Here is a 72,089-nt window from a genome sequence, read left to right as displayed (position 1 = left end):
TTACAACTTTTTGGTGCAAAAGTGACGTCATAATTTGACCAAAAATCTTCGATTACCGCCAAAGTAAAACATTGACGGGGTTCAAATTTGCACCGGCACACTCGGGTGGGGTATCCGCAAGAAGTAATCACGCTAATTCGGCTTTTCGGGAGCTCGAAAATTAAAAAGTTTATTCCCCGGGCAGGGAAAAGGGAAGAGCGGCCATCTTGTTTTTCTAATAGTCAACTCTGGAAATCCCGTTTTGACGGTGCAAATCGACCAAGTTGAGCATCCTGAACAACTTTCCTGTGTGGAGTCATGCAAAATTCGCAAAACCTTGGGAATTACAACTTTTGGTGCAAAAGTGACGTCATAATTTGACCAAAAATCGTCGATTACCGCCAAAGTAAAACATTGACGGGGTTCAAATTTGCACCGGCACACTCGAGTGGGGTATCCGCAAGAAGTAATCACTCTAATTCGGCTTTTCGGGAGCTCAAAAATTAAAAATTTTATTCCCCGAGCAGGGAAAAGGGAAGAGCGGCCATCTTGTTTTTCTAATAGTCAACTCTGGAAATCCCGTTTTGACGGTGCAAATCGACCAAGTTGAGCATCCTGAACAACTTTCCTGTGTGGAGTCATGCAAAATTCGCAAAACCTTGGGAATTACAACTTTTTGGTGCAAAAGTGACGTCATAATTTGACCAAAAAACTTCGATTACCGCCAAAGTAAAACATTGACGGGGTTCAAATTTGCACCGGCACACTCGAGTGGGGTATCCACAAGAAGTTATCACGCTAATTCGGCTTTTCGGGAGCTCGAAAATTAAAAAGTTTATTCCCCGGGCAGGGAAAAGAGAAGAGCGGCCATCTTGTTTTTCTAATAGTCAACTCTGGAAATCGCGTTTTGACGGTGCAAATCGACCAAGTTGAGCATCCTGAACAACTTTCCTGTGTGGAGTCATGCAAAATTCGCAAAACCTTGGGAATTACAACTTTTTGGTGCAAAAGTGACGTCATAATTTGACCAAAAATCGTCGATTACCGCCAAAGTAAAACATTGACGGGGTTCAAATTTGCACCGGCACACTCGAGTGGGGTATCCGCAAGAAGTAATCACGCTAATTCGGCTTTTCGGGAGCTCGAAAATTAAAAAGTTTATTCCCCGGGCAGGGAAAAGGGAAGAGCGGCCATCTTGTTTTTCTAATAGTCAATTCTGGAAATCCCGTTTTGACGGTGCAAATCGACCAAGTTGAGCATCCTGAACAACTTTCCTGTGTGGAGTCATGCAAAATTCGCAAAACCTTGGGAATTACAACTTTTTGGTGCAAAAGTGACGTCATAATTTGACCAAAAATCTTCGATTACCGCCAAAGTAAAACATTGACGGGGTTCAAATTTGCACCGGCACACTCGGGTGGGGTATCCGCAAGAAGTAATCACGCTAATTCGGCTTTTCGGGAGCTCGAAAATTAAAAAGTTTATTCCCCGGGCAGGGAAAAGGGAAGAGCGGCCATCTTGTTTTTCTAATAGTCAACTCTGGAAATCCCGTTTTGACGGTGCAAATCGACCAAGTTGAGCATCCTGAACAACTTTCCTGTGTGGAGTCATGCAAAATTCGCAAAACCTTGGGAATTACAACTTTTTGGTGCAAAAGTGACGTCATAATTTGACCAAAAAACTTCGATTACCGCCAAAGTAAAACATTGACGGGGTTCAAATTTGCACCGGCACACTCGAGTGGGGTATCCGCAAGAAGTAATCACGCTAATTCGGCTTTTCGGGGTGCCTCGAAAATTAAAAAGTTTATTCCCCGGGCAGGGAAAAGGGAAGAGCGGCCATCTTGTTTTTCTAATAGTCAACTCTGGAAATCGCGTTTTGACGGTGCAAATCGACCAAGTTGAGCATCCTGAACAACTTTCCTGTGTGGAGTCATGCAAAATTCGCAAAACCTTGGGAATTACAACTTTTTGGTGCAAAAGTGACGTCATAATTTGACCAAAAAACTTCGATTACCGCCAAAGTAAAACATTGACGGGGTTCAAATTTGCACCGGCACACTCGAGTGGGGTATCCACAAGAAGTTATCACGCTAATTCGGCTTTTCGGGAGCTCGAAAATTAAAAAGTTTATTCCCCGGGCAGGGAAAAGAGAAGAGCGGCCATCTTGTTTTTCTAATAGTCAACTCTGGAAATCGCGTTTTGACGGTGCAAATCGACCAAGTTGAGCATCCTGAACAACTTTCCTGTGTGGAGTCATGCAAAATTCGCAAAACCTTGGGAATTACAACTTTTTGGTGCAAAAGTGACGTCATAATTTGACCAAAAATCGTCGATTACCGCCAAAGTAAAACATTGACGGGGTTCAAATTTGCACCGGCACACTCGAGTGGGGTATCCGCAAGAAGTAATCACGCTAATTCGGCTTTTCGGGAGCTCGAAAATTAAAAAGTTTATTCCCCGGGCAGGGAAAAGGGAAGAGCGGCCATCTTGTTTTTCTAATAGTCAATTCTGGAAATCCCGTTTTGACGGTGCAAATCGACCAAGTTGAGCATCCTGAACAACTTTCCTGTGTGGAGTCATGCAAAATTCGCAAAACCTTGGGAATTACAACTTTTTGGTGCAAAAGTGACGTCATAATTTGACCAAAAATCTTCGATTACCGCCAAAGTAAAACATTGACGGGGTTCAAATTTGCACCGGCACACTCGGGTGGGGTATCCGCAAGAAGTAATCACGCTAATTCGGCTTTTCGGGAGCTCGAAAATTAAAAAGTTTATTCCCCGGGCAGGGAAAAGGGAAGAGAGGCCATCTTGTTTTTCTAATAGTCAACTCTGGAAATCCCGTTTTGACGGTGCAAATCGACCAAGTTGAGCATCCTGAACAACTTTCCTGTGTGGAGTCATGCAAAATTCGCAAAACCTTGGGAATTACAACTTTTTGGTGCAAAAGTGACGTCATAATTTGACCAAAAAACTTCGATTACCGCCAAAGTAAAACATTGACGGGGTTCAAATTTGCACCGGCACACTCGAGTGGGGTATCCACAAGAAGTAATCACGCTAATTCGGCTTTTCGGGAGCTCGAAAATTAAAAATTTTATTCCCCGGGCAGGGAAAAGAGAAGAGCGGCCATCTTGTTTTTCTAATAGTCAACTCTGGAAATCGCGTTTTGACGGTGCAAATCGACCAAGTTGAGCATCCTGAACAACTTTCCTGTGTGGAGTCATGCAAAATTCGCAAAACCTTGGGAATTACAACTTTTTGGTGCAAAAGTGACGTCATAATTTGACCAAAAATCGTCGATTACCGCCAAAGTAAAACATTGACGGGGTTCAAATTTGCACCGGCACACTCGAGTGGGGTATCCGCAAGAAGTAATCACTCTAATTCGGCTTTTCGGGAGCTCGAAAATTAAAAATTTTATTCCCCGAGCAGGGAAAAGGGAAGAGCGGCCATCTTGTTTTTCTAATAGTCAACTCTGGAAATCCCGTTTTGACGGTGCAAATCGACCAAGTTGAGCATCCTGAACAACTTTCCTGTGTGGAGTCATGCAAAATTCGCAAAACTTGGGAATTACAACTTTTTGGTGCAAAAGTGACGTCATAATTTGACCCAAAATCTTCGATTACCGCCAAAGTAAAACATTGACGGGGTTCAAATTTGCACCGGCACACTCGAGTGGGGTATCCGCAAGAAGTAATCACGCTAATTCGGCTTTTCGGGGTGCCTCGAAAATTAAAAAGTTTATTCCCCGGGCAGGGAAAAGGGAAGAGCGGCCATCTTGTTTTTCTAATAGTCAACTCTGGAAATCGCGTTTTGACGGTGCAAATCGACCAAGTTGAGCATCCTGAACAACTTTCCTGTGTGGAGTCATGCAAAATTCGCAAAACCTTGGGAATTACAACTTTTTGGTGCAAAAGTGACGTCATAATTTGACCAAAAATCGTCGATTACCGCCAAAGTAAAACATTGGCGTGGTTCAAATTTGCACCGGCACACTCGGGTGGGGTATCCGCAAGAAGTAATCACGCTAGTTCGGCTTTTCGGGGTGCCACGAAAATTAAAAAGGTTATTCCCCGTGCAGGGAACAGGGAAGAGCGGCCATCTTGTTTTACTAATAGTCAACTCTGGAAATCGCGTTTTGACGGTGCAAATCGACCAAGTTGAGCATCCTGAACAACTTTCCTGTGTGGAGTCATGCAAAATTCGCAAAACCTTGGGAATTACAACTTTTTGGTGCAAAAGTGACGTCATAATTTGACCAAAAATCGTCGATTACCGCCAAAGTAAAACATTGACGGGGTTCAAATTTGCACCGGCACACTCGAGTGGGGTATCCGCAAGAAGTAATCACGCTAATTCGGCTTTTCGGGAGCTCGAAAATTAAAAAGTTTATTCCCCGGGCAGGGAACAGGGAAGAGCGGCCATCTTGTTTTACTAATAGTCAACTCTGGAAATCGCGTTTTGACTGTGCAAATCGACCAAGTTGAGCATCCTGAACAACTTTCCTGTGTGGAGTCATGCAAAATTCGCAAAACCTTGGGAATTACAACTTTTTGGTGCAAAAGTGACGTCATAATTTGACCAAAAATCTTCGATTACCGCCAAAGTAAAACATTGACGGGGTTCAAATTTGCACCGGCACACTCGGGTGGGGTATCCGCAAGAAGTAATCAGGCTAATTCGGTTTTTCGGGGTGCCACGAAAATTAAAAAGGTTATTCCCCGGGCAGGAAAAAGGGAAGAGCGGCCATCTTGTTTTTCTAATAGTCAACTCTGGAAATCGCGTTTTGACGGTGCAAATCGACCAAGTTGAGCATCCTGAACAACTTTCCTGTGTGGAGTCATGCAAAATTCGCAAAACCTTGGGAATTACAACTTTTTGGTGCAAAAGTGACGTCATAATTTGACCAAAAATCTTCGATTACCGCCAAAGTAAAACATTGACGGGGTTCAAATTTGCACCGGCACACTCGAGTGGGGTATCCGCAAGAAGTAATCACGCTAATTCGGTTTTTCGGGGTGCCACGAAAATTAAAAAGGTTATTCCCCGGGCAGGAAAAAGGGAAGAGCGGCCATCTTGTTTTCCTAATAGTCAACTCTGGAAATCGCGTTTTGACGGTGCAAATCGACCAAGTTGAGCATCCTGAACAACTTTCCTGTGTGGAGTCATGCAACATTCGCAAAACCTTGGGAATTACAACTTTTTGGTGCAAAAGTGACGTCATAATTTGACCAAAAATCTTCGATTACCGCCAAAGTAAAACATTGACGGGGTTCAAATTTGCACCGGCACACTCGGGTGGGGTATCCGCAAGAAGTAATCACGCTAATTCGGCTTTTCGGGAGCTCGAAAATTAAAAAGTTTATTCCCCGGGCAGGGAAAAGGGAAGAGCGGCCATCTTGTTTTTCTAATAGTCAACTCTGGAAATCCCGTTTTGACGGTGCAAATCGACCAAGTTGAGCATCCTGAACAACTTTCCTGTGTGGAGTCATGCAAAATTCGCAAAACCTTGGGAATTACAACTTTTTGGTGCAAAAGTGACGTCATAATTTGACCAAAAATCGTCGATTACCGCCAAAGTAAAACATTGACGGGGTTCAAATTTGCACCGGCACACTCGAGTGGGGTATCCGCAAGAAGTAATCACTCTAATTCGGCTTTTCGGGAGCTCAAAAATTAAAAATTTTATTCCCCGAGCAGGGAAAAGGGAAGAGCGGCCATCTTGTTTTTCTAATAGTCAACTCTGGAAATCCCGTTTTGACGGTGCAAATCGACCAAGTTGAGCATCCTGAACAACTTTCCTGTGTGGAGTCATGCAAAATTCGCAAAACTTGGGAATTACAACTTTTTGGTGCAAAAGTGACGTCATAATTTGACCCAAAATCTTCGATTACCGCCAAAGTAAAACATTGACGGGGTTCAAATTTGCACCGGCACACTCGAGTGGGGTATCCGCAAGAAGTAATCACGCTAATTCGGCTTTTCGGGGTGCCTCGAAAATTAAAAAGTTTATTCCCCGGGCAGGGAAAAGGGAAGAGCGGCCATCTTGTTTTTCTAATAGTCAACTCTGGAAATCGCGTTTTGACGGTGCAAATCGACCAAGTTGAGCATCCTGAACAACTTTCCTGTGTGGAGTCATGCAAAATTCGCAAAACCTTGGGAATTACAACTTTTTGGTGCAAAAGTGACGTCATAATTTGACCAAAAAACTTCGATTACCGCCAAAGTAAAACATTGACGGGGTTCAAATTTGCACCGGCACACTCGAGTGGGGTATCCACAAGAAGTTATCACGCTAATTCGGCTTTTCGGGAGCTCGAAAATTAAAAAGTTTATTCCCCGGGCAGGGAAAAGAGAAGAGCGGCCATCTTGTTTTTCTAATAGTCAACTCTGGAAATCGCGTTTTGACGGTGCAAATCGACCAAGTTGAGCATCCTGAACAACTTTCCTGTGTGGAGTCATGCAAAATTCGCAAAACCTTGGGAATTACAACTTTTTGGTGCAAAAGTGACGTCATAATTTGACCAAAAATCGTCGATTACCGCCAAAGTAAAACATTGACGGGGTTCAAATTTGCACCGGCACACTCGAGTGGGGTATCCGCAAGAAGTAATCACGCTAATTCGGCTTTTCGGGAGCTCGAAAATTAAAAAGTTTATTCCCCGGGCAGGGAAAAGGGAAGAGCGGCCATCTTGTTTTTCTAATAGTCAATTCTGGAAATCCCGTTTTGACGGTGCAAATCGACCAAGTTGAGCATCCTGAACAACTTTCCTGTGTGGAGTCATGCAAAATTCGCAAAACCTTGGGAATTACAACTTTTTGGTGCAAAAGTGACGTCATAATTTGACCAAAAATCTTCGATTACCGCCAAAGTAAAACATTGACGGGGTTCAAATTTGCACCGGCACACTCGGGTGGGGTATCCGCAAGAAGTAATCACGCTAATTCGGCTTTTCGGGAGCTCGAAAATTAAAAAGTTTATTCCCCGGGCAGGGAAAAGGGAAGAGCGGCCATCTTGTTTTTCTAATAGTCAACTCTGGAAATCCCGTTTTGACGGTGCAAATCGACCAAGTTGAGCATCCTGAACAACTTTCCTGTGTGGAGTCATGCAAAATTCGCAAAACCTTGGGAATTACAACTTTTTGGTGCAAAAGTGACGTCATAATTTGACCAAAAAACTTCGATTACCGCCAAAGTAAAACATTGACGGGGTTCAAATTTGCACCGGCACACTCGAGTGGGGTATCCACAAGAAGTAATCACGCTAATTCGGCTTTTCGGGAGCTCGAAAATTAAAAATTTTATTCCCCGGGCAGGGAAAAGAGAAGAGCGGCCATCTTGTTTTTCTAATAGTCAACTCTGGAAATCGCGTTTTGACGGTGCAAATCGACCAAGTTGAGCATCCTGAACAACTTTCCTGTGTGGAGTCATGCAAAATTCGCAAAACCTTGGGAATTACAACTTTTTGGTGCAAAAGTGACGTCATAATTTGACCAAAAATCGTCGATTACCGCCAAAGTAAAACATTGACGGGGTTCAAATTTGCACCGGCACACTCGAGTGGGGTATCCGCAAGAAGTAATCACTCTAATTCGGCTTTTCGGGAGCTCGAAAATTAAAAATTTTATTCCCCGAGCAGGGAAAAGAGAAGAGCGGCCATCTTGTTTTTCTAATAGTCAACTCTGGAAATCGCGTTTTGACGGTGCAAATCGACCAAGTTGAGCATCCTGAACAACTTTCCTGTGTGGAGTCATGCAAAATTCGCAAAACCTTGGGAATTACAACTTTTTGGTGCAAAAGTGACGTCATAATTTGACCAAAAATCGTCGATTACCGCCAAAGTAAAACATTGACGGGGTTCAAATTTGCACCGGCACACTCGAGTGGGGTATCCGCAAGAAGTAATCACTCTAATTCGGCTTTTCGGGAGCTCGAAAATTAAAAATTTTATTCCCCGAGCAGGGAAAAGGGAAGAGCGGCCATCTTGTTTTTCTAATAGTCAACTCTGGAAATCCCGTTTTGACGGTGCAAATCGACCAAGTTGAGCATCCTGAACAACTTTCCTGTGTGGAGTCATGCAAAATTCGCAAAACTTGGGAATTACAACTTTTTGGTGCAAAAGTGACGTCATAATTTGACCCAAAATCTTCGATTACCGCCAAAGTAAAACATTGACGGGGTTCAAATTTGCACCGGCACACTCGAGTGGGGTATCCGCAAGAAGTAATCACGCTAATTCGGCTTTTCGGGGTGCCTCGAAAATTAAAAAGTTTATTCCCCGGGCAGGGAAAAGGGAAGAGCGGCCATCTTGTTTTTCTAATAGTCAACTCTGGAAATCGCGTTTTGACGGTGCAAATCGACCAAGTTGAGCATCCTGAACAACTTTCCTGTGTGGAGTCATGCAAAATTCGCAAAACCTTGGGAATTACAACTTTTTGGTGCAAAAGTGACGTCATAATTTGACCAAAAATCGTCGATTACCGCCAAAGTAAAACATTGACGGGGTTCAAATTTGCACCGGCACACTCGAGTGGGGTATCCGCAAGAAGTAATCACGCTAATTCGGCTTTTCGGGAGCTCGAAAATTAAAAAGTTTATTCCCCGGGCAGGGAAAAGGGAAGAGCGGCCATCTTGTTTTTCTAATAGACAATTCTGGAAATCGCGTTTTGACGGTGCAAATCGACCAAGTTGAGCATCCTGAACAACTTTCCTGTGTGGAGTCATGCAAAATTCGCAAAACCTTGGGAATTACAACTTTTTGGTGCAAAAGTGACGTCATAATTTGACCAAAAATCTTCGATTACCGCCAAAGTAAAACATTGACGGGGTTCAAATTTGCACCGGCACACTCGGGTGGGGTATCCGCAAGAAGTAATCACGCTAACTCGGCTTTTCGGGAGCTCGAAAATTAAAAAGTTTATTCCCCGGGCAGGGAAAAGGGAAGAGCGGCCATCTTGTTTTTCTAATAGTCAACTCTGCAAATCCCGTTTTGACGGTGCAAATCGACCAAGTTGAGCATCCTGAACAACTTTCCTGTGTGGAGTCATGCAAAATTCGCAAAACCTTGGGAATTACAACTTTTTGGTGCAAAAGTGACGTCATAATTTGACCAAAAATCTTCGATTACCGCCAAAGTAAAACATTGACGGGGTTCAAATTTGCACCGGCACACTCGGGTGGGGTATCCGCAAGAAGTAATCACGCTAATTCGGTTTTTCGGGGTGCCACGAAAATTAAAAAGGTTATTCCCCGTACAGGAAAAAGGGAAGAGCGGCCATCTTGTTTTTCTAATAGTCAACTCTGGAAATCGCGTTTTGACGGTGCAAATCGACCAAGTTGAGCATCCTGAACAACTTTCCTGTGTGGAGTCATGCAAAATTCGCAAAACCTTGGGAATTACAACTTTTTGGTGCAAAAGTGACGTCATAATTTGACCAAAAATCGTCGATTACCGCCAAAGTAAAACATTGACGGGGTTCAAATTTGCACCGGCACACTCGAGTGGGGTATCCGCAAGAAGTAATCACGCTAATTCGGCTTTTCGGGGTGCCTCGAAAATTAAAAAGTTTATTCCCCGGGCAGGGAAAAGGGAAGAGCGGCCATCTTGTTTTTCTAATAGTCAACTCTGGAAATCGCGTTTTGACGGTGCAAATCGACCAAGTTGAGCATCCTGAACAACTTTCCTGTGTGGAGTCATGCAAAATTCGCAAAACCTTGGGAATTACAACTTTTTGGTGCAAAAGTGACGTCATAATTTGACCAAAAAACTTCGATTATCGCCAAAGTAAAACATTGACGGGGTTCAAATTTGCACCGGCACACTCGAGTGGGGTATCCACAAGAAGTAATCACGCTAATTCGGCTTTTCGGGAGCTCGAAAATTAAAAAGTTTATTCCCCGGGCAGGGAAAAGGGAAGAGCGGCCATCTTGTTTTTCTAATAGTCAACTCTGGAAATCGCGTTTTGACGGTGCAAATCGACCAAGTTGAGCATCCTGAACAACTTTCCTGTGTGGAGTCATGCAAAATTCGCAAAACCTTGGGAATTACAACTTTTTGGTGCAAAAGTGACGTCATATATTGACCAAAAATCGTCGATTACCGCCAAAGTAAAACATTGGCGTGCTTCAAATTTGCACCGGCACACTCGGGTGGGGTATCCGCAAGAAGTAATCACGCTAATTCGGCTTTTCGGGGTGCCACGAAAATTAAAAAGGTTATTCCCCGGGCAGGAAAAAGGGAAGAGCGGCCATCTTGTTTTTCTAATAGTCAACTCTGGAAATCGCGTTTTGACGGTGCAAATCGACCAAGTTGAGCATCCTGAACAACTTTCCTGTGTGGAGTTATGCAAAATTCGCAAAACCTTGGGAATTACAACTTTTTGGTGCAAAAGTGACGTCATAATTTGACCAAAAATCGTCGATTACCGCCAAAGTAAAACATTGACGGGGTTCAAATTTGCACCGGCACACTCGAGTGGGGTATCCGCAAGAAGTAATCACGCTAATTCGGCTTTTCGGGAGCTCGAAAATTAAAAAGTTTATTCCCCGGGCAGGGAAAAGGGAAGAGCGGCCATCTTGTTTTTCTAATAGTCAACTCTGGAAATCCCATTTTGACGGTGCAAATCGACCAAGTTGAGCATCCTGAACAACTTTCCTGTGTGGAGTCATGCAAAATTCGCAAAACCTTGGGAATTACAACTTTTTGGTGCAAAAGTGACGTCATAATTTGACCAAAAATCGTCGATTACCGCCAAAGTAAAACATTGACGGGGTTCAAATTTGCACCGGCACACTCGGGTGGGGTATCCGCAAGAAGTGATCACGCTAATTCGGCTTTTCGGGAGCTCGAAAATTAAAAAGTTTATTCCCCGGGCAGGGAAAAGGGAAGAGCGGCCATCTTGTTTTTCTAATAGTCAACTCTGGAAATCCCGTTTTGACGGTGCAAATCGACCAAGTTGAGCATCCTGAACAACTTTCCTGTGTGGAGTCATGCAAAATTCGCAAAACCTTGGGAATTACAACTTTTTGGTGCAAAAGTGACGTCATAATTTGACCAAAAATCGTCGATTACCGCCAAAGTAAAACATTGACGGGGTTCAAATTTGCACCGGCACACTCGAGTGGGGTATCCGCAAGAAGTAATCACGCTAATTCGGCTTTTCGGGAGCTCGAAAATTAAAAATTTTATTCCCCGAGCAGGGAAAAGGGAAGAGCGGCCATCTTGTTTTTCTAATAGTCAACTCTGGAAATCCCGTTTTGACGGTGCAAATCGACCAAGTTGAGCATCCTGAACAACTTTCCTGTGTGGAGTCATGCAAAATTCGCAAAACTTGGGAATTACAACTTTTTGGTGCAAAAGTGACGTCATAATTTGACCAAAAATCTTCGATTACCGCCAAAGTAAAACATGACGGGGTTCAAATTTGCACCGGCACACTCGAGTGGGGTATCCGCATAAAGTAATCACGCTAATTCGGCTTTTCGGGGTGCCTCGAAAATTAAAAAGTTTATTCCCCGGGAAGGGAAAAGGGAAGAGCGGCCATCTTGTTTTTCTAATAGTCAACTCTGGAAATCGCGTTTTGACGGTGCAAATCGACCAAGTTGAGCATCCTGAACAACTTTCCTGTGTGGAGTCATGCAAAATTCGCAAAACCTTGGGAATTACAACTTTTTGGTGCAAAAGTGACGTCATAATTTGACCAAAAATCTTCGATTACCGCCAAAGTAAAACATTGACGGGATTCAAATTTGCACCGGCACACTCGGGTGGGGTATCCGCAAGAAGTAATCACGCTAATTCGGCTTTTCGGGAGCTCGAAAATTAAAAAGTTTATTCCCCTGGCAGGGAAAAGGGAAGAGCGGCCATCTTGTTTTTCTAATAGTCAACTCTGGAAATCCCGTTTTGACGGTGCAAATCGACCAAGTTGAGCATCCTGAACAACTTTCCTGTGTGGAGTCATGCAAAATTCGCAAAACCTTGGGAATTACAACTTTTTGGTGCAAAAGTTACGTCATAATTTGACCAAAAATCGTCGATTACCGCCAAAGTAAAACATTGACGGGGTTCAAATTTGCACCGGCACACTCGAGTGGGGTATCCGCAAGAAGTAATCACGCTAATTCGGCTTTTCGGGAGCTCGAAAATTAAAAATTTTATTCCCCGAGCAGGGAAAAGGGAAGAGCGGCCATCTTGTTTTTCTAATAGTCAACTCTGGAAATCCCGTTTTGACGGTGCAAATCGACCAAGTTGAGCATCCTGAACAACTTTCCTGTGTGGAGTCATGCAAAATTCGCAAAACTTGGGAATTACAACTTTTTGGTGCAAAAGTGACGTCATAATTTGACCAAAAATCTTCGATTACCGCCAAAGTAAAACATTGACGGGGTTCAAATTTGCACCGGCACACTCGAGTGGGGTATCCGCAAGAAGTAATCACCCACCCGAGTGTGGCACCCCGAAAAGCCGAACTAGCGTGATTACTTCTTGCGGATACCCCACCCGAGTGTGCCGGTGCAAATTTGAACCACGCCAATGTTTTACTTTGGCGGTAATCGACGATTTTTGGTCAAATTATGACGTCACTTTTGCACAATAAAGTTGTAATTCGCAAAGTTTTGCGAATTTTGCATGACTCCACACAGGAAAGTTGTTCAGGACGTCAACTTGGTCGATTTGAACCGTCAAAATGCGATTTCCAGAGTTGACAATTAGAAAAATAAGATGGCCGCTCTTCCCTTTTCCCAGCCCGGGGAATAAACTTTTTAATTTTCGTGGCACCCCGAAAAATCGAATTAGCGTGATTACTTCTTGCGGATACCCCACCCGAGTGTGCCGGTGCAAATTTGAACCCCGCCAATGTTTTACTTTGGCGGTAAGCGACGATTTTTGGTCAAATTATGACGTCACTTTTGCACCAAAAAGTTGTAATTCCCAAGGTTTTGCGAATTTTGCATGACTCCACACAGGAAAGTTGTTCAGGATGCTCAACTTGGTCGATTTGCACCGTCAAAACGCGATTTCCAGAGTTGACTATTAGAAAAACAAGATGGCCGCTCTTCCCTTTTCCCTGCCCGGGGAATAACCTTTTTAATTTTCGAGGCACCCCGAAAAGCCGAATTAGCGTGATTACTTCTTGCGGATACCCCACCCGAGTGTGTCGGTGCAAATTTAAAGCACGCTAATGTTTTACTTTGGCGGTAATCGACGATTTTTGGTCAAATTATGACGTCACTTTTGCACCAAAAAGGTGTAACTCCCAAGGTTTTGCGAATTTTGCATGACTCCACACAGGAAAGTTGTTCAGGATGCTCAACTTGGTCGATTTGCACCGTCAAAACGCGATTTCCAGAGTTGACAATTAGAAAAATAAGATGGCCGCTCTTCCCTTTTCCCAGCCCGGGGAATAAACGTTTTAATTTTCGTGGCACCCCGAAAAATCGAATTAGCGTGATTACTTCTTGCGGATACCCCACCGGAGTGTGCCGGTGCAAATTTGAACCCCGTCAATGTTTTACTTTGGCGGTAAGCGACGATTTTTGGTCAAATTATGACGTCACTTTTGCACAAAAAAGTTGTAATTCCCAAGGTTTTGCGAATTTTGCATGACTCCACACAGGAAAGTTGTTCAGGATGCTCAACTTGGTCGATTTGCACCGTCAAAACGCGATTTCCAGAGTTGACTATTGGAAAAACAAGATGGCCGCTCTTCCCTTTTCCCTGCCCGGGGAATAACCTTTTTAATTTTCGAGGCACCCCGAAAAGCCGAATTAGCGTGATTACTTCCTGCGGATACCCCACCCGAGTATGCCGGTGCAAATTTGAACCACGCCAATGTTTTACTTTGGCGGTAATCGACGATTTTTGGTCAATATATGACGTCACTTTTGCACAAAAAAATTTGTAATTCGCAAAGTTTTGCGAATTTTGCATGACTCCACACAGGAAAGTTGTTCAGGATGCTCAACTTGGTCGATTTGCACCGTCAAAACGCGATTTCCAGAGTTGACTTTTAGAAAACAAGATGGCCGCTCTTTCCGTTTCCCTGCCCGGGAAATAACATTTGTAATTTTCGTGGCATCCCGAAAAGACGAATTAGCGTGATTACCTCTTGCGGATACCTCACCCGAGTATGCCGGTGCAAATTTGAACCCCGTCAATGTTTTACTTTGGCGGTAATCGACGATTTTTGGTCAAATTATGACGTCACTTTTGCACCAAAAAGTTGTAATTCCCAAGGTTTTGCGAAATTTGCATGACTCCACACACGAAAGTTGTTCAGGATGCTCAACTTGGTCGATTTGAACCGTCAAAATGCGATTTCCAGAGTTGACTATTAGAAAAATAAGATGGCCGCTCTTCCCTTTTCCCAGCCCGGGTAATAAACTTTTTAATTTTCGTGGCATCCCGAAAAAACGAATTAACATATTACTTCTTGCAGATACCCCACTCGAGTGTGCCGGTGCAAAGTTGAACCCCGTCAATGTTTTACTTTGGCGGTAATCGACGATTTTTGGTCGAATTATGACGTCACTTTTGCACCAAAAAGTTGTAATTCCCAAGGTTTTGCGAATTTTACATGACTCCACACAGGAAAGTTGTTCAGGATGCTCAACTTGGTCGATTTGCACCGTCAAAACGCGATTTCCAGAGTTGACTATTAGAAAAACAAGATGGCCGCTCTTCCCTTTTTCCTGCCCGGGTAATAACCTTTTTAATTTTCGTGGCACCCCGAAAAGCCGAACTAGCGTGATTACTTCTTGCGGATACCCCACCCGAGTGTGCCGGTGCAAATTTGAACCACGCCAATGTTTTACTTTGGCGGTAATCGACGATTTTTGGTCAAATTATGACGTCACTTTTGCACCAAAAAGTTGTAATTCCCAATGTTTTGCGAATTTTGCATGACTCCACACAGGAAAGTTGTTCAGGATGCTCAACTTGGTCGATTTGCACCGTCAAAACGCGATTTCCAGAGTTGACTATTAGAAAAACAAGATGGCCGCTCTTCGCTTTTCCCTGCCCGGGAAATAACCTTTTTAATTTTCGTGGCACCCCGAAAAGCCGAATTAGCGTGATTACCTCTTGCGGATACCCCACCCGAGTGTGCCGGTGTAAATTTGAACCACGCCAATGTTTTACTTTGGCGGTAAACGACGATTTTTTGTCAATATATGACGTCACTTTTGCACCAAAAAGTTGTAATTCCCAAGGTTTTGCGAATTTTGCATGACTCCACACAGGAAAGTTGTTCAGGATGCTCAACTTGGTCGATTTGAACCGTCAAAATGCGATTTCCAGAGTTGACTATTAGAAAAATAAGATGGCCGCTCTTCCCTTTTCCCAGCCCGGGGAATAAACTTTTTAATTTTCGTGGCATCCCGAAAAAACGAATTAGCATATTACTTCTTGCGGATACCCCACTCGAGTGTGCCGGTGCAAATTTGAACCCCGTCAATGTTTTACTTTGGCGGTAATCGACGATTTTTGGTCGAATTATGACGTCACTTTTAACCAAAAAGTTGTAATTCCCAAGGTTTTGCGAATTTTACATGACTCCACACAGGAAAGTTGTTCAGGATGCTCAACTTGGTCGATTTGCACCGTCAAAACGCGATTTCCAGAGTTGACTATTAGAAAAACAAGATGGCCGCTCTTCCCTTTTTCCTGCCCGGGTAATAACCTTTTTAATTTTCGTGGCACCCCGAAAAGCCGAACTAGCGTGATTACTTCTTGCGGATACCCCACCCGAGTGTGCCGGTGCAAATTTGAACCACGCCAATGTTTTACTTTGGCGGTAATCGACGATTTTTGGTCAAATTATGACGTCACTTTTGCACCAAAAAGTTGTAATTCCCAAGGTTTTGCGAATTTTGCATGACTCCACACAGGAAAGTTGTTCAGGATGCTCAACTTGGTCGATTTGCACCGTCAAAACGCGATTTCCACAGTTGACTATTAGAAAAACAAGATGGCCGCTCTTCGCTTTTCCCTGCCCGGGAAATAAACTTTTTAATTTTCGTGGCACCCCGAAAAGCCGAATTAGCGTGATTACCTCTTGCGGATACCCCACCCGAGTGTGCCGGTGCAAATTTGAACCACGCCAATGTTTTACTTTGGCGGTAATCGACGATTTTCTGTCAATATATGACGTCACTTTTGCACCAAAAAGTTGTAATTCCCAAGGTTTTGCGAATTTTGCATGACTCCACACAGGAAAGTTGTTCAGGATGCTCAACTTGGTCGATTTGCACCGTCAAAACGCGATTTCCAGAGTTGACTATTAGAAAAACAAGATGGCCGCTCTTCCCTTTTCCCTGCCCGGGGAATAACCTTTTTAATTTTCGAGGCACCCCGAAAAGCCGAATTAGCGTGATTACTTCTTGCGGATACCCCACCCGAGTGTGTCGGTGCAAATTTAAAGCACGCCAATGTTTTACTTTGGCGGTAATCGACGATTTTTGGTCAAATTATGACGTCACTTTTGCACCAAAAAGGTGTAACTCCCAAGGTTTTGCTAATTTTGCATGACTCCACACAGGAAAGTTGTTCAGGATGCTCAACTTGGTCGATTTGCACCGTCAAAACGCGATTTCCAGAGTTGACTATTAGAAAAACAAGATGGCCGCTCTTCCCTTTTCCCTGCCCGGGGAATAACCTTTTTAATTTTCGAGGCACCCCGAAAAGCCGAATTAGCGTGATTACTTCTTGCGGATACCCCACCCGAGTGTGTCGGTGCAAATTTAAAGCACGCCAATGTTTTACTTTGGCGGTAATCGACGATTTTTGGTCAAATTATGACGTCACTTTTGCACCAAAAAGGTGTAACTCCCAAGGTTTTGCGAATTTTGCATGACTCCACACAGGAAAGTTGTTCAGGATGCTCAACTTGGTCGATTTGAACCGTCAAAACGCGATTTCCAGAGTTGACAATTAGAAAAATAAGATGGCCGCTCTTCCCTTTTCCCAGCCCGGGGAATAAACTTTTTAATTTTCGTGGCACCCCGAAAAATCGAATTAGCGTGATTACTTCTTGCGGATACCCCACCCGAGTGTGCCGGTGCAAATTTGAACCCCGTCAATGTTTTACTTTGGCGGTAAGCGACGATTTTTGGTCAAATTATGACGTCACTTTTGCACCAAAAAGTTGTAATTCCCAAGGTTTTGCGAATTTTGCATGACTCTACACATGAAAGTTGTTCAGGATGCTCAACTTGGTCGATTTGCACCGTCAAAACGCGATTTCCAGAGTTGACTATTAGAAAAACAAGATGGCCGCTCTTCCCTTTTCCCTGCCCGGGGAATAACCTTTTTAATTTTCGAGGCACCCCGAAAAGCCGAATTAGCGTGATTACTTCCTGCGGATACCCCACCCGAGTATGCCGGTGCAAATTTGAACCACGCCAATGTTTTACTTTGGCGGTAATCGACGATTTTTGGTCAATATATGACGTCACTTTTGCACAAAAAAATTTGTAATTCGCAAGGTTTTGCGAATTTTGCATGACTCCACACAGGAAAGTTGTTCAGGATGCTCAACTTGGTCGATTTGCACCGTCAAAACGCGATTTCCAGAGTTGACTTTTAGAAAACAAGATGGCCGCTCTTTCCGTTTCCCTGCCCGGGAAATAACCTTTGTAATTTTCGTGGCACCCCGAAAAGACGAATTAGCGTGATTACCTCTTGCGGATACCTCACCCGAGTTGTGCCGGTGCAAATTTGAACCCTGTCAATGTTTTACTTTGGCGCTAATCGACGATTTTTGGTCAAATTATGACGTCACTTTTGCACCAAAAAGTTGTAATTCCCAAGGTTTTGCGAATTTTGCATGACTCCACACACGAAAGTTGTTCAGGATGCTCAACTTGGTCGATTTGAACCGTCAAAATGCGATTTCCAGAGTTGACTATTAGAAAAATAAGATGGCCGCTCTTCCCTTTTCCCAGCCCGGGGAATAAACTTTTTAATTTTCGTGGCATCCCGAAAAAACGAATTAGCGTGATTACCTCTTGCGGATACCTCACCCGAGTGTGCCGGTGCAAATTTGAACCCCGTCAATGTTTTACTTTGGCGGTAATCGACGATTTTTTGTCAATATATGACGTCACTTTCGCACAAAAAAGTTGTAATTCGCAAAGTTTTGCGAATTTTGCATGACTCCACACAGGAAAGTTGTTCAGGATGCTCAACTTGGTCGATTTGCACCGTCAAAACGCGATTTCCAGAGTTGACTTTTAGAAAACAAGATGGCCGATCTTCCCGTTTTCCTGCCCGGGAAATAAACTTTTTAATTTTCGTGGCACCCCGAAAAGCCGAGTTAGCGTGATTACCTCTTGCGGATACCCAACTCGAGTGTGCCGGTGCAAATTTGAACCCCGTCAATGTTTTACTTTGGCGGTAATCGACGATTTTTGGTCAAATTATGACGTCACTTTTGCACCAAAAAGTTGTAATTCCCAAGGTTTTGCGAATTTTGCATGACTCCACACACGAAAGTTGTTCAGGATGCTCAACTTGGTCGATTTGAACCGTCAAAATGCGATTTCCAGAGTTGACTATTAGAAAAATAAGATGGCCGCTCTTCCCTTTTCCCAGCCCGGGGAATAAACTTTTTAATTTTCGTGGCATCCCGAAAAAACGAATTAGCGTGATTACTTCTTGCGGATACCTCACCCGAGTGTGCCGGTGCAAATTTGAACCCCGTCAATGTTTTACTTTGGCGGTAATCGACGATTTTTTGTCAATATATGACGTCACTTTCGCACAAAAAAGTTGTAATTCGCAAAGTTTTGCGAATTTTGCATGACTCCACACAGGAAAGTTGTTCAGGATGCTCAACTTGGTCGATTTGCACCGTCAAAACGCGATTTCCAGAGTTGACTTTTAGAAAACAAGATGGCCGATCTACCCGTTTCCCTGCCCGGGAAATAAACTTTTTAATTTTCGTGGCACCCCGAAAAGCCGAGTTAGCGTGATTACCTCTTGCGGATACCCAACTCGAGTGTGCCGGTGAAAATTTGAACCCCGTCAATGTTTTACTTTGGCGGTTATCGACGATTTTTGGTCAAATTATGACGTCACTTTTGCACCAAAAAGTTGTAATTCCCAAGGTTTTGCGAATTTTGCATGACTCCACACAGGAAAGTTGTTCAGGATGCTCAACTTGGTCGATTTGAACCGTCAAAATGCGATTTCCAGAGTTGACAATTAGAAAAATAAGATGGCCGCTCTTCCCTTTTCCCAGCCCGGGGAATAAACTTTTTAATTTTCGTGGCACCCCGAAAAATCGAATTAGCGTGATTACTTCTTGCGGATACCCCACCCGAGTGTGCCGGTGCAAATTTGAACCCCGTCAATGTTTTAATTTGGCGGTAATCGACGATTTTTGGTCAAATTATGACGTCACTTTTGCACAAAAAAGTTGTAATTCCCAAGGTTTTGCGAATTTTGCATGACTCCACACAGGAAAGTTGTTCAGGATGCTCAACTTGGTCGATTTGCACCGTCAAAACGCGATTTCCAGAGTTGACTATTAGAAAAACAAGATGGCCGCTCTTCCCTTTTACCTGCCCGGGGAATAACCTTTTTAATTTTCGTGGCACCCCAAAAAACCGAATTAGCGTGATTACTTCTTGCGGATACCCCACCCGAGTGTGCCGGTGCAAATTTGAACCCCGTCAATGTTTTACTTTGGCGGTAATCGAAGATTTTTGGTCAAATTATGACGTCACATTTGCACCAAAAAGTTGTAATTCCCAAGGTTTTGCGAATTTTGCATGACTCCACACAGGAAAGTTGTTCAGGATGCTCAACTTGGTCGATTTGCACCGTCAAAACGGGATTTCCAGAGTTGACTATTAGAAAAACAAGATGGCCGCTCTTCCCTTTTCCCTGCCCGGGGAATAAAATTTTTAATTTTCGAGCTCCCGAAAAGCCGAATTAGCGTGATTACTTCTAGCGGATACCCCACTCGAGTGTGCCGGTGCAAATTGGAACCCCGTCAATGTTTTACTTTGGCGGTAATCGACGATTTTTGGTCAAATTATGACGTCACTTTTGCACCAAAAAGTTGTAATTCCCAAGGTTTTGCGAATTTTGCATGACTCCACACAGGAAAGTTGTTCAGGATGCTCAACTTGGTCGATTTGCACCGTCAAAACGCGATTTCCAGAGTTGACTATTAGAAAAACAAGATGGCCGCTCTTCCCTTTTTCCTGCCCGGGGAATAACCTTTTTAATTTTCGTGGCACCCCGAAAAACCGAATTAGCGTGATTACTTCTTGCGGATACCCCACCCGAGTGTGCCGGTGCAAATTTGAACCCCGTCAATGTTTTACTTTGGCGGTAATCGAAGATTTTTGGTCAAATTATGACGTCACTTTTGCACCAAAAAGTTGTAATTCCCAAGGTTTTGCGAATTTTGCATGACTCCACACAGGAAAGTTGTTCAGGATGCTCAACTTGGTCGATTTGCACCGTCAAAACGCGATTTCCAGAATTGACTTATTAGAAAAACAAGATGGCCGCTCTTCCCTTTTCCCTGCCCGGGGAATAAACTTTTTAATTTTTGAGCTCCTGAAAAGCCGAATTAGCGTGATTACTTCTTGCGGATACCCCACTCGAGTGTGCCGGTGCAAATTTGAACCCCGTTAATGTTTTACTTTGGCGGTAATCGACGATTTTTGGTCAAATTATGACGTTACTTTTGCACCAAAAAGTTGTAATTCCCAAGGTTTTGCGAATTTTGCATGACTCCACACAGGAAAGTTGTTCAGGATGCTCAACTTGGTCGATTTGCACCGTCAAAACGGGATTTCCAGAGTTGACTATTAGAAAAACAAGATGGCCGCTCTTCCCTTTTCCCTGCCCGGGAAATAAAATTTTTAATTTTCGAGCTCCCGAAAAGCCTAATTAGCGTGATTACTTCTAGCGGATACCCCACTCGAATGTGCCGGTGCAAATTGGAACCCCGTCAATGTTTTACTTTGGCGGTAATCGACGATTTTTTGTCAAATTATGACGTCACTTTTGCACCAAAAAGTTGTAATTCCCAAGGTTTTGCGAATTTTGCATGACTCCACACAGGAAAGTTGTTCAGGATGCTCAACTTGGTCGATTTGCACCGTCAAAACGCGACTTCCAGAGTTGACTATTAGAAAAACAAGATGGCCGCTCTTCCCTTTTCCCTGCCCGGGGAATAAACTTCTTAATTTTCGAGCTCCCGAAAAGCCGAATTAGCGTGATTACTTCTTGCGGATACCCCACTCGAGAGTGCCGGTGCAAATTTGAACCCCGTCAATGTTTTACTTTGGCGGTAATCGACGATTTTTGGTCAAATTATGACGTCACTTTTGCACCAAAAAGTTGTAATTCCCAAGGTTTTGCGAATTTTGCATGACTCCACACAGGAAAGTTGTTCAGGATGCTCAACTTGGTCGATTTGCACCGTCAAAACGCGATTTCCAGAGTTGACTATTAGAAAAACAAGATGGCCGCTCTTCCCTTTTTCCTGCCCGGGGAATAACCTTTTTAATTTTCGTGGCACCCCGAAAAACCGAATTAGCGTGATTACTTCTTGCGGATACCCCACCCGAGTGTGCCGGTGCAAATTTGAACCCCGTCAATGTTTTACTTTGGCGGTAATCGAAGATTTTTGGTCAAATTATGACGTCACTTTTGCACCAAAAAGTTGTAATTCCCAAGGTTTTGCGAATTTTGCATGACTCCACACAGGAAAGTTGTTCAGGATGCTCAACTTGGTCGATTTGCACCGTCAAAACGCGATTTCCAGAATTGACTATTAGAAAAACAAGATGGCCGCTCTTCCCTTTTCCCTGCCCGGGGAATAAACTTTTTAATTTTTGAGCTCCTGAAAAGCCGAATTAGCGTGATTACTTCTTGCGGATACCCCACTCGAGTGTGCCTGTGCAAATTTGAACCCCGTTAATGTTTTACTTTGGCGGTAATCGACGATTTTTGGTCAAATTATGACGTTACTTTTGCACCAAAAAGTTGTAATTCCCAAGGTTTTGCGAATTTTGCATGACTCCACACAGGAAAGTTGTTCAGGATGCTCAACTTGGTCGATTTGCACCGTCAAAACGGGATTTCCAGAGTTGACTATTAGAAAAACAAGATGGCCGCTCTTCCCTTTTCCCTGCCCGGGAAATAAAATTTTTAATTTTCGAGCTCCTGAAAAGCCGAATTAGCGTGATTACTTCTAGCGGATACCCCACTCGAATGTGCCGGTGCAAATTGGAACCCCGTCAATGTTTTACTTTGGCGGTAATCGACGATTTTTGGTCAAATTATGACGTCACTTTTGCACCAAAAAGTTGTAATTCCCAAGGTTTTGCGAATTTTGCATGACTCCACACAGGAAAGTTGTTCAGGATGCTCAACTTGGTCGATTTGCACCGTCAAAACGCGACTTCCAGAGTTGACTATTAGAAAAACAAGATGGCCGCTCTTCCCTTTTCCCTGCCCGGGGAATAAACTTCTTAATTTTCGAGCTCCCGAAAAGCCGAATTAGCGTGATTACTTCTTGCGGATACCCCACTCGAGAGTGCCGGTGCAAATTTGAACCCCGTCAATGTTTTACTTTGGCGGTAATCGACGATTTTTGGTCAAATTATGACGTCACTTTTGCACCAAAAAGTTGTAATTCCCAAGGTTTTGCGAATTTTGCATGACTCCACACAGGAAAGTTGTTCAGGATGCTCAACTTGGTCGATTTGCACCGTCAAAACGCGATTTCCAGAGTTGACTATTAGAAAAACAAGATGGCCGCTCTTCCCTTTTCCCTGCCCGGGGAATAAACTTTTTAATTTTCGAGCTCCCGAAAAGCCGAATTAGCGTGATTACTTCTTGCGGATACCCCACTCGAGTGTGCCGGTGCAAATTTGAACCCCGTCAATGTTTTACTTTGGCGGTAATCGACGATTTTTGGTCAAATTATGACGTCACTTTTGCACCAAAAAGTTGTAATTCCCAAGGTTTTGCGAATTTTGCATGACTCCACACAGGAAAGTTGTTCAGGATGCTCAACTTGGTCGATTTGCACCGTCAAAACGCGACTTCCAGAGTTGACTATTAGAAAAACAAGATGGCCGCTCTTCCCTTTTCCCTGCCCGGGGAATAAACTTCTTAAATTTCGAGCTCCCGAAAAGCCGAATTAGCGTGATTACTTCTTGCGGATACCCCACTCGAGAGTGCCGGTGCAAATTTGAACCCCGTCAATGTTTTACTTTGGCGGTAATCGACGATTTTTGGTCAAATTATGACGTCACTTTTGCACCAAAAAGTTGTAATTCCCAAGGTTTTGCGAATTTTGCATGACTCCACACAGGAAAGTTGTTCAGGATGCTCAACTTGGTCGATTTGCACCGTCAAAACGCGATTTCCAGAGTTGACTATTAGAAAAACAAGATGGCCGCTCTTCCTTTTTTCCTGCCCGGGGAATAACCTTTTTAATTTTCGTGGCACCCCGAAAAACCGAATTAGCGTGATTACTTCTTGCGGATACCCCACCCGAGTGTGCCGGTGCAAATTTGAACCCCGTCAATGTTTTACTTTGGCGGTAATCGAAGATTTTTGGTCAAATTATGACGTCACTTTTGCACCAAAAAGTTGTAATTCCCAAGGTTTTGCGAATTTTGCATGACTCCACACAGGAAAGTTGTTCAGGATGCTCAACTTGGTCGATTTGCACCGTCAAAACGCGATTTCCAGAATTGACTATTAGAAAAACAAGATGGCCGCTCTTCCCTTTTCCCTGCCCGGGGAATAAACTTTTTAATTTTTGAGCTCCTGAAAAGCCGAATTAGCGTGATTACTTCTTGCGGATACCCCACTCGAGTGTGCCTGTGCAAATTTGAACCCCGTTAATGTTTTACTTTGGCGGTAATCGACGATTTTTGGTCAAATTATGACGTTACTTTTGCACCAAAAAGTTGTAATTCCCAAGGTTTTGCGAATTTTGCATGACTCCACACAGGAAAGTTGTTCAGGATGCTCAACTTGGTCGATTTGCACCGTCAAAACGGGATTTCCAGAGTTGACTATTAGAAAAACAAGATGGCCGCTCTTCCCTTTTCCCTGCCCGGGAAATAAAATTTTTAATTTTCGAGCTCCCGAAAAGCCGAATTAGCGTGATTACTTCTAGCGGATACCCCACTCGAATGTGCCGGTGCAAATTGGAACCCCGTCAATGTTTTACTTTGGCGGTAATCGACGATTTTTGGTCAAATTATGACGTCACTTTTGCACCAAAAAGTTGTAATTCCCAAGGTTTTGCGAATTTTGCATGACTCCACACAGGAAAGTTGTTCAGGATGCTCAACTTGGTCGATTTGCACCGTCAAAACGCGACTTCCAGAGTTGACTATTAGAAAAACAAGATGGCCGCTCTTCCCTTTTCCCTGCCCGGGGAATAAACTTCTTAATTTTCGAGCTCCCGAAAAGCCGAATTAGCGTGATTACTTCTTGCGGATACCCCACTCGAGAGTGCCGGTGCAAATTTGAACCCCGTCAATGTTTTACTTTGGCGGTAATCGACGATTTTTGGTCAAATTATGACGTCACTTTTGCACCAAAAAGTTGTAATTCCCAAGGTTTTGCGAATTTTGCATGACTCCACACAGGAAAGTTGTTCAGGATGCTCAACTTGGTCGATTTGCACCGTCAAAACGCGATTTCCAGAGTTGACTATTAGAAAAACAAGATGGCCGCTCTTCCCTTTTTCCTGCCCGGGGAATAACCTTTTTAATTTTCGTGGCACCCCGAAAAACCGAATTAGCGTGATTACTTCTTGCGGATACCCCACCCGAGTGTGCCGGTGCAAATTTGAACCCAGTCAATGTTTTACTTTGGCGGTAAGCGACGATTTTTGGTCAAATTATGACGTCACTTTTGCACCAAAAAGTTGTAATTCCCAAGGTTTTGCGAATTTTGCATGACTCCACACAGGAAAGTTGTTCAGGATGCTCAACTTGGTCGATTTGCACCGTCAAAACGCGATTTCCAGAATTGACTATTAGAAAAACAAGATGGCCGCTCTTCCCTTTTCCCTGCCCGGGGAATAAACTTTTTAATTTTTGAGCTCCTGAAAAGCCGAATTAGCGTGATTACTTCTTGCGGATACCCCACTCGAGTGTGCCTGTGCAAATTTGAACCCCGTTAATGTTTTACTTTGGCGGTAATCGACGATTTTTGGTCAAATTATGACGTTACTTTTGCACCAAAAAGTTGTAATTCCCAAGGTTTTGCGAATTTTGCATGACTCCACACAGGAAAGTTGTTCAGGATGCTCAACTTGGTCGATTTGCACCGTCAAAACGCGATTTCCAGAGTTGACTATTAGAAAAACAAGATGGCCGCTCTTCCCTTTTCCCTGCCCGGGGAATAAACTTTTTAATTTTCGAGCTCCCGAAAAGCCGAATTAGCGTGATTACTTCTTGCGGATACCCCACTCGAGTGTGCCGGTGCAAATTTGAACCCCGTCAATGTTTTACTTTGGCGGTAATCGACGATTTTTGGTCAAATTATGACGTCACTTTTGCACCAAAAAGTTGTAATTCCCAAGGTTTTGCGAATTTTGCATGACTCCACACAGGAAAGTTGTTCAGGATGCTCAACTTGGTCGATTTGCACCGTCAAAACGCGATTTCCAGAGTTGACTATTAGAAAAACAAGATGGCCGCTCTTCCCTTTTTCCTGCCCGGGGAATAACCTTTTTAATTTTCGTGGCACCCCGAAAAACCGAATTAGCGTGATTACTTCTTGCGGATACCCCACCCGAGTGTGCCGGTGCAAATTTGAACCCCGTCAATGTTTTACTTTGGCGGTAATCGAAGATTTTTGGTCAAATTATGACGTCACTTTTGCACCAAAAAGTTGTAATTCCCAAGGTTTTGCGAATTTTGCATGACTCCACACAGGAAAGTTGTTCAGGATGCTCAACTTGGTCGATTTGCACCGTCAAAACGCGATTTCCAGAGTTGACTATTAGAAAAACAAGATGGCCGCTCTTCCCTTTTCCCTGCCCGGGGAATAAAATTTTTAATTTTCGAGCTCCTGAAAAGCCGAATTAGCGTGATTACTTCTTGCGGATACCCCACTCGAGTGTGCCTGTGCAAATTTGAACCCCGTTAATGTTTTACTTTGGCGGTAATCGACGATTTTTGGTCAAATTATGACGTTACTTTTGCACCAAAAAGTTGTAATTCCAAGGTTTTGCGAATTTTGCATGACTCCACACAGGAAAGTTGTTCAGGATGCTCAACTTGGTCGATTTGCACCGTCAAAACGGGATTTCCAGAGTTGACTATTAGAAAAACAAGATGGCCGCTCTTCCCTTTTCCCTGCCCGGGAAATAAAATTTTTAATTTTCGAGCTCCCGAAAAGCCGAATTAGCGTGATTACTTCTAGCGGATACCCCACTCGAATGTGCCGGTGCAAATTGGAACCCCGTCAATGTTTTACTTTGGCGGTAATCGACGATTTTTGGTCAAATTATGACGTCACTTTTGCACCAAAAAGTTGTAATTCCCAAGGTTTTGCGAATTTTGCATGACTCCACACAGGAAAGTTGTTCAGGATGCTCAACTTGGTCGATTTGCACCGTCAAAACGCGACTTCCAGAGTTGACTATTAGAAAAACAAGATGGCCGCTCTTCCCTTTTCCCTGCCCGGGGAATAAACTTCTTAATTTTCGAGCTCCCGAAAAGCCGAATTAGCGTGATTACTTCTTGCGGATACCCCACTCGAGAGTGCCGGTGCAAATTTGAACCCCGTCAATGTTTTACTTTGGCGGTAATCGACGATTTTTGGTCAAATTATGACGTCACTTTTGCACCAAAAAGTTGTAATTCCCAAGGTTTTGCGAATTTTGCATGACTCCACACAGGAAAGTTGTTCAGGATGCTCAACTTGGTCGATTTGCACCGTCAAAACGCGATTTCCAGAGTTGACTATTAGAAAAACAAGATGGCCGCTCTTCCCTTTTTCCTGCCCGGGGAATAACCTTTTTAATTTTCGTGGCACCCCGAAAAACCGAATTAGCGTGATTACTTCTTGCGGATACCCCACCCGAGTGTGCCGGTGCAAATTTGAACCCAGTCAATGTTTTACTTTGGCGGTAAGCGACGATTTTTGGTCAAATTATGACGTCACTTTTGCACCAAAAAGTTGTAATTCCCAAGGTTTTGCGAATTTTGCATGACTCCACACAGGAAAGTTGTTCAGGATGCTCAACTTGGTCGATTTGCACCGTCAAAACGCGATTTCCAGAATTGACTATTAGAAAAACAAGATGGCCGCTCTTCCCTTTTCCCTGCCCGGGGAATAAACTTTTTAATTTTTGAGCTCCTGAAAAGCCGAATTAGCGTGATTACTTCTTGCGGATACCCCACTCGAGTGTGCCTGTGCAAATTTGAACCCCGTTAATGTTTTACTTTGGCGGTAATCGACGATTTTTGGTCAAATTATGACGTTACTTTTGCACCAAAAAGTTGTAATTCCCAAGGTTTTGCGAATTTTGCATGACTCCACACAGGAAAGTTGTTCAGGATGCTCAACTTGGTCGATTTGCACCGTCAAAACGCGATTTCCAGAGTTGACTATTAGAAAAACAAGATGGCCGCTCTTCCCTTTTCCCTGCCCGGGGAATAAACTTTTTAATTTTCGAGCTCCCGAAAAGCCGAATTAGCGTGATTACTTCTTGCGGATACCCCACTCGAGTGTGCCGGTGCAAATTTGAACCCCGTCAATGTTTTACTTTGGCGGTAATCGAAGATTTTTGGTCAAATTATGACGTCACTTTTGCACCAAAAAGTTGTAATTCCCAAGGTTTTGCGAATTTTGCATGACTCCACACAGGAAAGTTGTTCAGGATGCTCAACTTGGTCGATTTGCACCGTCAAAACGCGATTTCCAGAGTTGACTATTAGAAAAACAAGATGGCCGCTCTTCCCTTTTTCCTGCCCGGGGAATAACCTTTTTAATTTTCGTGGCACCCCGAAAAACCGAATTAGCGTGATTACTTCTTGCGGATACCCCACCCGAGTGTGCCGGTGCAAATTTGAACCCCGTCAATGTTTTACTTTGGCGGTAATCGAAGATTTTTGGTCAAATTATGACGTCACTTTTGCACCAAAAAGTTGTAATTCCCAAGGTTTTGCGAATTTTGCATGACTCCACACAGGAAAGTTGTTCAGGATGCTCAACTTGGTCGATTTGCACCGTCAAAACGCGATTTCCAGAGTTGACTATTAGAAAAACAAGATGGCCGCTCTTCCCTTTTCCCTGCCCGGGGAATAAAATTTTTAATTTTCGAGCTCCCGAAAAGCCGAATTAGCGTGATTACTTCTTGCGGATACCCCACTCGAGTGTGCCGGTGCAAATTTGAACCCCGTCAATGTTTTACTTTGGCGGTAATCGAAGATTTTTGGTCAAATTATGACGTCACTTTTGCACCAAAAAGTTGTAATTCCCAAGGTTTTGCGAATTTTGCATGACTCCACACAGGAAAGTTGTTCAGGATGCTCAACTTGGTCGATTTGCACCGTCAAAACGCGATTTCCAGAATTGACTATTAGAAAAACAAGATGGCCGCTCTTCCCTTTTCCCTGCCCGGGGAATAAACTTTTTAATTTTCGAGCTCCCGAAAAGCCGAATTAGCGTGATTACTTCTTGCGGATACCCCACTCGAGTGTGCCGGTGCAAATTGGAACCCCGTCAATGTTTTACTTTGGCGGTAATCGACGATTTTTGGTCAAATTATGACGTCACTTTTGCACCAAAAAGTTGTAATTCCCAAGGTTTTGCGAATTTTGCATGACTCCACACAGGAAAGTTGTTCAGGATGCTCAACTTGGTCGATTTGCACCGTCAAAACGCGACTTCCAGAGTTGACTATTAGAAAAACAAGATGGCCGCTCTTCCCTTTTCCCTGCCCGGGGAATAAACTTCTTAATTTTCGAGCTCCCGAAAAGCCGAATTAGCGTGATTACTTCTTGCGGATACCCCACTCGAGAGTGCCGGTGCAAATTTGAACCCCGTCAATGTTTTACTTTGGCGGTAATCGACGATTTTTGGTCAAATTATGACGTCACTTTTGCACCAAAAAGTTGTAATTCCCAAGGTTTTGCGAATTTTGCATGACTCCACACAGGAAAGTTGTTCAGGATGCTCAACTTGGTCGATTTGCACCGTCAAAACGCGATTTCCAGAGTTGACTATTAGAAAAACAAGATGGCCGCTCTTCCCTTTTTCCTGCCCGGGGAATAACCTTTTTAATTTTCGTGGCACCCCGAAAAACCGAATTAGCGTGATTACTTCTTGCGGATACCCCACCCGAGTGTGCCGGTGCAAATTTGAACCCAGTCAATGTTTTACTTTGGCGGTAAGCGACGATTTTTGGTCAAATTATGACGTCACTTTTGCACCAAAAAGTTGTAATTCCCAAGGTTTTGCGAATTTTGCATGACTCCACACAGGAAAGTTGTTCAGGATGCTCAACTTGGTCGATTTGCACCGTCAAAACGCGATTTCCAGAATTGACTATTAGAAAAACAAGATGGCCGCTCTTCCCTTTTCCCTGCCCGGGGAATAAACTTTTTAATTTTTGAGCTCCTGAAAAGCCGAATTAGCGTGATTACTTCTTGCGGATACCCCACTCGAGTGTGCCTGTGCAAATTTGAACCCCGTTAATGTTTTACTTTGGCGGTAATCGACGATTTTTGGTCAAATTATGACGTTACTTTTGCACCAAAAAGTTGTAATTCCCAAGGTTTTGCGAATTTTGCATGACTCCACACAGGAAAGTTGTTCAGGATGCTCAACTTGGTCGATTTGCACCGTCAAAACGCGATTTCCAGAGTTGACTATTAGAAAAACAAGATGGCCGCTCTTCCCTTTTCCCTGCCCGGGGAATAAACTTTTTAATTTTCGAGCTCCCGAAAAGCCGAATTAGCGTGATTACTTCTTGCGGATACCCCACTCGAGTGTGCCGGTGCAAATTTGAACCCCGTCAATGTTTTACTTTGGCGGTAATCGACGATTTTTGGTCAAATTATGACGTCACTTTTGCACCAAAAAGTTGTAATTCCCAAGGTTTTGCGAATTTTGCATGACTCCACACAGGAAAGTTGTTCAGGATGCTCAACTTGGTCGATTTGCACCGTCAAAACGCGATTTCCAGAGTTGACTATTAGAAAAACAAGATGGCCGCTCTTCCCTTTTCCCTGCCCGGGGAATAAAATTTTTAATTTTCGAGCTCCCGAAAAGCCGAATTAGCGTGATTACTTCTTGCGGATACCCCACTCGAGTGTGCCGGTGCAAATTTGAACCCCGTCAATGTTTTACTTTGGCGGTAATCGAAGATTTTTGGTCAAATTATGACGTCACTTTTGCACCAAAAAGTTGTAATTCCCAAGGTTTTGCGAATTTTGCATGACTCCACACAGGAAAGTTGTTCAGGATGCTCAACTTGGTCGATTTGCACCGTCAAAACGCGATTTCCAGAATTGACTATTAGAAAAACAAGATGGCCGCTCTTCCCTTTTCCCTGCCCGGGGAATAAACTTTTTAATTTTCGAGCTCCCGAAAAGCCGAATTAGCGTGATTACTTCTTGCGGATACCCCACTCGAGTGTGCCGGTGCAAATTTGAACCCCGTCAATGTTTTACTTTGGCGGTAATCGACGATTTTTGGTCAAATTATGACGTCACTTTTGCACCAAAAAGTTGTAATTCCCAAGGTTTTGCGAATTTTGCATGACTCCACACAGGAAAGTTGTTCAGGATGCTCAACTTGGTCGATTTGCACCGTCAAAACGCGATTTCCAGAGTTGACTATTAGAAAAACAAGATGGCCGCTCTTCCCTTTTTCCTGCCCGGGGAATAACCTTTTTAATTTTCGTGGCACCCCGAAAAACCGAATAAGCGTGATTACTTCTTGCGGATACCCCACCCGAGTGTGCCGGTGCAAATTTGAACCCCGTCAATGTTTTACTTTGGCGGTAATCGAAGATTTTTGGTCAAATTATGACGTCACTTTTGCACCAAAAAGTTGTAATTCCCAAGGTTTTGCGAATTTTGCGTGACTCCACACAGGAAAGTTGTTCAGGATGCTCAACTTGGTCGATTTGCACCGTCAAAACGCGATTTCCAGAGTTGACTATTAAAAAAACAACATGGCCGCTCTTCTCTTTTCCCTGCCCGGGGAATAAACTTTTTAATTTTCGAGCTCCCGAAAAGCCGAATTAGCGTGATTACTTCTTGCGGATACCCCACTCGAGTGTGCCGGTGCAAATTTGAACCCCGTCAATGTTTTACTTTGGCGGTAATCGACGATTTTGGGTCAAATTATGACGTCACTTTTGCACCAAAAAGTTGTAATTCCCAAGGTTTTGCGAATTTTGCATGACTCCACACAGGAAAGTTGTTCAGGATGCTCAACTTGGTCGATTTGCACCGTCAAAACGCGATTTCCAGAATTGACTATTAGAAAAACAAGATGGCCGCTCTTCCCTTTTCCCTGCCCGGGGAATAAACTTTTTAATTTTCGAGCTCCCGAAAAGCCGAATTAGCGTGATTACTTCTTGCGGATACCCCACTCGAGTGTGCCGGTGCAAATTTGAACCCCGTCAATGTTTTACTTTGGCGGTAATCGACGATTTTTGGTCAAATTATGACGTCACTTTTGCACCAAAAAGTTGTAATTCCCAAGGTTTTGCGAATTTTGCATGACTCCACACAGGAAAGTTGTTCAGGATGCTCAACTTGGTCGATTTGCACCGTCAAAACGCGATTTCCGGAGTTGACTATTAGAAAAACAAGATGGCCGCTCTTCCCTTTTTCCTGCCCGGGGAATAACCTTTTTAATTTTCGTGGCACCCCGAAAAACCGAATAAGCGTGATTACTTCTTGCGGATACCCCACCCGAGTGTGCCGGTGCAAATTTGAACCCCGTCAATGTTTTACTTTGGCGGTAATCGAAGATTTTTGGTCAAATTATGACGTCACTTTTGCACCAAAAAGTTGTAATTCCCAAGGTTTTGCGAATTTTGCGTGACTCCACACAGGAAAGTTGTTCAGGATGCTCAACTTGGTCGATTTGCACCGTCAAAACGCGATTTCCAGAGTTGACTATTAAAAAAACAAGATGGCCGCTCTTCTCTTTTCCCTGCCCGGGGAATAAACTTTTTAATTTTCGAGCTCCCGAAAAGCCGAATTAGCGTGATTACTTCTTGCGGATACCCCACTCGAGTGTGCCGGTGCAAATTTGAACCCCGTCAATGTTTTACTTTGGCGGTAATCGACGATTTTGGGTCAAATTATGACGTCACTTTTGCACCAAAAAGTTGTAATTCCCAAGGTTTTGCGAATTTTGCATGACTCCACACAGGAAAGTTGTTCAGGATGCTCAACTTGGTCGATTTGCACCGTCAAAACGCGATTTCCAGAGTTGACTATTAGAAAAACAAGATGGCCGCTCTTCCCTTTTTCCTGCCCGGGGAATAACCTTTTTAATTTTCGTGGCACCCCGAAAAACCGAATTAGCGTGATTACTTCTTGCGGATACCCCACCCGAGTGTGCCGGTGCAAATTTGAACCCCGTCAATGTTTTACTTTGGCGGTAATCGAAGATTTTTGGTCAAATTATGACGTCACTTTTGCACCAAAAAGTTGTAATTCCCAAGGTTTTGCGAATTTTGCATGACTCCACACAGGAAAGTTGTTCAGGATGCTCAACTTGGTCGATTTGCACCGTCAAAACGCGATTTCCAGAGTTGACTATTAAAAAAACAACATGGCCGCTCTTCTCTTTTCCCTGCCCGGGGAATAAACTTTTTAATTTTCGAGCTCCCGAAAAGCCGAATTAGCGTGATTACTTCTTGCGGATACCCCACTCGAGTGTGCCGGTGCAAATTTGAACCCCGTCAATGTTTTACTTTGGCGGTAATCGACGATTTTGGGTCAAATTATGACGTCACTTTTGCACCAAAAAGTTGTAATTCCCAAGGTTTTGCGAATTTTGCATGACTCCACACAGGAAAGTTGTTCAGGATGCTCAACTTGGTCGATTTGCACCGTCAAAACGCGATTTCCAGAATTGACTATTAGAAAAACAAGATGGCCGCTCTTCCCTTTTCCCTGCCCGGGGAATAAACTTTTTAATTTTTGAGCTCCTGAAAAGCCGAATTAGCGTGATTACTTCTTGCGGATACCCCACTCGAGTGTGCCTGTGCAAATTTGAACCCCGTTAATGTTTTACTTTGGCGGTAATCGACGATTTTTGGTCAAATTATGACGTCACTTTTGCACCAAAAAGTTGTAATTCCCAAGGTTTTGCGAATTTTGCATGACTCCACACAGGAAAGTTGTTCAGGATGCTCAACTTGGTCGATTTGCACCGTCAAAACGCGATTTCCAGAGTTGACTATTAGAAAAACAAGATGGCCGCTCTTCCCTTTTTCCTGCCCGGGGAATAACCTTTTTAATTTTCGTGGCACCCCGAAAAACCGAATTAGCGTGATTACTTCTTGCGGATACCCCACCCGAGTGTGCCGGTGCAAATTTGAACCCCGTCAATGTTTTACTTTGGCGGTAATCGAAGATTTTTGGTCAAATTATGACGTCACTTTTGCACCAAAAAGTTGTAATTCCCAAGGTTTTGCGAATTTTGCATGACTCCACACAGGAAAGTTGTTCAGGATGCTCAACTTGTTCGATTTGCACCGTCAAAACGCGATTTCCATTGTTGAATATTAGAAAAACAAGATGGCCGCTCTTCCCTTTTTCCTGCCCGGGGAATAACCTTTTTAATTTTCGTGGCACCCCGAAAAGCCGAACTAGCGTGATTACTTTTTGCGGATACCCCACCCGAGTGTGCCGGTGCAAATTTGAACCACGCCAATGTTTTACTTTGGCGGTAAACGACGATTTTTGGTCAAATTATGACGTCACTTTTGCACCAAAAAGTTGTAATTCCCAAGGTTTTGCGAATTTTGCATGACTCCACACAGGAAAGTTGTTCAGGATGCTCAACTTGGTCGATTTGCACCGTCAAAACGCGATTTCCAGAGTTGACTATTAAAAAAACAAGATGGCCGCTCTTCCCTTTTCCCTGCCCGGGGAATAAACTTTTTAATTTTCGAACTCCCGAAAAGCCGAATTAGCGTGATTACTTCTTGCGGATACCCCACTCGAGTGTGCCGGTGCAAATTTGAACCCCGTCAATGTTTTACTTTGGCGGTAATCGACGATTTTTGGTCAAATTATGACGTCACTTTTGCACCAAAAAGTTGTAATTCCCAAGGTTTTGCGAATTTTGCATGACTCCACACAGGAAAGTTGTTCAGGATGCTCAACTTGGTCGATTTGCACCGTCAAAACGCGATTTCCAGAGTTGAATATTAGAAAAACAAGATGGCCGCTCTTCCCTTTTTCTTACCCGGGGAATAACCTTTTTAATTTTCGTGGCACCCCGAAAAGCCGAACTAGCGTGATTACTTCTTGCGGATACCCCACTCGAGTGTGCCGGTGCAAATTTGAAGCACGCCAATGTTTTACTTTGGCGGTAATCGACGATTTTTGGTCAATATATGACGTCACTTTTGCACCAAAAAGTTGTAATTCCTAAGGTTTTGCGAATTTTGCATGACTCCACACAGGAAAGTTGTTCAGGATGCTCAACTTGGTCGATTTGCACCGTCAAAACGCGATTTCCAGAGTTGACTATTAGAAAAACAAGATGGCCGCTCTTCCCTTTTTCCTGCCCGGGGAATAACCTTTTTAATTTTCGTGGCACCCCGAAAAACCGAATTAGCGTGATTACTTCTTGCGGATACCCCACCCGAGTGTGCCGGTGCAAATTTGAACCCCGTCAATGTTTTACTTTGGCGGTAATCGAAGATTTTTGGTCAAATTATGACGTCACTTTTGCACCAAAAAGTTGTAATTCCCAAGGTTTTGCGAATTTTTCGTGACTCCACACAGGAAAGTTGTACAGGATGCTCAACTTGGTCGATTTGCACCGTCAAAACGCGATTTCCATTGTTGAATATTAGAAAAACAAGATGGCCGCTCTTCCCTTTTCCCTGCCCGGGGAATAAACTTTTTAATTTTTGAGCTCCTGAAAAGCCGAATTAGCGTGATTACTTCTTGCGGATACCCCACTCGAGTGTGCCTGTGCAAATTTGAACCCCGTTAATGTTTTACTTTGGCGGTAATCGACGATTTTTGGTCAAATTATGACGTCACTTTTGCACCAAAAAGTTGTAATTCCCAAGGTTTTGCGAATTTTGCATGACTCCACACAGGAAAGTTGTTCAGGATGCTCAACTTGGTCGATTTGCACCGTCAAAACGCGAGTTCCAGAGTTGACTATTAGAAAAACAAGATGGCCGCTCTTCCCTTTTCCCTGCCCGGGGAATAAACTTTTTAATTTTCGAGCTCCCGAAAAGCCGAATTAGCGTGATTACTTCTTGCGGATACCCCACTCGAGTGTGCCGGTGCAAATTTGAACCCCGTCAATGTTTTACTTTGGCGGTAATCGACGATTTTTGGTCAAATTATGACGTCACTTTTGCACCAAAAAGTTGTAATTCCCAAGGTTTTGCGAATTTTGCATGACTCCACACAGGAAAGTTGTTCAGGATGCTCAACTTGGTCCATTTGCACCGTCAAAACGCGATTTCCAGAGTTGAATATTAGAAAAACAAGATGGCCGCTCTTCCCTTTTTCTTACCCGGGGAATAACCTTTTTAATTTTCGTGGCATCCCGAAAAGCCGAACTAGCGTGATTACTTCTTGCGGATACCCCACTCGAGTGTGCCGGTGCAAATTTGAAGCACGCCAATGTTTTACTTTGGCGGTAATCGACGATTTTTGGTCAATATATGACGTCACTTTTGCACCAAAAAGTTGTAATTCCCAAGGTTTTGCGAATTTTGCATGACTCCACACAGGAAAGTTGTTCAGGATGCTCAACTTGGTCGATTTGCACCGTCAAAACGCGATTTCCAGAGTTGACTATTAGAAAAACAAGATGGCCGCTCTTCCCTTTTTCCTGCCCGGGGAATAACCTTTTTAATTTTCGTGGCACCCCGAAAAACCGAATTAGCGTGATTACTTCTTGCGGATACCCCACCCGAGTGTGCCGGTGCAAATTTGAACCCCGTCAATGTTTTACTTTGGCGGTAATCGAAGATTTTTGGTCAAATTATGACGTCACTTTTGCACCAAAAAGTTGTAATTCCCAAGGTTTTGCGAATTTTCCGTGACTCCACACAGGAAAGTTGTTCAGGATGCTCAACTTGGTCGATTTGCACCGTCAAAACGCGATTTCCAGAGTTGACTATTAAAAAAACAAGATGGCCGCTCTTCTCTTTTCCCTGCCCGGGGAATAAACTTTTTAATTTGCGAGCTCCCGAAAAGCCGAATTAGCGTGATTACTTCTTGCGGATACCCCACTCGAGTGTGCCGGTGCAAATTTGAACCCCGTCAATGTTTTACTTTGGCGGTAATCGACGATTTTTGGTCAAATTATGACGTCACTTTTGCACCAAAAAGTTGTAATTCCCAAGGTTTTGCGAATTTTGCATGACTCCACACAGGAAAGTTGTTCAGGATGCTCAACTTGGTCGATTTGCACCGTCAAAACGCGATTTCCAGAGTTGACTATTAGAAAAACAAGATGGCCGCTCTTCCCTTTTTCCTGCCCGGGGAATAACCTTTTTAATTTTCGTGGCACCCCGAAAAACCGAATTAGCGTGATTACTTCTTGCGGATACCCCACCCGAGTGTGCCGGTGCAAATTTGAACCCCGTCAATGTTTTACTTTGGCGGTAATCGAAGATTTTTGGTCAAATTATGACGTCACTTTTGCACCAAAAAGTTGTAATTCCCAAGGTTTTGCGAATTTTGCATGACTCCACACAGGAAAGTTGTTCAGGATGCTCAACTTGGTCGATTTGCACCGTCAAAACGCGATTTCCAGAATTGACTATTAGAAAAACAAGATGGCCGCTCTTCCCTTTTCCCTGCCCGGGGAATAAACTTTTTAATTTTTGAGCTCCTGAAAAGCCGAATTAGCGTGATTACTTCTTGCGGATACCCCACTCGAGTGTGCCTGTGCAAATTTGAACCCCGTTAATGTTTTACTTTGGCGGTAATCGACGATTTTTGGTCAAATTATGACGTTACTTTTGCACCAAAAAGTTGTAATTCCCAAGGTTTTGCGAATTTTGCATGACTCCACACAGGAAAGTTGTTCAGGATGCTCAACTTGGTCGATTTGCACCGTCAAAACGCGATTTCCAGAGTTGACTATTAAAAAAACAAGATGGCCGCTCTTCTCTTTTCCCTGCCCGGGGAATAAACTTTTTAATTTGCGAGCTCCCGAAAAGCCGAATTAGCGTGATTACTTCTTGCGGATACCCCACTCGAGTGTGCCGGTGCAAATTTGAACCCCGTCAATGTTTTACTTTGGCGGTAATCGACGATTTTTGGTCAAATTATGACGTCACTTTTGCACCAAAAAGTTGTAATTCCCAAGGTTTTGCGAATTTTGCATGACTCCACACAGGAAAGTTGTTCAGGATGCTCAACTTGGTCGATTTGCACCGTCAAAACGCGATTTCCAGAGTTGACTATTAGAAAAACAAGATGGCCGCTCTTCCCTTTTTCCTGCCCGGGGAATAACCTTTTTAATTTTCGTGGCACCCCGAAAAACCGAATTAGCGTGATTACTTCTTGCGGATACCCCACCCGAGTGTGCCGGTGCAAATTTGAACCCCGTCAATGTTTTACTTTGGCGGTAATCGAAGATTTTTGGTCAAATTATGACGTCACTTTTGCATCAAAAAGTTGTAATTCCCAAGGTTTTGCGAATTTTGCATCACTCCACACAGGAAAGTTGTTCAGGATGCTCAACTTGGTCGATTTGCACCGTCAAAACGCGATTTCCAGAATTGACTATTAGAAAAACAAGATGGCCGCTCTTCCCTTTTCCCTGCCCGGGAATAAACTTTTAATTTTTGAGCTCCTGAAAAGCCGAATTAGCGTGATTACTTCTTGCGGATACCCCACTCGAGTGTGCCTGTGCAAATTTGAACCCCGTTAATGTTTTACTTTGGCGGTAATCGACGATTTTTGGTCAAATTATGACGTCACTTTTGCACCAAAAGTTGTAATTCCCAAGGTTTTGCGAATTTTGCATGACTCCACACAGGAAAGTTGTTCAGGATGCTCAACTTGGTCGATTTGCACCGTCAAAACGCGATTTCCAGAGTTGACTATTAGAAAAACAAGATGGCCGCTCTTCCTTTTTCCTGCCCGGGAAATAACCTTTTTAATTTTCGTGGCACCCCGAAAAACCGAATTAGCGTGATTACTTCTTGCGGATACCCCACCCGAGTGTGCCGGTGCAAATTTGAACCCCGTCAATGTTTTACTTTGGCGGTAATCGAAGATTTTTGGTCAAATTATGACGTCACTTTTGCACCAAAAAGTTGTAATTCCAAGGTTTTGCGAATTTTGCATGACTCCACACAGGAAAGTTGTTCAGGATGCTCAACTTGGTCGATTTGCACCGTCAAAACGCGATTTCCAGAATTGACTATTAGAAAAACAAGATGGCCGCTCTTCCCTTTTCCCTGCCCGGTGAATAACCTTTTAATTTTCGAGGCACCCCGAAAAGCCGAATTAGCGTGATTACTTCTTGCGGATACCCCACCCGAGTGTGCCGGTGCAAATTTGAAGCACGCCAATGTTTTACTTTGGCGGTAATCGACGATTTTTGGTCAAATTATGACGTCACTTTTGCACCAAAAAGTTGTAATTCCCAAGGTTTTGCGAATTTTGCATGACTCCACACAGAAAAGTTGTTCAGGATGCTCAACTTGGTCGATTTGCACCGTCAAAACGCGATTTCCAGAGTTGACTATTAGAAAAACAAGATGGAAGCTCTTCCCTTTTCCCAGCCCGGGGAATAAACTTTTTAATTTTCGTGGCACCCCGAAAAACCGAATTAGCGTGATTACTTCTTGCGGATACCCACCCGAGTGTGCCGGTGCAAATTTGAACCCCGTCAATGTTTTACTTTGGCGGTAATCGACGATTTTTGGTCAAATTATGACGTCACTTTTGCACCAAAAAGTTGTAATTCCCAAGGTTTTGCGAATTGTGCATGACTCAACACAGGAAAGTTGTTCAGGATGCTCAACTTGGTCGATTTGCACCGTCAAAACGCGATTTCCAGAGTTGAATATTAGAAAAACAAGATGGCCTCTCCTCCATTTTCCCTGACCGGAGAATAACTTTTTAATTTTCGAGCCACCCTGAAAAACCGAATTAGCGTGATTACTTCTTGCGGATACCCCACCCGAGTGTGCCGGTGCAAATTTGAACCCCGTCAATGTTTTACTTTAGCGGTAATCGACGATTTTTTTGTCAAATTATGACGTCACTTTTGCACAAAAAAGTTGTAATTCCCAAGGTTTTGCGAATTTTGCATGACTCCACACAGGAAATGTGTTCAGGATGCTCAACTTGGTCGATTTGCACCGTCAAAACGCGATTTCCAGAGTTGAGTATTAGAAAAACAAGATGGCCGCTCTTCCCTTTTCCCAGCCGGGGAATAACCTTTTTAATTTTCGAGGCACCCCGAAAAGCCGAATTAGCGTGATTACTTCTTACGGATACCAAAACGCGATTTCCAGAGTTGACTATTAGAAAAACAAGATGGCCGCTCTTCTCTTTTCCCTGCGCGGGGAATGACCTTTTTAATTTTCGTGGCACCCCGAAAAGCCGAATTAGCGTGATAACTTCTTGCGGATACCCCACCCGAGTGTGCCTGTGCAAATTTGAACCACGCCAATGTTTTACTTTGGCGGTAATCGACGATTTTTGGTCAAATTATGACGTCACTTTTGCACCAAAAAGTTGTAATTCCCAAGGTTTTGCGAACTTTGCATGACTCCACACAGGAAAGTTGTTCAGGATGCTCAACTTGGTCGATTTGCACCGTCAAAACGCGATTTCCAGAGTTGACTCTTAGAAAAACAAGATGGAAGCTCTTCCCTTTTCTCAGCCCGGGGAATAAACTTTTTAATTTTCGTGGCACCCCGAAAAACCGAATTAGCGTGATTACTTCTTGCGGATACCCCACCCGAGTGTGCCGGTGCAAATTTGAACTCCGTCAATGTTTTACTTTGGCGGTAATCGACGATTTTTGGTCAAATTATGACGTCACTTTTGCACCAAAAAGTTGTAATTCCCAAGGTTTTGCGAATTGTGCATGACTCAACACAGGAAAGTTGTTCAGGATGCTCAACTTGGTCGATTTGCACCGTCAAAACGCGATTTCCAGAGTTGAATATTAGAAAAACAAGATGGCCTCTCCTCCATTTTCCCTGACCGGAGAATAACTTTTTAATTTCGAGCCACCCTGAAAAACCGAATTAGCGTGATTACTTCTTGCGGATACCCCACCCGAGTGTGCCGGTGCAAATTTGAACCCCGTCAATGTTTTACTTTAGCGGTAATCGACGATTTTTTTGTCAAATTATGACGTCACTTTTGCACAAAAAAGTTGTAATTCCCAAGGTTTTGCGAATTTTGCATGACTCCACACAGGAAATGTGTTCAGGATGCTCAACTTGGTCGATTTGCACCGTCAAAACGCGATTTCCAGAGTTGAGTATTAGAAAAACAAGATGGCCGCTCTTCTCTTTTCCCTGCGCGGGGAATGACCTTTTTAATTTTCGTGGCACCCCGAAAAGCCGAATTAGCGTGATAACTTCTTGCGGATACCCCACCCGAGTGTGCCTGTGCAAATTTGAACCACGCCAATGTTTTACTTTGGCGGTAATCGACGATTTTTGGTCAAATTATGACGTCACTTTTGCACCAAAAAGTTGTAATTCCCAAGGTTTTGCGAACTTTGCATGACTCCACACAGGAAAGTTGTTCAGGATGCTCAACTTGGTCGATTTGCACCGTCAAAACGCGATTTCCAGAGTTGACTCTTAGAAAAACAAGATGGAAGCTCTTCCCTTTTCCAGCCCGGGGAATAAACTTTTTAATTTTAGTGGCACCCCGAAAAACCGAATTAGCGTGATTACTTCTTGCGGATACCCCACCCGAGTGTGCCGGTGCAAATTTGAACCCCGTCAATGTTTTACTTTGGCGGTAATCGACGATTTTTGGTCAAATTATGACGTCACTTTTGCACCAAAAAGTTGTAATTCCCAAGGTTTTGCGAATTGTGCATGACTCAACACAGGAAAGTTGTTCAGGATGCTCAACTTGGTCGATTTGCACCGTCAAAACGCGATTTCCAGAGTTGAATATTAAAAAAACAAGATGGCCGCTCTTCCCTTTTCCCTGCCCGGTGAATAACCTTTTTAATTTTCGAGGCACCCCGAAAAGCCGAATTAGCGTGATTACTTCTTGCGGATACCCCACCCGAGTGTGCCGGTGCAAATTTGAAGCACGCCAATGTTTTACTTTGGCGGTAATCGACGATTTTTGGTCAAATTATGACGTCACTTTTGCACCAAAAAGTTGTAATTCCCAAGGTTTTGCGAATTTTGCATGACTCCACACAGAAAAGTTGTTCAGGATGCTCAACTTGGTCGATTTGCACCGTCAAAACGCGATTTCCAGAGTTGACTATTAGAAAAACAAGATGGAAGCTCTTCCCTTTTCCCAGCCCGGGGAATAAACTTTTTAATTTTCGTGGCACCCCGAAAAACCGAATTAGCGTGATTACTTCTTGCGGATACCCCACCCGAGTGTGCCGGTGCAAATTTGAACCCCGTCAATGTTTTACTTTGGCGGTAATCGACGATTTTTGGTCAAATTATGACGTCACTTTTGCACCAAAAAGTTGTAATTCCCAAGGTTTTGCGAATTGTGCATGACTCAACACAGGAAAGTTGTTCAGGATGCTCAACTTGGTCGATTTGCACCGTCAAAACGCGATTTCCAGAGTTGAATATTAGAAAAACAAGATGGCCTCTCCTCCATTTTCCCTGACCGGAGAATAACTTTTTAATTTTCGAGCCACCCTGAAAAACCGAATTAGCGTGATTACTTCTTGCGGATACCCCACCCGAGTGTGCCGGTGCAAATTTGAACCCCGTCAATGTTTTACTTTAGCGGTAATCGACGATTTTTTTGTCAAATTATGACGTCACTTTTGCACAAAAAAGTTGTAATTCCCAAGGTTTTGCGAATTTTGCATGACTCCACACAGGAAATGTGTTCAGGATGCTCAACTTGGTCGATTTGCACCGTCAAAACGCGATTTCCAGAGTTGAGTATTAGAAAAACAAGATGGCCGCTCTTCCCTTTTCCCAGCCGGGGAATAACCTTTTTAATTTTCGAGGCACCCCGAAAAGCCGAATTAGCGTGATTACTTCTTACGGATACCAAAACGCGATTTCCAGAGTTGACTATTAGAAAAACAAGATGGCCGCTCTTCTCTTTTCCCTGCGCGGGGAATGACCTTTTTAATTTTCGTGGCACCCCGAAAAGCCGAATTAGCGTGATAACTTCTTGCGGATACCCCACCCGAGTGTGCCTGTGCAAATTTGAACCACGCCAATGTTTTACTTTGGCGGTAATCGACGATTTTTGGTCAAATTATGACGTCACTTTTGCACCAAAAAGTTGTAATTCCCAAGGTTTTGCGAACTTTGCATGACTCCACACAGGAAAGTTGTTCAGGATGCTCAACTTGGTCGATTTGCACCGTCAAAACGCGATTTCCAGAGTTGACTCTTAGAAAAACAAGATGGAAGCTCTTCCCTTTTCCCAGCCCGGGGAATAAACTTTTTAATTTTCGTGGCACCCCGAAAAACCGAATTAGCGTGATTACTTCTTGCGGATACCCCACCCGAGTGTGCCGGTGCAAATTTGAACCCCGTCAATGTTTTACTTTGGCGGTAATCGACGATTTTTGGTCAAATTATGACGTCACTTTTGCACCAAAAAGTTGTAATTCCCAAGTTTTGCGAATTGTGCATGACTCAACACAGGAAAGTTGTTCAGGATGCTCAACTTGGTCGATTTGCACCGTCAAAACGCGATTTCCAGAGTTGAATATTACAAAAACAAGATGGCCGCTCTTCCCTTTTCCCTGCCCGGTGAATAACCTTTTTAATTTCGAGGCACCCGAAAAGCCGAATTAGCGTGATTACTTCTTGCGGATACCCCACCCGAGTGTGCCGGTGCAAATTTGAAGCACGCCAATGTTTTACTTTGGCGGTAATCGACGATTTTTGGTCAAATTATGACGTCACTTTTGCACCAAAAAGTTGTAATTCCCAAGGTTTTGCGAATTTTGCATGACTCCACACAGAAAAGTTGTTCAGGATGCTCAACTTGGTCGATTTGCACCGTCAAAACGCGATTTCCAGAGTTGACTATTAGAAAAACAAGATGGAAGCTCTTCCTTTTCCCAGCCCGGGGAATAAACTTTTTAATTTTCGTGGCACCCAGAAAAACCGAATAAGCGTGATTACTTCTTGCGGATACCCCACCCGAGTGTGCCGGTGCAAATTTGAACCCCGTCAATGTTTTACTTTGGCGGTAATCGACGATTTTTGGTCAAATTATGACGTCACTTTTGCACCAAAAAGTTGTAATTCCAAGGTTTTGCGAATTGTGCATGACTCAACACAGGAAAGTTGTTCAGGATGCTCAACTTGGTCGATTTGCACCGTCAAAACGCGATTTCCAGAGTTGAATATTACAAAAACAAGATGGCCGCTCTTCCCTTTTCCCTGCCCGGTGAATAACCTTTTTAATTTTCGAGGCACCCCGAAAAGCCGAATTAGCGTGATTACTTCTTGCGGATACCCCACCCGAGTGTGCCGGTGCAAATTGAAGCACGCCAATGTTTTACTTTGGCGGTAATCGACGATTTTTGGTCAAATTATGACGTCACTTTTGCACCAAAAAGTTGTAATTCCCAAGTTTTGCGAATTTTGCATGACTCCACACAGAAAAGTTGTTCAGGATGCTCAACTTGGTCGATTTGCACCGTCAAAACGCGATTTCCAGAGTTGACTATTAGAAAAACAAGATGGAAGCTCTTCCCTTTTCCCAGCCCGGGGAATAAACTTTTTAATTTTCGTGGCACCCAGAAAAACCGAATAAGCGTGATTACTTCTTGCGGATACCCCACCCGAGTGTGCCGGTGCAAATTTGAACCCCGTCAATGTTTTACTTTGGCGGTAATCGACGATTTTTGGTCAAATTATGACGTCACTTTTGCACCAAAAAGTTGTAATTCCCAAGGTTTTGCGAATTTTGCATGACTCCACACAGGAAAGTTGTTCAGGATGCTCAACTTGGTCGATTTGCACCGTCAAAACGCGATTTCCAGAGTTGAATATTAGAAAAACAAGATGGCCTCTCCTCCATTTTCCCTGACCGGAGAATAACTTTTTAATTTTCGAGCCACCCTGAAAAACCGAATTAGCGTGATTACTTCTTGCGGATACCCCACCCGAGTGTGCCGGTGCAAATTTGAACCCCGTCAATGTTTTACTTTAGCGGTAATCGACGATTTTTGGTCAAATTATGACGTCACTTTTGCACAAAAAAGTTGTAATTCCCAAGGTTTTGCGAATTTTGCATGACTCCACACAGGAAATGTGTTCAGGATGCTCAACTTGGTCGATTTGCACCGTCAAAACGCGATTTCCAGAGTTGAGTATTAGAAAAACAAGATGGCCGCTCTTCCCTTTTCCCAGCCGGGGAATAACCTTTTTAATTTTCGAGGCACCCCGAAAAGCCGAATTAGCGTGATTACTTCTTGCGGATACCAAAACGCGATTTCCAGAGTTGACTATTAGAAAAACAAGATGGCCGCTCTTCTCTTTTCCCTGCGCGGGGAATGACCTTTTTAATTTTCGTGGCACCCCGAAAAGCCGAATTAGCGTGATAACTTCTTGCGGATACCCCACCCGAGTGTGCCTGTGCAAATTTGAACCACGCCAATGTTTTACTTTGGCGGTAATCGACGATTTTTGGTCAAATTATGACGTCACTTTTGCACCAAAAAGTTGTAATTCCCAAGGTTTTGCGAATTTTGCATGACTCCACACAGGAAAGTTGTTCAGGATGCTCAACTTGGTCGATTTGCACCGTCAAAACGCGATTTCCAGAGTTGACTCTTAGAAAAACAAGATGGAAGCTCTTCCCTTTTCCCAGCCCGGGGAATAAACTTTTTAATTTTCGTGGCACCCCGAAAAACCGAATTAGCGTGATTACTTCTTGCGGATACCCCACCCGAGTGTGCCGGTGCAAATTTGAACCCCGTCAATGTTTTACTTTGGCGGTAATCGACGATTTTTGGTCAAATTATGACGTCACTTTTGCACCAAAAAGTTGTAATTCCCGAGGTTTTGCGAATTGTGCATGACTCCACACAGGAAAGTTGTTCAGGATGCTCAACTTGGTCGATTTGCACCGTCAAAACGCGATTTCCAGAGTTGAATATTAAAAAAACAAGATGGCCGCTCTTCCCTTTTCCCTGCCCGGTGAATAACCTTTTTAATTTTCGAGGCACCCCGAAAAGCCGAATTAGCGTGATTACTTCTTGCGGATACCCCACCCGAGTGTGCCGGTGCAAATTGGAAGCACGCCAATGTTTTACTTTGGCGGTAATCGACGATTTTTGGTCAAATTATGACGCCACTTTTGCACCAAAAAGTTGTAATTCCCAAGGTTTTGCGAATTTTGCATGACTCCACACAGAAAAGTTGTTCAGGATGCTCAACTTGGTCGATTTGCACCGTCAAAACGCGATTTCCAGAGTTGACTATTAGAAAAACAAGATGGAAGCTCTTCCCTTTTCCCAGCCCGGGGAATAAACTTTTTAATTTTCGTGGCACCCCGAAAAACCGAATTAGCGTGATTACTTCTTGCGGATACCCCACTCGAGTGTGCCGGTGCAAATTTGAACCCCGTCAATGTTTTACTTTGGCGGTAATCGACGATTTTTGGTCAAATTATGACGTCACTTTTGCACCAAAAAGTTGTAATTCCCAAGGTTTTGCGAATTTTCCATGACTCCACACAGGAAAGTTGTTCAGGATGCTCAACTTGGTCGATTTGCACCGTCAAAACGCGATTTCCAGAGTTGAATATTAGAAAAACAAGATGGCCTCTCCTCCATTTTCCCTGATCGGAGAATAACTTTTTAATTTTCGAGCCACCCTGAAAAACCGAATTAGCGTGATTACTTCTTGCGGATACCCCACCCGAGTGTGCCTGTGCAAATTTGAACCACGCCAATGTTTTACTTTGGCGGTAAACGACGATTTTTGGTCAAATTATGACGTCACTTTTGCACCAAAAAGTTGTAATTCCCAAGGTTTTGCGAATTTTGCTTGACTCCACACAGGAAAGTTGTTCAGGATGCTCAACTTGGTCGATTTGCACCGTCAAAACGCGATTTCCAGAGTTGACTATTAGAAAAACAAGATGGCCGCTCTTCCCTTTTCCCTGCCCGGTGAATAAACTTTTTAATTTTCGAGCTCCCGAATAGCCGAATTAGCGTGATTACTTCTTGCGGATACCCCACCCGAGTGTGCCGGTGCAAATTTGAACCCCGTCAATGTTTTACTTTGGCGGTAATCGACGATTTTTGGTCAAATTATGACGTCACTTTTGCACCAAAAAGTTGTAATTCCCAAGGTTTTGCGAATTTTGCATGACTCCACACAGAAAAGTTGTTCAGGATGCTCAACTTGGTCGATTTGCACCGTCAAAACGCGATTTCCAGAGTTGACTATTAGAAAAACAAGATGGAAGCTCTTCCCTTTTCCCAGCCCGGGGAATAAACTTTTTAATTTTCGTGGCACCCCGAAAAACCGAATTAGCGTGATTACTTCTTGCGGATACCCCACTCGAGTGTGCCGGTGCAAATTTGAACCCCGTCAATGTTTTACTTTGGCGGTAATCGACGATTTTTGGTCAAATTATGACGTCACTTTTGCACCAAAAAGTTGTAATTCCCAAGGTTTTGCGAATTTTCCATGACTCCACACAGGAAAGTTGTTCAGGATGCTCAACTTGGTCGATTTGCACCGTCAAAACGCGATTTCCAGAGTTGAATATTAGAAAAACAAGATGGCCTCTCCTCCATTTTCCCTGATCGGAGAATAACTTTTTAATTTTCGAGCCACCCTGAAAAACCGAATTAGCGTGATTACTTCTTGCGGATACCCCACCCGAGTGTGCCGGTGCAAATTTGAACCCCGTCAATGTTTTACTTTAGCGGTAATCGACGATTTTTGGTCAAATTATGACGTCACTTTTGCACAAAAAAGTTGTAATTCCCAAGGTTTTGCGAATTTTGCATGACTCCACACAGGAAATGTGTTCAGGATGCTCAACTTGGTCGATTTGCACCGTCAAAACGCGATTTCCAGAGTTGAGTATTAGAAAAACAAGATGGCCGCTCTTCCCTTTTCCCAGCCGGGGAATAACCTTTTTAATTTTCGAGGCACCCCGAAAAGCCGAATTAGCGTGATTACTTCTTGCGGATACCAAAACGCGATTTCCAGAGTTGACTATTAGAAAAACAAGATGGCCGCTCTTCTCTTTTCCCTGCGCGGGGAATGACCTTTTTAATTTTCGTGGCACCCCGAAAAGCCGAATTAGCGTGATAACTTCTTGCGGATACCCCACCCGAGTGTGCCTGTGCAAATTTGAACCACGCCAATGTTTTACTTTGGCGGTAAACGACGATTTTTGGTCAAATTATGACGTCACTTTTGCACCAAAAAGTTGTAATTCCCAAGGTTTTGCGAATTTTGCTTGACTCCACACAGGAAAGTTGTTCAGGATGCTCAACTTGGTCGATTTGCACCGTCAAAACGCGATTTCCAGAGTTGACTATTAGAAAAACAAGATGGCCGCTCTTCCCTTTTCCCTGCCCGGTGAATAAACTTTTTAATTTTCGAGCTCCCGAATAGCCGAATTAGCGTGATTACTTCTTGCGGATACCCCACCCGAGTGTGCCGGTGCAAATTTGAACCCCGTCAATGTTTTACTTTGGCGGTAATCGACGATTTTTGGTCAAATTATGACGTCACTTTTGCACCAAAAAGTTGTAATTCCCAAGGTTTTGCGAATTTTGCATGACTCCACACAGGAAAGTTGTTCAGGATGCTCAACTTGGTCGATTTGCACCGTCAAAACGCGATTTCCAGAGTTGACTATTAGAAAAACAAGATGGCCGCTCTTCCCTTTTACCTGGCCGGGGAATAAACTTTTTAATTTTCGTGGCACCCCGAAAAACCGAATTAGCGTGATTACTTATTGCGGATACCCCACCCGAGTGTGCCGGTGCAAATTTGAACCCCGTCAATGTTTTACTTTGGCGGTTATCGAAGATTTTTGGTCAAATTATGACGTCACTTTTGCACCAAAAAGTTGTAATTCCCAAGGTTTTGCGAATTTTGCATGACTCCACACAGGAAATGTGTTCAGGATGCTCAACTTGGTCGATTTGCACCGTCAAAACGCGATTTCCAGAGTTGAGTATTAGAAAAACAAGATGGCCGCTCTTCCCTTTTCCCAGCCGGGGAATAACCTTTTTAATTTTCGAGGCACCCCGAAAAGCCGAATTAGCGTGATTACTTCTTGCGGATACCAAAACGCGATTTCCAGAGTTGACTATTAGAAAAACAAGATGGCCGCTCTTCTCTTTTCCCTGCGCGGGGAATGACCTTTTTAATTTTCGTGGCACCCCGAAAAGCCGAATTAGCGTGATAACTTCTTGCGGATACCCCACCCGAGTGTGCCTGTGCAAATTTGAACCACGCCAATGTTTTACTTTGGCGGTAAACGACGATTTTTGGTCAAATTATGACGTCACTTTTGCACCAAAAAGTTGTAATTCCCAAGGTTTTGCGAATTTTGCTTGACTCCACACAGGAAAGTTGTTCAGGATGCTCAACTTGGTCGATTTGCACCGTCAAAACGCGATTTCCAGAGTTGACTATTAGAAAAACAAGATGGCCGCTCTTCCCTTTTCCCTGCCCGGTGAATAAACTTTTTAATTTTCGAGCTCCCGAATAGCCGAATTAGCGTGATTACTTCTTGCGGATACCCCACCCGAGTGTGCCGGTGCAAATTTGAACCCCGTCAATGTTTTACTTTGGCGGTAATCGACGATTTTTGGTCAAATTATGACGTCACTTTTGCACCAAAAAGTTGTAATTCCCAAGGTTTTGCGAATTTTGCATGACTCCACACAGGAAAGTTGTTCAGGATGCTCAACTTGGTCGATTTGCACCGTCAAAACGCGATTTCCAGAGTTGACTATTAGAAAAACAAGATGGCCGCTCTTCCCTTTTACCTGGCCGGGGAATAAACTTTTTAATTTTCGTGGCACCCCGAAAAACCGAATTAGCGTGATTACTTATTGCGGATACCCCACCCGAGTGTGCCGGTGCAAATTTGAACCCCGTCAATGTTTTACTTTGGCGGTTATCGAAGATTTTTGGTCAAATTATGACGTCACTTTTGCACCAAAAAGTTGTAATTCCCAAGGTTTTGCGAATTTTGCATGACTCCACACAGGAAAGCTCTAAAGGATGCTCAACTTGGTCGATTTGCACCGTCAAAACGCGATTTCCAGAGTTGACTATTAGAAAAACAAGATGGCCGCTCTTCCCTTTTCCCTGCCCGAGGAATAAACTTTTTAATTTTCGAGCTCCCGAAAAGCCGAATTAGCGTGATTACTTCTTGCGGATACCCCACTCGAGTGTGCCGGTGCAAATTTGAACCCCGTCAATGTTTTACTTTGGCGGTAATCGACGATTTTTGGTCAAATTATGACGTCACTTTTGCACCAAAAAGTTGTAATTCCCAAGGTTTTGCGAATTGTGCATGACTCCACACAGGAAAGTTGTTCAGAATGCTCAACTTGGTCGATTAGCACCGTCAAAACGCGATTTCCAGAGTTGACTATTAGAAAAACAAGATGGCCGCTCTTCCCTTTTCCCTGCCCGGGAATAACCTTTTTAATTTTCGTGGCACCCCGAAAAACCGAATTAGCGTGATTACTTCTTGCGGATACCCCACCCGAGTGTGCCGGTGCAAATTTGAACCCCGTTAATGTTTTACTTTGGCGGTAATCGAAGATTTTTGGAGCTTATTATGACGTCACTTTTGCACCAACAAGTTGTAATTCCCAAGGTTTTGCGAATTTTGCATGACTCAACACAGGAAAGTTGTTCAGGATGCTCAACTTGGTCGATTTGCACCGTCAAAACGCGATTTCCAGAGTTGACTATTAGAAAAACAAGATGGCCGCTCTTCCCTTTTCCCTGCTCGGGGAATAAACTTTTTAATTTTCGAGCTCCCGAAAAGCCGAATTAGCGTGATTACTTCTTGCGGATACCCCACTCGAGTGTGCCGGTGCAAATTTGAACCCCGTCAATGTTTTACTTTGGCGGTAATCGACGACTTTGGGTCAAATTATGCCGTCACTTTTGCAACAAAAAGTTGTAAATCCCAAGGTTTTGCGAATTTTGCATGACTCCACACAGGAAAGTTGTTCAGGATGCTCAACTTGGTCGATTAGCACCGTCAAAACGCGATTTCCAGAGTTGACTATTAGAAAAACAAAATGGCCGCTCTTCCCTTTTCCCTGCCCGGGGAATAACCTTTTTAATTTTCGAGGCACCCCGAAAAGCCGAATTAGCGTGATTACTTCACGCGGATACCCCACCCGAGTGTGCCGGTGCAAATTTGAAGCACGCCAAGGTTTTACTTTGGCGGTAATCGACGATTTTTGGTCAATATATGACGTCACTTTTGCACCAAAAAGTTGTAATTCCCAAGGTTTTGCGAATTTTGCATGACTCCACACAGGAAAGTTGTTCAGGATGCTCAACTTGGTCGATTTGCACCGTCAAAACGCGATTTCCAGAGTTGACTATTAGAAAAACAAGATGGCCGCTCTTCCCTTTTACCTGGCCGGAAAATAAACTTTTTAATTTTCGTGGCACCCCGAAAAACCGAATTAGCGTGATTACTTATTGCGGATACCCCACTCGAGTGTGCCGGTGCAAATTTGAACCCCGTCAATGTTTTACTTTGGCGGTAATCGACGATTTTTGGTCAAATTATGACGTCACTTTTGCACCAAAAAGTTGTAATTGCCAAGGTTTTGCGAATTGTGCATGACTCCACACAGGAAAGTTGTTCAGAATGCTCAACTTGGTCGATTAGCACCGTCAAAACGCGATTTCCAGAGTTGACTATTAGAAAAACAAGATGGCCGCTCTTCCCTTTTCCCTGCCCGGGGAATGAACTTTTTAATTTTCGAGCTCCCGAAAAGCCGAATTAGCGTGATTACTTCTTGCGGATACCCCACTCGAGTGTACCGGTGCAAATTTGAACCCCGTCAATGTTTTACTTTGGCGGTAATCGACGATTTTTGGTCAAATTATGACGTCACTTTTGCACCAAAAAGTTGTAATTCCTAAGGTTTTGCGAATTTTGCATGACTCCACACAGGAAAGTTGTTCAGGATGCTCAACTTGGTCGATTCGCACCGTCAAAACGCGATTTCCAGAGTTGACTCTTAGAAAAACAAGATGGCCGCTGTTCCCTTTTCCCTGCCCGGGAATAACCTTTTTAATTTTCGTGGCACCCCGAAAAACCGAATTAGCGTGATTACTTCTTGCGGATACCCCACCCGAGTGTGCCGGTGCAAATTTGAACCCCGTCAATGTTTTACTTTGGCGGTAATCGAAGATTTTTGGAGCTTATTATGACGTCACTTTTGCACCAACAAGTTGTAATTCCCAAGGTTTTGCGAATTTTGCATGACTCCACACAGGAAAGTTGTTCAGGATGCTCAACTTGGTCGATTTGCACCGTCAAAACGCGATTTCCAGAGTTGACTATTAGAAAAACAAGATGGCCGCTCTTCCCTTTTCCCTGCTCGGGGAATAAACTTTTTAATTTTCGAGCTCCCGAAAAGCCGAATTAGCGTGATTACTTCTTGCGGATACCCCACTCGAGTGTGCCGGTGCAAATTTGAACCCCGTCAATGTTTTACTTTGGCGGTAATCGACGATTTTGGGTCAAATTATGACGTCACTTTTGCACCAAAAAGTTGTAATTCCCAAGGTTTTGCGAATTTTGCATGACTCCACACAGGAAAGTTGTTCAGAATGCTCAACTTGGTCGATTTGCACCGTCAAAACGCGATTTCCAGAGTTGACTATTAGAAAAACAAGATGGCCGCTCTTCCCTTTTTCCTGCCCGGGGAACAAACCTTTTTAATTTTCGTGGCACCCCGAAAAACTAAATTAGCGTGATTACTTCTTGCGGATACCCCACCCGAGTGTGCCAGTGCAAATTTGAACCCCGTCAATGTTTTACTTTGGCGGTAATCGACGATTTTTGGTCAATATATGACGTCACTTTTGCACCAAAAAGTTGTAATTCCCAAGGTTTTGCGAATTTTGCATGACTCCACACAGGAAAGTTGTTCAGGATGCTCAACTTGGTCGATTCTCACCGTCAAAACGCGATTTCCAGAGTTGACTATTAGAAAAACAAGATGGCCGCTCTTCCTTTTTCCCTGCCCGGGGAATAACCTTTTTAATTTTCGAGGCACCCCGAAAAGCCGAACTAGCGTGATTACTTCTTGCGGATACCCCACTCGAGTGTGCCGGTGCAAATTTGAACCACGCCAATTTTTTACTTTGGCGGTAATCGACGATTTTTGGTCAATATATGACGTCACTTTTGCACCAAAAAGTTGTAATTCCTAAGGTTTTGCGAATTTTGCATGACTCCACACAGGAAAGTTGTTCAGGATGCTCAACTTGGTCGATTTGCACCGTCAAAACGCGATTTCCAGAGTTGACTATTAGAAAAACAAGATGGCCGCTCTTCCCTTTTCCCTGCCCGGGGAATAAACTTTTTAATTTTCGAGCTCCCGAAAAGCCGAATTAGCGTGATTACTTCTTGCGGATACCCCACTCGAGTGTGCCGGTGCAAATTTGAACCCCGTCAATGATTTACTTTGGCGGTAATCGACGATTTTTGGTCAAATTATGACGTCACTTTTGCACCAAAAAGTTGTAATTCCCAAGGTTTTGCGAATTTTGCATGACTCCACACAGGAAAGTTGTTCAGGATGCTCAACTTGGTCGATTTGCACCGTCAAAACGCGATTTCCAGAGTTGACTATTAGAAAAACAAGATGGCCGCTCTTCCCTTTTTCCTGCCCGGGGAACAAACCTTTTTAATTTTCGTGGCACCCCGAAAAACTGAATTAGCGTGATTACTTCTTGCGGATACCCCACCCGAGTGTGCCAGTGCAAATTTGAACCCCGTCAATGTTTTACTTTGGCGGTAATCGACGATTTTTGGTCAATATATGACGTCACTTTTGCACCAAAAAGTTGTAATTCCCAAGGTTTTGCGAATTTTGCATGACTCCACACAGGAAAGTTGTTCAGGATGCTCAACTTGGTCGATTCTCACCGTCAAAACGCGATTTCCAGAGTTGACTATTAGAAAAACAAGATGGCCGCTCTTCCTTTTTCCCTGCCCGGGGAATAACCTTTTTAATTTTCGAGGCACCCCGAAAAGCCGAACTAGCGTGATTACTTCTTGCGGATACCCCACTCGAGTGTGCCGGTGCAAATTTGAACCACGCCAATGTTTTACTTTGGCGGTAATCGACGATTTTTGGTCAATATATGACGTCACTTTTGCACCAAAAAGTTGTAATTCCTAAGGTTTTGCGAATTTTGCATGACTCCACACAGGAAAGTTGTTCAGGATGCTCAACTTGGTCGATTTGCACCGTCAAAACGCGATTTCCAGAGTTGACTATTAGAAAAACAAGATGGCCGCTCTTCCCTTTTCCCTGCCCGGGGAATAAACTTTTTAATTTTCGAGCTCCCGAAAAGCCGAATTAGCGTGATTACTTCTTGCGGATACCCCACCCGAGTGTGCCGGTGCAAATTTGAACCCCGTCAATGTTTTACTTTGGCGGTAATCGAAGATTTTTGGAGCTTATTATGACGTCACTTTTGCACCAACAATTTGTAATTCCCAAGGTTTTGCGAATTTTGCATGACTCAACACAGGAAAGTTGTTCAGGATGCTCAACTTGGTCGATTTGCACCGTCAAAACGCGATTTCCAGAGTTGACTATTAGAAAAACAAGATGGCCGCTCTTCCCTTTTCCCTGCTCGGGGAATAAACTTTTTAATTTTCGAGCTCCCGAAAAGCCGAATTAGCGTGATTACTTCTTGCGGATACCCCACTCGAGTGTGACGGTGCAAATTTGAACCCCGTCAATGTTTTACTTTTGCGGTAATCGACGATTTTGGGTCAAATTATGACGTCACTTTTGCAACAAAAAGTTGTAAATCCCAAGGTTTTGCGAATTTTGCATGACTCCACACAGGAAAGTTGTTCAGGATGCTCAACTTGGTCGATTTGCACCGTCAAAACGCGATTTCCAGAGTTGACTATTAGAAAAACAAGATGGCCGCTCTTCCCTTTTCCCTGCCCGGGGAATAACCTTTTTAATTTTCGAGGCACCCCGAAAAGCCGAATTAGCGTGATTACTTCACGCGGATACCCCACCCGAGTGTGCCGGTGCAAATTTGAAGCACGCCAAGGTTTTACTTTGGCGGTAATCGACGATTTTTGGTCAATATATGACGTCACTTTTGCACCAAAAAGTTGTAATTCCCAAGGTTTTGCGAATTTTGCATGACTCCACACAGGAAAGTTGTTCAGGATGCTCAACTTGGTCGATTTGCACCGTCAAAACGCGATTTCCAGAGTAGACTATAAGAAAAACAAGATGGCCGCTCTTCCCTTTTACCTGGCCGGGGAATAAACTTTTCAATTTTCGTGGCACCCCGAAAAACCGAATTAGCGTGATTACTTCTTGCGGATACCCCACTCGAGTGTGCCGGTGCAAATTTGAACCCCGTCAATGTTTTACTTTGGCGGTAATCGACGATTTTTGGTCAAATGATGACGTCACTTTTGCACCAAAAAGTTGTAATTCCCAAGGTTTTGCGAATTTTGCATGACTCCACACAGGAAAGTTGTTCAGAATGCTCAACTTGGTCGATTTGCACCGTCAAAACGCGATTTCCAGAGTTGACTATTAGAAAAACAAGATGGCCGCTCTTCCCTTTTACCTGGCCGGGGAATAAACTTTTTAATTTTCGTGGCACCCCGAAAAACCGAATTAGCGTGATTACTTATTGCGGATACCCCACCCGAGTGTGCCGGTGCAAATTTGAACCCCGTCAATGTATTACTTTGGCGGTTATCGAAGATTTTTGGTCAAATTATGACGTCTCTTTTGCACCAAAAAGTTGTAATTCCCAAGGTTTTGCGAATTTTGCATGACTCCACACAGGAAAGCTGTTCAGGATGCTCAACTTGGTCGATTTGCACCGTCAAAACGCGATTTCCAGAGTTGACTATTAGAAAAACAAGATGGCCGCTCTTCCCTTTTCCCTGCCCGGGGAATAAACTTTTTAATTTTCGAGCTCCCGAAAAGCCGAATTAGCGTGATTACTTCTTGCGGATACCCCACTCGAGTGTGCCGGTGCAAATTTGAACCCCGTCAATGTTTTACTTTGGCGGTAATCGACGATTTTTGGTCAAATTATGACGTCACTTTTGCACCAAAAAGTTGTAATTCCCAAGGTTTTGCGAATTGTGCATGACTCCACACAGGAAAGTTGTTCAGAATGCTCAACTTGGTCGATTAGCACCGTCAAAACGCGATTTCCAGAGTTGACTATTAGAAAAACAAGATGGCCGCTCTTCCCTTTTCCCTGCCCGGGGAATGAACTTTTTAATTTTCGAGCTCCCGAAAAGCCGAATTAGCGTGATTACTTCTTGCGGATACCCCACTCGAGTGTACCGGTGCAAATTTGAACCCCGTCAATGTTTTACTTTGGCGGTAATCGACGATTTTTGGTCAAATTATGACGTCACTTTTGCACCAAAAAGTTGTAATTCCTAAGGTTTTGCGAATTTTGCATGACTCCACACAGGAAAGTTGTTCAGGATGCTCAACTTGGTCGATTCGCACCGTCAAAACGCGATTTCCAGAGTTGACTCTTAGAAAAACAAGATGGCCGCTGTTCCCTTTTCCCTGCCCGGGAATAACCTTTTTAATTTTCGTGGCACCCCGAAAAACCGAATTAGCGTGATTACTTCTTGCGGATACCCCACCCGAGTGTGCCGGTGCAAATTTGAACCCCGTCAATGTTTTACTTTGGCGGTAATCGAAGATTTTTGGAGCTTATTATGACGTCACTTTTGCACCAACAAGTTGTAATTCCCAAGGTTTTGCGAATTTTGCATGACTCCACACAGGAAAGTTGTTCAGGATGCTCAACTTGGTCGATTTGCACCGTCAAAACGCGATTTCCAGAGTTGACTATTAGAAAAACAAGATGGCCGCTCTTCCCTTTTCCCTGCTCGGGGAATAAACTTTTTAATTTTCGAGCTCCCGAAAAGCCGAATTAGCGTGATTACTTCTTGCGGATACCCCACTCGAGTGTGCCGGTGCAAATTTGAACCCCGTCAATGTTTTACTTTGGCGGTAATCGACGATTTTGGGTCAAATTATGACGTCACTTTTGCACCAAAAAGTTGTAATTCCCAAGGTTTTGCGAATTTTGCATGACTCCACACAGGAAAGTTGTTCAGGATGCTCAACTTGGTCGATTTGCACCGTCAAAACGCGATTTCCAGAGTTGACTATTAGAAAAACAAGATGGCCGCTCTTCCCTTTTCCCTGCTCGGGGAATAAACTTTTTAATTTTCGAGCTCCCGAAAAGCCGAATTAGCGTGATTACTTCTTGCGGATACCCCACTCGAGTGTGCCGGTGCAAATTTGAACCCCGTCAATGTTTTACTTTGGCGGTAATCGACGATTTTGGGTCAAATTATGACGTCACTTTTGCACCAAAAAGTTGTAATTCCCAAGGTTTTGCGAATTTTGCATGACTCCACACAGGAAAGTTGTTCAGAATGCTCAACTTGGTCGATTTGCACCGTCAAAACGCGATTTCCAGAGTTGACTATTAGAAAAACAAGATGGCCGCTCTTCCCTTTTTCCTGCCCGGGGAACAAACCTTTTTAATTTTCGTGGCACCCCAAAAAACTGAATTAGCGTGATTACTTCTTGCGGATACCCCACCCGAGTGTGCCAGTGCAAATTTGAACCCCGTCAATGTTTTACTTTGGCGGTAATCGACGATTTTTGGTCAATATATGACGTCACTTTTGCACCAAAAAGTTGTAATTCCCAAGGTTTTGCGAATTTTGCATGACTCCACACAGGAAAGTTGTTCAGGATGCTCAACTTGGTCGATTCTCACCGTCAAAACGCGATTTCCAGAGTTGACTATTAGAAAAACAAGATGGCCGCTCTTCCTTTTTCCCTGCCCGGGGAATAACCTTTTTAATTTTCGAGGCACCCCGAAAAGCCGAACTAGCGTGATTACTTCTTGCGGATACCCCACTCGAGTGTGCCGGTGCAAATTTGAACCACGCCAATGTTTTACTTTGGCGGTAATCGACGATTTTTGGTCAATATATGACGTCACTTTTGCACCAAAAAGTTGTAATTCCTAAGGTTTTGCGAATTTTGCATGACTCCACACAGGAAAGTTGTTCAGGATGCTCAACTTGGTCGATTTGCACCGTCAAAACGCGATTTCCAGAGTTGACTATTAGAAAAACAAGATGGCCGCTCTTCCCTTTTCCCTGCCCGGGGAATAAACTTTTTAATTTTCCAGCTCCCGAAAAGCCGAATTAGCGTGATTACTTCTTGCGGATACCCCACTCGAGTGTACCGGTGCAAATTTGAACCCCGTCAATGTTTTACTTTGGCGGTAATCGACGATTTTTGGTCAAATTATGACGTCACTTTTGCACCAAAAAGTTGTAATTCCCAAGGTTTTGCGAATTTTGCATGACTCCACACAGGAAAGTTGTTCAGGATGCTCAACTTGGTCGATTTGCACCGTCAAAACGCGATTTCCAGAGTTGACTATTAGAAAAACAAGATGGCCGCTCTTCCCTTTTACCTGGCCGGGGAATAAACTTTTTAATTTTCGTGGCACCCCGAAAAACCGAATTAGCGTGATTACTTCTTGCGGATACCCCACTCGAGTGTGCCGGTGCAAATTTGAACCCCGTCAATGTTTTACTTTGGCGGTAATCGACGATTTTTGGTCAAATGATGACGTCACTTTTGCACCAAAAAGTTGTAATTCCCAAGGTTTTTGCGAATTTTGCATGACTCCACACAGGAAAGTTGTTCAGAATGCTCAACTTGGTCGATTTGCACCGTCAAAACGCGATTTCCAGAGTTGACTATTAGAAAAACAAGATGGCCGCTCTTCCCTTTTACCTGCCCGGGGAATAAACTTTTTAATTTTCGAGCTCCCGAAAAGCCGAATTAGCGTGATTACTTCTTGCGGATACCCCACTCGAGTGTGCCGGTGCAAATTTGAACCCCGTCAATGTTTTACTTTGGCGGTAATCGACAATTTTTGGTCAAATTATGACGTCACTTTTGCACCAAAAAGTTGTAATTCCCAAGGTTTTGCGAATTTTGCATGACTCCACACAGGAAAGTTGTTCAGAATGCTCAACTTGGTCGATTTGCACCGTCAAAACGCGATTTCCAGAGTTGACTATTAGAAAAACAAGATGGCCGCTCTTCCCTTTTTCCTGCCCGGGGAACAAACCTTTTTAATTTTCGTGGCACCCCGAAAAACTGAATTAGCGTGATTACTTCTTGCGGATACCCCACCCGAGTGTGCCAGTGCAAATTTGAACCCCGTCAATGTTTTACTTTGGCGGTAATCGACGATTTTTGGTCAATATATGACGTCACTTTTGCACCAAAAAGTTGTAATTCCCAAGGTTTTGCGAATTTTGCATAACTCCACACAGGAAAGTTGTTCAGGATGCTCAACTTGGTCGATTCTCACCGTCAAAACGCGATTTCCAGAGTTGACTATTAGAAAAACAAGATGGCCGCTCTTCCTTTTTCCCTGCCCGGGGAATAACCTTTTTAATTTTCGAGGCACCCCGAAAAGCCGAACTAGCGTGATTACTTCTTGCGGATACCCCACTCGAGTGTGCCGGTGCAAATTTGAACCACGCCAATGTTTTACTTTGGCGGTAATCGACGATTTTTGGTCAATATATGACGTCACTTTTGCACCAAAAAGTTGTAATTCCTAAGGTTTTGCGAATTTTGCATGACTCCACACAGGAAAGTTGTTCAGGATGCTCAACTTGGTCGATTTGCACCGTCAAAACGCGATTTCCAGAGTTGACTATTAGAAAAACAAGATGGCCGCTCTTCCCTTTTCCCTGCCCGGGGAATAAACTTTTTAATTTTCCAGCTCCCGAAAAGCCGAATTAGCGTGATTACTTCTTGCGGATACCCCACTCGAGTGTACCGGTGCAAATTTGAACCCCGTCAATGTTTTACTTTGGCGGTAATCGACGATTTTTGGTCAAATTATGACGTCACTTTTGCACCAAAAAGTTGTAATTCCCAAGGTTTTGCGAATTTTGCATGACTCCACACAGGAAAGTTGTTCAGGATGCTCAACTTGGTCGATTTGCACCGTCAAAACGCGATTTCCAGAGTTGACTATTAGAAAAACAAGATGGCCGCTCTTCCCTTTTACCTGGCCGGGGAATAAACTTTTTAATTTTCGTGGCACCCCGAAAAACCGAATTAGCGTGATTACTTCTTGCGGATACCCCACTCGAGTGTGCCGGTGCAAATTTGAACCCCGTCAATGTTTTACTTTGGCGGTAATCGACGATTTTTGGTCAAATGATGACGTCACTTTTGCACCAAAAAGTTGTAATTCCCAAGGTTTTTGCGAATTTTGCATGACTCCACACAGGAAAGTTGTTCAGAATGCTCAACTTGGTCGATTTGCACCGTCAAAACGCGATTTCCAGAGTTGACTATTAGAAAAACAAGATGGCCGCTCTTCCCTTTTACCTGCCCGGGGAATAAACTTTTTAATTTTCGAGCTCCCGAAAAGCCGAATTAGCGTGATTACTTCTTGCGGATACCCCACTCGAGTGTGCCGGTGCAAATTTGAACCCCGTCAATGTTTTACTTTGGCGGTAATCGACAATTTTTGGTCAAATTATGACGTCACTTTTGCACCAAAAAGTTGTAATTGCCAAGGTTTTGCGAATTGTGCATGACTCCACACAGGAAAGTTGTTCAGAATGCTCAACTTGGTCGATTAGCACCGTCAAAACGCGATTTCCAGAGTTGACTATTAGAAAAACAAGATGGCCGCTCTTCCCTTTTCCCTGCCCGGGGAATGAACTTTTTAATTTTCGAGCTCCCGAAAAGCCGAATTAGCGTGATTACTTCTTGCGGATACCCCACTCGAGTGTACCGGTGCAAATTTGAACCCCGTCAATGTTTTACTTTGGCGGTAATCGACGATTTTTGGTCAAATTATGACGTCACTTTTGCACCAAAAAGTTGTAATTCCTAAGGTTTTGCGAATTTTGCATGACTCCACACAGGAAAGTTGTTCAGGATGCTCAACTTGGTCGATTCGCACCGTCAAAACGCGATTTCCAGAGTTGACTCTTAGAAAAACAAGATGGCCGCTGTTCCCTTTTCCCTGCCCGGGAATAACCTTTTTAATTTTCGTGGCACCCCGAAAAACCGAATTAGCGTGATTACTTCTTGCGGATACCCCACCCGAGTGTGCCGGTGCAAATTTGAACCCCGTCAATGTTTTACTTTGGCGGTAATCGAAGATTTTTGGAGCTTATTATGACGTCACTTTTGCACCAACAAGTTGTAATTCCCAAGGTTTTGCGAATTGTGCATGACTCCACACAGGAAAGTTGTTCAGGATGCTCAACTTGGTCGATTTGCACCGTCAAAACGCGATTTCCAGAGTTGACTATTAGAAAAACAAGATGGCCGCTCTTCCCTTTTCCCTGCTCGGGGAATAAACTTTTTAATTTTCGAGCTCCCGAAAAGCCGAATTAGCGTGATTACTTCTTGCGGATACCCCACTCGAGTGTGCCGGTGCAAATTTGAACCCCGTCAATGTTTTACTTTGGCGGTAATCGACGATTTTGGGTCAAATTATGACGTCACTTTTGCACCAAAAAGTTGTAATTCCCAAGGTTTTGCGAATTTTGCATGACTCCACACAGGAAAGTTGTTCAGAATGCTCAACTTGGTCGATTTGCACCGTCAAAACGCGATTTCCAGAGTTGACTATTAGAAAAACAAGATGGCCGCTCTTCCCTTTTTCCTGCCCGGGGAACAAACCTTTTTAATTTTCGTGGCACCCCGAAAAACTGAATTAGCGTGATTACTTCTTGCGGATACCCCACCCGAGTGTGCCAGTGCAAATTTGAACCCCGTCAATGTTTTACTTTGGCGGTAATTGACGATTTTTGGTCAATATATGACGTCACTTTTGCACCAAAAAGTTGTAATTCCCAAGGTTTTGCGAATTTTGCATGACTCCACACAGGAAAGTTGATCAGGATGCTCAACTTGGTCGATTCTCACCGTCAAAACGCGATTTCCAGAGTTGACTATTAGAAAAACAAGATGGCCGCTCTTCCTTTTTCCCTGCCCGGGGAATAAACTTTTTAATTTTCGAGGCACCCCGAAAAGCCGAACTAGCGTGATTACTTCTTGCGGATACCCCACTCGAGTGTGCCGGTGCAAATTTGAACCACGCCAATGTTTTACTTTGGCGGTAATCGACGATTTTTGGTCAATATATGACGTCACTTTTGCACCAAAAAGTTGTAATTCCTAAGGTTTTGCGAATTTTGCATGACTCCACACAGGAAAGTTGTTCAGGATGCTCAACTTGGTCGATTTGCACCGTCAAAACGCGATTTCCAGAGTTGACTATTAGAAAAACAAGATGGCCGCTCTTCCCTTTTACCTGCCCGAGGAATAAACTTTTTAATTTTCGAGCTCTCGAAAAGCCGAATTAGCGTGATTACTTCTTGCGGATACCCCACTCGAGTGTGCCGGTGCAAATTTGAACCCCGTCAATGTTTTACTTTGGCGGTAATCGACAATTTTTGGTCAAATTATGACGTCACTTTTGCACCAAAAAGTTGTAATTCCCAAGGTTTTGCGAATTTTGCATGACTCCACACAGGAAAGTTGTTCAGAATGCTCAACTTGGTCGATTAGCACCGTCAAAACGCGATTTCCAGAGTTGACTATTAGAAAAACAAGATGGCCGCTCTTCCCTTTTCCCTGCCCGGGGAATGAACTTTTTAATTTTCGAGCTCCCGAAAAGCCGAATTAGCGTGATTACTTCTTGCGGATACCCCACTCGAGTGTACCGGTGCAAATTTGAACCCCGTCAATGTTTTACTTTGGCGGTAATCGACGATTTTTGGTCAAATTATGACGTCACTTTTGCACCAAAAAGTTGTAATTCCTAAGGTTTTGCGAATTTTGCATGACTCCACACAGGAAAGTTGTTCAGGATGCTCAACTTGGTCGATTCGCACCGTCAAAACGCGATTTCCAGAGTTGACTCTTAGAAAAACAAGATGGCCGCTGTTCCCTTTTCCCTGCCCGGGAATAACCTTTTTAATTTTCGTGGCACCCCGAAAAACCGAATTAGCGTGATTACTTCTTGCGGATACCCCACCCGAGTGTGCCGGTGCAAATTTGAACCCCGTCAATGTTTTACTTTGGCGGTAATCGAAGATTTTTGGAGCTTATTATGACGTCACTTTTGCACCAACAAGTTGTAATTCCCAAGGTTTTGCGAATTGTGCATGACTCCACACAGGAAAGTTGTTCAGGATGCTCAACTTGGTCGATTTGCACCGTCAAAACGCGATTTCCAGAGTTGACTATTAGAAAAACAAGATGGCCGCTCTTCCCTTTTCCCTGCCCGGGGAATGAACTTTTTAATTTTCGAGCTCCCGAAAAGCCGAATTAGCGTGATTACTTCTTGCGGATACCCCACTCGAGTGTACCGGTGCAAATTTGAACCCCGTCAATGTTTTACTTTGGCGGTAATCGACGATTTTTGGTCAAATTATGACGTCACTTTTGCACCAAAAAGTTGTAATTCCTAAGATTTTGCGAATTTTGCATGACTCCACACAGGAAAGTTGTTCAGGATGCTCAACTTGGTCGATTCGCACCGTCAAAACGCGATTTCCAGAGTTGACTCTTAGAAAAACAAGATGGCCGCTGTTCCCTTTTCCCTGCCCGGGAATAACCTTTTTAATTTTCGTGGCACCCCGAAAAACCGAATTAGCGTGATTACTTCTTGCGGATACCCCACCCGAGTGTGCCGGTGCAAATTTGAACCCCGTCAATGTTTTACTTTGGCGGTAATCGAAGATTTTTGGAGCTTATTATGACGTCACTTTTGCACCAACAAGTTGTAATTCCCAAGGTTTTGCGAATTTTGCATGACTCCACACAGGAAAGTTGTTCAGGATGCTCAACTTGGTCGATTTGCACCGTCAAAACGCGATTTCCAGAGTTGACTATTAGAAAAACAAGATGGCCGCTCTTCCCTTTTCCCTGCTCGGGGAATAAACTTTTTAATTTTCGAGCTCCCGAAAAGCCGAATTAGCGTGATTACTTCTTGCGGATACCCCACTCGAGTGTGCCGGTGCAAATTTGAACCCCGTCAATGTTTTACTTTGGCGGTAATCGACGATTTTTGGTCAAATTATGACGTCACTTTTGCACCAAAAAGTTGTAATTCCCAAGGTTTTGCGAATTTTGCATGACTCCACACAGGAAAGTTGTTCAGGATGCTCAACTTGGTCGATTTGCACCGTCAAAACGCGATTTCCAGAGTTGACTATTAGAAAAACAAGATGGCCGCTCTTCCCTTTTCCCTGCTCGGGGAATAAACTTTTTAATTTTCGAGCTCCCGAAAAGCCGAATTAGCGTGATTACTTCTTGCGGATACCCCACTCGAGTGTGCCGGTGCAAATTTGAACCCCGTCAATGTTTTACTTTGGCGGTAATCGACGATTTTGGGTCAAATTATGACGTCACTTTTGCACCAAAAAGTTGTAATTCCCAAGGTTTTGCGAATTTTGCATGACTCCACACAGAAAAGTTGTTCAGAATGCTCAACTTGGTCGATTTGCACCGTCAAAACGCGATTTCCAGAGTTGACTATTAGAAAAACAAGATGGCCGCTCTTCCCTTTTTCCTGCCCGGGGAACAAACCTTTTTAATTTTCGTGGCACCCCGAAAAACTGAATTAGCGTGATTACTTCTTGCGGATACCCCACCCGAGTGTGCCAGTGCAAATTTGAACCCCGTCAATGTTTTACTTTGGCGGTAATCGACGATTTTTGGTCAATATATGACGTCACTTTTGCACCAAAAAGTTGTAATTCCCAAGGTTTTGCGAATTTTGCATGACTCCACACAGGAAAGTTGTTCAGGATGCTCAACTTGGTCGATTCTCACCGTCAAAACGCGATTTCCAGAGTTGACTATTAGAAAAACAAGATGGCCGCTCTTCCTTTTTCCCTGCCCGGGGAATAACCTTTTTAATTTTCGAGGCACCCCGAAAAGCCGAACTAGCGTGATTACTTCTTGCGGATACCCCACTCGAGTGTGCCGGTGCAAATTTGAACCACGCCAATGTTTTACTTTGGCGGTAATCGACGATTTTTGGTCAATATATGACGTCACTTTTGCACCAAAAAGTTGTAATTCCTAAGGTTTTGCGAATTTTGCATGACTCCACACAGGAAAGTTGTTCAGGATGCTCAACTTGGTCGATTTGCACCGTCAAAACGCGATTTCCAGAGTTGACTATTAGAAAAACAAGATGGCCGCTCTTCCCTTTTCCCTGCCCGGGGAATAAACTTTTTAATTTTCCAGCTCCCGAAAAGCCGAATTAGCGTGATTACTTCTTGCGGATACCCCACTCGAGTGTGCCGGTGCAAATTTGAACCCCGTCAATGATTTACTTTGGCGGTAATCGACGATTTTTGGTCAAATTATGACGTCACTTTTGCACCAAAAAGTTGTAATTCTCAAGGTTTTGCGAATTTTGCATGACTCCACACAGGAAAGTTGTTCAGGATGCTCAACTTGGTCGATTTGCACCGTCAAAACGCGATTTCCAGAGTTGACTATTAGAAAAACAAGATGGCCGCTCTTCCCTTTTACCTGGCCGGGGAATAAACTTTTTAATTTTCGTGGCACCCCGAAAAACCGAATTAGCGTGATTACTTCTTGCGGATACCCCACTCGAGTGTGCCGGTGCAAATTTGAACCCCGTCAATGTTTTACTTTGGCGGTAATCGACGATTTTTGGTCAAATGATGACGTCACTTTTGCACCAAAAAGTTGTAATTCCCAAGGTTTTTGCGAATTTTGCATGACTCCACACAGGAAAGTTGTTCAGAATGCTCAACTTGGTCGATTTGCACCGTCAAAACGCGATTTCCAGAGTTGACTATTAGAAAAACAAGACGGCCGCTCTTCCCTTTTACCTGCCCGGGGAATAAACTTTTTAATTTTCGAGCTCCCGAAAAGCCGAATTAGCGTGATTACTTCTTGCGGATACCCCACTCGAGTGTGCCGGTGCAAATTTGAACCCCGTCAATGTTTTACTTTGGCGGTAATCGACAATTTTTGGTCAAATTATGACGTCACTTTTGCACCAAAAAGTTGTAATTCCCAAGGTTTTGCGAATTGTGCATGACTCCACACAGGAAAGTTGTTCAGAATGCTCAACTTGGTCGATTAGCACCGTCAAAACGCGATTTCCAGAGTTGACTATTAGAAAAACAAGATGGCCGCTCTTCCCTTTTCCCTGCCCGGGGAATGAACTTTTTAATTTTCGAGCTCCCGAAAAGCCGAATTAGCGTGATTACTTCTTGCGGATACCCCACTCGAGTGTACCGGTGCAAATTTGAACCCCGTCAATGTTTTACTTTGGCGGTAATCGACGATTTTTGGTCAAATTATGACGTCACTTTTGCACCAAAAAGTTGTAATTCCTAAGGTTTTGCGAATTTTGCATGACTCCACACAGGAAAGTTGTTCAGGATGCTCAACTTGGTCGATTCGCACCGTCAAAACGCGATTTCCAGAGTTGACTCTTAGAAAAACAAGATGGCCGCTGTTCCCTTTTCCCTGCCCGGGAATAACCTTTTTAATTTTCGTGGCACCCCGAAAAACCGAATTAGCGTGATTACTTCTTGCGGATACCCCACCCGAGTGTGCCGGTGCAAATTTGAACCCCGTCAATGTTTTACTTTGGCGGTAATCGAAGATTTTTGGAGCTTATTATGACGTCACTTTTGCACCAACAAGTTGTAATTCCCAAGGTTTTGCGAATTGTGCATGACTCCACACAGGAAAGTTGTTCAGGATGCTCAACTTGGTCGATTTGCACCGTCAAAACGCGATTTCCAGAGTTGACTATTAGAAAAACAAGATGGCCGCTCTTCCCTTTTCCCTGCTCGGGGAATAAACTTTTTAATTTTCGAGCTCCCGAAAAGCCGAATTAGCGTGATTACTTCTTGCGGATACCCCACTCGAGTGTGCCGGTGCAAATTTGAACCCCGTCAATGTTTTACTTTGGCGGTAATCGACGATTTTGGGTCAAATTATGACGTCACTTTTGCACCAAAAAGTTGTAATTCCCAAGGTTTTGCGAATTTTGCATGACTCCACACAGGAAAGTTGTTCAGAATGCTCAACTTGGTCGATTTGCACCGTCAAAACGCGATTTCCAGAGTTGACTATTAGAAAAACAAGATGGCCGCTCTTCCCTTTTTCCTGCCCGGGGAACAAACCTTTTTAATTTTCGTGGCACCCCGAAAAACTGAATTAGCGTGATTACTTCTTGCGGATACCCCACCCGAGTGTGCCAGTGCAAATTTGAACCCCGTCAATGTTTTACTTTGGCGGTAATTGACGATTTTTGGTCAATATATGACGTCACTTTTGCACCAAAAAGTTGTAATTCCCAAGGTTTTGCGAATTTTGCATGACTCCACACAGGAAAGTTGTTCAGGATGCTCAACTTGGTCGATTCTCACCGTCAAAACGCGATTTCCAGAGTTGACTATTAGAAAAACAAGATGGCCGCTCTTCCCTTTTACCTGCCCGAGGAATAAACTTTTTAATTTTCGAGCTCCCGAAAAGCCGAATTAGCGTGATTACTTCTTGCGGATACCCCACTCGAGTGTGCCGGTGCAAATTTGAACCCCGTCAATGTTTTACTTTGGCGGTAATCGACAATTTTTGGTCAAATTATGACGTCACTTTTGCACCAAAAAGTTGTAATTCCCAAGGTTTTGCGAATTGTGCATGACTCCACACAGGAAAGTTGTTCAGAATGCTCAACTTGGTCGATTAGCACCGTCAAAACGCGATTTCCAGAGTTGACTATTAGAAAAACAAGATGGCCGCTCTTCCCTTTTCCCTGCCCGGGGAATGAACTTTTTAATTTTCGAGCTCCCGAAAAGCCGAATTAGCGTGATTACTTCTTGCGGATACCCCACTCGAGTGTACCGGTGCAAATTTGAACCCCGTCAATGTTTTACTTTGGCGGTAATCGACGATTTTTGGTCAAATTATGACGTCACTTTTGCACCAAAAAGTTGTAATTCCTAAGGTTTTGCGAATTTTGCATGACTCCACACAGGAAAGTTGTTCAGGATGCTCAACTTGGTCGATTCGCACCGTCAAAACGCGATTTCCAGAGTTGACTCTTAGAAAAACAAGATGGCCGCTGTTCCCTTTTCCCTGCCCGGGAATAACCTTTTTAATTTTCGTGGCACCCCCGAAAAACCGAATTAGCGTGATTACTTCTTGCGGATACCCCACCCGAGTGTGCCGGTGCAAATTTGAACCCCGTCAATGTTTTACTTTGGCGGTAATCGAAGATTTTTGGAGCTTATTATGACGTCACTTTTGCACCAACAAGTTGTAATTCCCAAGGTTTTGCGAATTGTGCATGACTCCACACAGGAAAGTTGTTCAGGATGCTCAACTTGGTCGATTTGCACCGTCAAAACGCGATTTCCAGAGTTGACTATTAGAAAAACAAGATGGCCGCTCTTCCCTTTTACCTGCCCGGGGAATAAACTTTTTAATTTTCGAGCTCCCGAAAAGCCGAATTAGCGTGATTACTTCTTGCGGATACCCCACTCGAGTGTGCCGGTGCAAATTTGAACCCCGTCAATGTTTTACTTTGGCGGTAATCGACAATTTTTGGTCAAATTATGACGTCACTTTTGCACCAAAAAGTTGTAATTCCCAAGGTTTTGCGAATTGTGCATGACTCCACACAGGAAAGTTGTTCAGAATGCTCAACTTGGTCGATTAGCACCGTCAAAACGCAATTTCCAGAGTTGACTATTAGAAAAACAAGATGGCCGCTCTTCCCTTTTCCCTGCCCGGGGAATGAACTTTTTAATTTTCGAGCTCCCGAAAAGCCGAATTAGCGTGATTACTTCTTGCGGATAACCCACTCGAGTGTACCGGTGCAAATTTGAACCCCGTCAATGTTTTACTTTGGCGGTAATCGACGATTTTTGGTCAAATTATGACGTCACTTTTGCACCAAAAAGTTGTAATTCCTAAGGTTTTGCGAATTTTGCATGACTCCACACAGGAAAGTTGTTCAGGATGCTCAACTTGGTCGATTCGCACCGTCAAAACGCGATTTCCAGAGTTGACTCTTAGAAAAACAAGATGGCCGCTGTTCCCTTTTCCCTGCCCGGGAATAACCTTTTTAATTTTCGTGGCACCCCGAAAAACCGAATTAGCGTGATTACTTCTTGCGGATACCCCACCCGAGTGTGCCGGTGCAAATTTGAACCCCGTCAATGTTTTACTTTGGCGGTAATCGAAGATTTTTGGAGCTTATTATGACGTCACTTTTGCACCAACAAGTTGTAATTCCCAAGGTTTTGCGAATTTTGCATGACTCCACACAGGAAAGTTGTTCAGGATGCTCAACTTGGTCGATTTGCACCGTCAAAACGCGATTTCCAGAGTTGACTATTAGAAAAACAAGATGGCCGCTCTTCCCTTTTCCCTGCTCGGGGAATAAACTTTTTAATTTTCGAGCTCCCGAAAAGCCGAATTAGCGTGATTACTTCTTGCGGATACCCCACTCGAGTGTGCCGGTGCAAATTTGAACCCCGTCAATGATTTACTTTGGCGGTAATCGACGATTTTGGGTCAAATTATGACGTCACTTTTGCACCAAAAAGTTGTAATTCCCAAGGTTTTGCGAATTTTGCATGACTCCACACAGGAAAGTTGTTCAGAATGCTCAACTTGGTCGATTTGCACCGTCAAAACGCGATTTCCAGAGTTGACTATTAGAAAAACAAGATGGCCGCTCTTCCCTTTTTCCTGCCCGGGGAACAAACCTTTTTAATTTTCGTGGCACCCCGAAAAACTGAATTAGCGTGATTACTTCTTGCGGATACCCCACCCGAGTGTGCCAGTGCAAATTTGAACCCCGTCAATGTTTTACTTTGGCGGTAATTGACGATTTTTGGTCAATATATGACGTCACTTTTGCACCAAAAAGTTGTAATTCCCAAGGTTTTGCGAATTTTGCATGACTCCACACAGGAAAGTTGTTCAGGATGCTCAACTTGGTCGATTCTCACCGTCAAAACGCGATTTCCAGAGTTGACTATTAGAAAAACAAGATGGCCGCTCTTCCTTTTTCCCTGCCCGGGGAATAACCTTTTTAATTTTCGAGGCACCCCGAAAAGCCGAACTAGCGTGATTACTTCTTGCGGATACCCCACTCGAGTGTGCCGGTGCAAATTTGAACCACGCCAATGTTTTACTTTGGCGGTAATCGACGATTTTTGGTCAATATATGACGTCACTTTTGCACCAAAAAGTTGTAATTCCTAAGGTTTTGCGAATTTTGCATGACTCCACACAGGAAAGTTGTTCAGGATGCTCAACTTGGTCGATTTGCACCGTCAAAACGCGATTTCCAGAGTTGACTATTAGAAAAACAAGATGGCCGCTCTTCCCTTTTCCCTGCCCGGGGAATAAACTTTTTAATTTTCGAGCTCCCGAAAAGCCGAATTAGCGTGATTACTTCTTGCGGATACCCCACTCGAGTGTGCCGGTGCAAATTTGAACCCCGTCAATGATTTACTTTGGCGGTAATCGACGATTTTTGGTCAAATTATGACGTCACTTTTGCACCAAAAAGTTGTAATTCCCAAGGTTTTGCGAATTTTGCATGACTCCACACAGGAAAGTTGTTCAGGATGCTCAACTTGGTCGATTTGCACCGTCAAAACGCGATTTCCAGAGTTGACTATTAGAAAAACAAGATGGCCGCTCTTCCCTTTTTCCTGCCCGGGGAACAAACCTTTTTAATTTTCGTGGCACCCCGAAAAACTGAATTAGCGTGATTACTTCTTGCGGATACCCCACCCGAGTGTGCCAGTGCAAATTTGAACCCCGTCAATGTTTTACTTTGGCGGTAATCGACGATTTTTGGTCAATATATGACGTCACTTTTGCACCAAAAAGTTGTAATTCCCAAGGTTTTGCGAATTTTGCATGACTCCACACAGAAAAGTTGTTCAGGATACTCAACTTGGTCGATTCTCACCGTCAAAACGCGATTTCCAGAGTTGACTATTAGAAAAACAAGATGGCCGCTCGTCCTTTTTCCCTGCCCGGGGAATAACCTTTTTAATTTTCGAGGCACCCCGAAAAGCCGAACTAGCGTGATTACTTCTTGCGGATACCCCACTCGAGTGTGCCGGTGCAAATTTGAACCACGCCAATGATTTACTTTGGCGGTAATCGACGATTTTTGGTCAAATTATGACGTCACTTTTGCACCAAAAAGTTGTAATTCCCAAGGTTTTGCGAATTTTGCATGACTCCACACAGGAAAGTTGTTCAGGATGCTCAACTTGGTCGATTTGCACCGTCAAAACGCGATTTCCAGAGTTGACTATTAGAAAAACAAGATGGCCGCTCTTCCCTTTTCCCTGCCCGGGGAATAAACTTTTTAATTTTCGAGCTCCCGAAAAGCCAAATTAGCGTGATTACTTCTTGCGGATACCCCACTCGAGTGTGCCGGTGCAAATTTGAACCCCGTCAATGATTTACTTTGGCGGTAATCGACGATTTTTGGTCAAATTATGACGTCACTTTTGCACCAAAAAGTTGTAATTCCCAAGGTTTTGCGAATTTTGCATGACTCCACACAGGAAAGTTGTTCAGGATGCTCAACTTGGTCGATTTGCACCGTCAAAACGCAATTTCCAGAGTTGACTATTAGAAAAACAAGATGGCCGCTCTTCCCTTTTCCCTGCCCGGGGAATAAACTTTTTAATTTTCGAGCTCCCGAAAAGCCGAATTAGCGTGATTACTTCTTGCGGATACCCCACTCGAGTGTGCCGGTGCAAATTTGAACCCCGTCAATGATTTACTTTGGCGGTAATCGACGATTTTTGGTCAAATTATGACGTCACTTTTGCACCAAAAAGTTGTAATTCCCAAGGTTTTGCGAATTTTGCATGACTCCACACAGGAAAGTTGTTCAGGATGCTCAACTTGGTCGATTTGCACCGTCAAAACGCGATTTCCAGAGTTGACTATTAGAAAAACAAGATGGCCGCTCTTCCCTTTTTCCTGCCCGGGGAACAAACCTTTTTAATTTTCGTGGCACCCCGAAAAACTGAATTAGCGTGATTACTTCTTGCGGATACCCCACCCGAGTGTGCCAGTGCAAATTTGAACCCCGTCAATGTTTTACTTTGGCGGTAATCGACGATTTTTGGTCAATATATGACGTCACTTTTGCACCAAAAAGTTGTAATTCCCAAGGTTTTGCGAATTTTGCATGACTCCACACAGGAAAGTTGTTCAGGATACTCAACTTGGTCGATTCTCACCGTCAAAACGCGATTTCCAGAGTTGACTATTAGAAAAACAAGATGGCCGCTCGTCCTTTTTCCCTGCCCGGGGAATAACCTTTTT

Source organism: Asterias amurensis, chromosome 8 (genome assembly GCF_032118995.1).
Source record: "Asterias amurensis chromosome 8, ASM3211899v1".
Taxonomy (NCBI): Eukaryota; Metazoa; Echinodermata; class Asteroidea; order Forcipulatida; family Asteriidae; genus Asterias; species Asterias amurensis.
This window is presented reverse-complemented; position numbering follows the sequence as displayed.